Here is a 71,446-nt window from a genome sequence, read left to right on the forward strand (position 1 = left end):
AAACAAATCGCGACCTATAAATAACGGAATATTTCACATCATGCGAGTCACTCATAATACTTAATTCATCCGCGAAAATTGAAACTGAAGCCCTTATTCTTTCTCCGACAAGCAGAACAACCACTTGAAGGGAATAAGGCATAAGCATCGTATGCTACGTGATCCTTGGGCAAGAGCATGGTGAACGAAAGACACAGTTGGAGGGGCTCTGAAGCATCAATCAAAGTAAGTCTAACCGCACACGTGTGTGGGAGAAAAATTAGGTAAAAAAAAAAAAAAACTAGCGAAGTTTTCACTAAGTCGTGCAAGGCTTGAACCATAGCGAAGCTGCAGGATACGCAACCACTGAAGGACATCACCACGCATTCGTACAAGTTTGAAATTGTTTATTTACATGTTCCGTCGTTGCTTTGCACTGCGCTAGTAGTATGCATCGATGTCGTCATGTTCCTCACACCAAGTATTATGCGTGGTAGCGCATGACGACAGCTGGGGCGCAGCGGCGGCGCGTATACGTGCTCGACGCATGCGCGGATTTCCTGGAGTCAAGTCAAGGTTCCGTCGAGCAGGTGTTGCGCCAGCTGTGGCGTTGTTGGTTGGCAGACAACGCGAGGCGCTCCTCGGGATTTTCGCCAGTTTTATTATGCTTGATAAAGCCACTCGGCGCGAGCTAGGGACACTCGGCAATCTGCGCGAGGCACGCGCTCACGAATGCTCAGCATTTTCTTGCCATTTTTCACGTGCTACGCGTTACGCGCGACACATTACCGCCAGATACAGCAGCTCATCTGTTATATCACCCCCTCCCCCGCCGAGAACGTTCTGCAGGCTTGTCATCGCCCACACTGGAACGTGAGAAGAGAAAACTGTTTCCTCGATGCATTACATCAGCCTTCACAGCATGGAGCACCGTTGTATCCATATGGAAATCCACAGCCAAAAGAAACATTTTGTTTCTTGATGAACATTTTGACACGCCTTGGATTTTTATTGTATTCCTTCAGAACCGACTATCCCACAAATCTTATGCGCGTGGTTATTTCTCACAACCATAATTTTTTATGGCCTGCTATTCACGCAGTTACAAGCGAACACTTCAAGCGCCAAAATCAATATTTATATATCAAATTACCGTGCTTTACGCGTGGAAGCCTAGGCAGGAGTGTGTATCGCAGTGGACAGCTAAGAGTACTTTTTCTGCCTGAGGATTTGAGAATATGAGCGAAATCTTAACACCCCGGCGCTCCCGGGGTTTTTTTTCACCACAACGAAATAACCAATCAGCCACGTCTGTCAGAATAGCGCCGCAATGCCCAGAGCATCAGAGCCAGAGTTCGCCAAGGCTGCCAGGAATTAGTTTTTGTTTTCCTTGTCACAATGCCTTAGTTTTACATTAAACACAACAATTCAATCGAAACCAGCGTTATTGATTGAATTAGGGGATTCGCTCAGTATGGGGTCGCTATAATTAAATTTATTATATTACCAAAATTACATTCAAAAACATTGTGGAAGTCCAGACGCTTACAGAAGGTCTGCCGCTTTTTTGGGGTGAATTGCCCGCAGATACACGGCGAGCTTGGGGTCAACCGGGAAGCCGTTAGTAGCAAGATCGATGGCAGGCTTGATCAGGTCGGCCCAAGCAACCTTCGAGTTCGTCATCCTCAGCAGATTCTCGTAACCCATAACTGCCCCAGGCACAATGGCGGACATCGGACCTGGACACCGCGCAAGAGAGGAAAAGACAGGACCCGATGCTTCAGTTTTCACAATAAGGTTGTCTGTACTCCCCAACAACTATGTAGCATTAGTGAGACTTCCCTCGGACAGTTCGCACCAACAGCCCATATAGATTCAGTCGAGCAACTTGCCTGACTGCCACCATGCTAGGGTAGTCGCTGGCTACGAGGGGGGAAAGTGGGCAGGGAAACGGATCGACAGACGGCAGATCAGAATATAAAGTCACAGCTAAGCGAAACAATTTTACAGAAGCAAATAAGAACCGTAAATGACTGGAAACGGTAAATATACAGGCAAGATTTACGTGCGATTCCCTTCCGCTCCAGGCTAGGGAACAACGTAGGGTGGCGCGTAACGGGGAAAGCGGTGGCTTCTTTATGGTGCCGAGTTAACCTATAAGAGAAGGCGAACTACCTAGTTTGATAAATGTGGAACTTGAGACATGCACTCCGCTGGGAGTCTGCCAGGTGTAGAGCTGACCGAAGTACCTATACACAAAGCGTAGAACAGAGGCAAAGCTTGTTTAAATTGAAACAGAACAGGGAACAACTTAGTAAGAGACAAATGTAAACAGAAAAAAATATATACCTCGTAAGTGGAAACGGAGAAAATGCAATAACTATTCGATTAGCTGCATAAACATGCAGGGCACATAAAGCTTGATAATATGGTGGTAATACAAAACGACCTTGAATACGAAAAAATGAAGGAAGCTCACAATAACGCCTAAGACTTGAAGGAAGCGAAGCTGTATGCAACCTTCCCGACCATCACGGCGAAGTCCACGATTGCGGCCGATCTCTCCTGTACGCTCTATATAAGTTCCCTTAAGGCGTCTTCATCAAAGCGCTCCAGAATGACCTGCTGAAGTGAGCGTGTGTGTGTGACTTCGGCGAATAAGGAAGCCCAACATAACATTTGACTGCAAAAGTGCACCCGCGCAGGGACAACGCGCAAGGCGTGAATGGCGTTTTGCCTTGAGCAATGTCCCAGTGCAGTAAGTAGCCCTATTTCTGTCAAACTGTAGGTTCGGCCACGTCATTTGCCAATTTGCATACTAGTCCACTGCGATTGGTCATTCTGGACAATTGTGGTGAAGACGCCCTACGAAACTTAGAAGCTTTCATGCACTCTCTGCAAGCCTGTTCTGCTTGCTTTATTAATAACGGTGCATTGGTCTCGAACGGGGCCCTCGGTGCGTGCAAAACTCGGCGCGCGGTGGAGACAAATCAATCTGTTTTAACCAGCGGCTGCCAAAACTTCTTCATGGGGCTCTGTGCATGCCTGAGTGCTGCGTTTCTTTGGGTTTTATTCAGCAGCACGTGCTACAGAACGCGTCGTAGTTTCATGCGCGTTTCTGATGCACGCCCAAAACGCGTTGCATCAGTGGAAGTACAGGAACTACTGGTTCCAGACGCTGAATTTTTCTCTTAATGCAGCATTTTTACTGCTTTCGCGTTAAAATACGGGTAAAAAAATCATCACTATTATCTTACCGATAAGGTTTTCCATGGTGACATTCTTGAACGTGTCCTCAGTGATGGCAGCCGGGGAGACACCAAGGGCGTCGAGCACTTTGACCTTTCCTCTGCGGAGAAAAAAGCGAAGAAAAGACAGCGGAAGGCGACAATTGTTAAGTTTACGTTAGCAGGACCAGGTGGTGTATTAATGACTGAGCCCAAACGCAGTCATATTCGATTAACATCAGCTTGAAACTTTTTGTCCATGCCAGGAGAGACATTACGGTTGCACTTTGTAGGCGGCGGAAAAAATGTACGTACAGTCACAGAATTCCATCTACGCCATCGCTGCCATCTTGTTACGCCGAAAAAGTTGCCCTCGCATGAACTCAGCGCGTTCAGCGCGTTCAGCTGTCATACAGTGCGTGAATTTTAACACGAAAGTGTTTTATTCCGGGATGCACAAAGATTTCGCTGACGTCATATCCGTCACGGAAATGACGCCGCTACAACGAAGCAAGCGGCCTGTAAAAAGTGCACCCCTGCACACAGGGTCTTCTTGCGGGGAAGCAACCTTTAGTACTAAAGAGTACGTTATACTTAGGGTTGGTTGTTTTCGGGTCTTATATTTTAACGCGAAAGTGTTTTAGGCCGCGATACACGAAGATTTCACTGACGTCATATCCTTCACGAAAATGACGCCAGTACACCTTTGCCGAAGAGACCCTCCAGCACGCCGTCGATCGCCAAGCACACCCATAAGACAGCCGCCGACCCGCAAATCATACTCAGCTGCAGATTTCGCTGCACATTGCACTTTCGTATTTTCCCGATTCTTATGACACAGGAATATCAACCACAGTTTTTCCTCATAATTCTGCGGCAATCCGAGGCGGCGTTGGCAGTATTCTGAAAGAGGCTATCGTCTCCTCATTGACCGTACAAAGAATTTGCTAAAAATAGTATTGAATTGAACGCGAAGGCCAATTGAAGGAGCTGTGTCGGAATTGTCTGCGCGCCAGTTACAAGCAGACGATTGCGTACTTTGGTCTAGTGCATGGATGTCATCGTCACGGAAACTTGGGGAAGCTCCCGACGCTACAGCTGCGAACATACAGCGGTGAGTTCTGCCCGTGGCTCAGCTTCCGAACGCAGTACAAGGTAGCTGTGTATCACGACCATTGCCTAAGCAAAGACGAGAAATTTCAATACATTTTGTCGATTCTAGGGGGATTTGCGGCTCACTTCATCGCCGGACAATAAGCGATAGAGGACTGTTACGAAGACGTCGTTTAGTTTCTCTCTCGACGTTCCGGGGACACGCGCTGAATTGTGCGATACCTTCATGAGACCCCGTGTGTCAATCACTATGGAGCGTTTTAAAGACGATCGTCTTTCTTGGGTTACTTAAACCCAGAAATTTTGATCTCTGTCTGTCTGTCTGTGACTTGATTCAGCCACCCGGCCAAAGTGAAAAAAAAAAAAATCTGCGCAATAGTCTTATATACTCAGAGCCAAATCTAATCGCCTAAGTCCGGTATTAATGTTAATACTTGTCAACATTGTTGAACAACAACAAGGCAACGCAATTATAAGGCACAAAATCAATACATAAGTGATATCTGCAGTGTTCCTTTATTAAAAGATCCATGGCTTCTTGATTTTTGAGATAGCAAAAGATATACTACATCTGTTTCAGAAAACCGTCTCCTGCTGTTGCCCGCGCTCCTTGCGGCATTTGAGAAATCACACGGCAACAGCAACGAAAGGTTCCACTAGATAGGTTCCTCGTTCCGCTTGGAACGCACGTGGAAAGGCAATTTGGTTCTATAAACGTTGAAGTAGGGCGCGTCGATTCAGGTGTGTCGCCGCCGTACGGCAGCGCTGGCAGCGAGGCAACCGATTCGGAGCGGTAGAACTCGGTAAATTTAAAACGACATAAGCAAACCTCTAACGTGTTATCTTGGCACGAACGAGACGGGAAAGAAACAGCATGAGAGGTCAGCAGGAAAGAAAAGGGAGGCATTTACTTGGGAAATATCGACACGGGCTGTCGTCTTTTGTCGACATTTTCCACGAAAGGAGCAGATACGGAGCCAATTTTTTTCACCTTGCCCCCTTGGGTCGGTTTCACTACATTGCGAGGAAGTCGTTTTGGAAGGAAATATAAGATCCCTGAAATCTTAGTCTGCAGTCGATTAGATGTTCTCTGAGTAAAAAATAAACAAAAATATCCTGTGGTGGTGGCCCAAGGGCCTATATTATAAAATACCTCCTTTACATCGAGCCCCTATATATATATATATATATATATATATATATATATATATATATATATATATATATATATATATATATATATATATATATATATATATACAGTCAAACCCGGTTATAACGAACTGCAATATGCGCCACTATTAGTTCGATATAGCCAAACCCGCCTATAACGAATTTATTGTTACGAGTTCGCAATACGCGGGAATCTCCTTGCCATCCCCGCATGCAGAAAGTATGTCATTACCATACACAAAACAACCAATTTATTGCAAATAATAAAGTTACTTTCCGGCTTAACGCCTTAACTGTCTACTTCCAAAAAAAAGTGGTGATTTTTGTTTTCCCTTTCGTATTGGCAGCGTCAACTAGCACAGCGTTCTTTAAACGAGACATTGTTTGCTCCAGTTGGAGCCCGTGTCCTTCAATATCGAAGAAACATTGGCGGAGGAAATCGACTGCCGAAAGGACTTCATTAAGCGTCGGATGGCTTTCATTCGCGACATCCTCTGCCTCCTCGGTGCTTTTCATCAGCATTACGACGGTGCTGCTGACGGTGCCCTCGTCCGAGGGGCTTACAGTGACGGCAACGTCGTCGTCGACACTCAGGAAGTCTTCGAAGGACACTCCCTTCGTCACAGCATCGGGAAAGTTGGCGAGCTGCCGCCTTGGTCCGGACTCACTGACTGGGCGGGTTCCGTCATGAGTTCCGCGCGTCGGAAACAGTTACGGAAAGTGTCGGGCGTCATGTCACTCCATACGAGGCGCAATGTCTCAGTCGGGGCCTTTGTTCAGAAGTCGCGACCGTTCAAAATCTTAATCGCCGCTCCGATACCATGCATTTTGGCCGCCATTCTAGGCACCCTGAGTTCGATATATCAGATGTGAAGTTCGTTATAAGGAATGTGTTTCGCGTGTATTTTCGTAACTGATTTATTTTTGTTCGATATATAGCATAATTCGCTCTATCCGGGTTCGTTATATTCGGGTTTGACTGTGTATATATATATATATATATATATATATATATATATATATATATATATATATATATATATATATATATATATATATATATATATATATATACGATAGAGAAGTCAAACTGACAAAACATAACATTTATTCTAACGTTTCGACCGGGGACCGGTCTTTTTCAAAGTTACAAATAGCGCAGATCAGTTGGGTTTAAATACATTTCAGTTTTGGGCGGAGCAAGCAGATGTATCAAGCAAAACGTAGGCTCTACGCGACACAGAAGTATGCGAGGCCACAGAACGCAAGGTGGGGGGGGGGGGGGGGGGGGGGGAGGGAAGCGTTGAAGTAGTGCCGGTGAACAGAGGGGAAAGGGGGGCTACGGCCGGACTGGAGGAGCGGCGCACGCGCACTTTCATACGACCTGCGCACCCAACAAGGAAACGATACAGCAGATTCTTGACAGAGTGAGGGCGCTTCGAACCAACCCTCTACCCTCCCAACCCTCTTTTTTCTTAGTCGACGCATCGCCTCTGGCCGAGCGAGATGACAACGCTTGCCGCACGTGTTTTGGATTTGCCGCGGAATATCACCGGTACCAATGAATGCACTTCAGTTGCATGATTAAGAGTTTTAGCTGTATGTTTTTGACAGTGCGCTCGCTGCCAGCGGTCCGCTCAGCCCGACCGGAGCGTGAGCAGCAGAAACACGTTTAGCTAAGCGATAACCGTATCTCCCTCGGCGGGAAATCATTCGCGTCACTGGTCGTGCCCGGTGCGCGTGCAAAGCAAGGCATCATCCGAAAGGAAAAATGAGAACTGATATTTCAGTCACGGAAAATGCCGCGTTTATTGCCTGCCTCACCATTGTCATATAATACAGTCGCTGATAATATATGAAGGCCTCGCATATTTTTCTTCATGTGCCCCGAGTTGAAATGTTTCTTTCAATTTTTTGATTAGCCGCTTCCGAGTGATAATGTTAGGCTGTTTGACCCTATTAGACGGAAAATTCAGAAGGGGGAAGGAGTCGCCTATTTTAATGACGCACATGTAAATTTACACGGACAGGTATCACGTGTAGCCACGGCAGGGCTCGGGCAGTGGCAAATGCGCGCGCGCCGCCGCTCTACCCCGCCCGTGCTGTAGGTCAACCGGCGAGGGTTGGTCCGCAGCGCCACGAACTAGCGCCGGTGAAAGGTGGGAACAACCTTTTCTTTCCTCCATGGGTGGGAACTATACCCGAAGCGCAAGCCGTATGAAAGTGCGTGCCCGCCGCTCCTCCAGTCTGGCCGTGGGGGGGCGTAATCAAGGGGAACGAGCTAGAGTTACTGTATATTGCGTAGCGCAAGAGTTGCGCGTCTGATTGCCACATGCCGCGGGTTCCAGTTTGACATAAAGCCCGCTTTCAGTGCTGCGGACAGTCAGTTCTACCATAGCCTCCTGGTTATATAGGAGGCTATGGTTCTACTCAACTGGGCATCGGCGGTTGTGGAAGCGGCGGCACCGGCGGCCGCTCATCTGATAAGCGGTCCGATGTCGTCACAGAACAGGGAGGATTATGTCGTGCGCCAGTTTTCGCTCGGCCGCTCCTCGCCGCTGCCACTGGCGCGGTGACAGCTTTTTCACGCGTGAAGGGTGGCTTTCCCGCACGACCTGGAACTCAAGATGGCGGATGGACGCGCAACTCTGCTCCCCTAGGGGAGCTATATACAGGGATTCTAGAACGAGCCCACTCGTCAAAAGCCCACTCGTCACCGGAAAACTCGTCATAGGCCAACTCGTCACACCGGCCTTTTGGTACAGTGCCATCTCGAGATAGGAACTCTCGTGCGAGGCGCCTTTTCGTCGCATGGATTTCGTTACACCGCGGCCGGGTGAACAAAAGCCTAGAAGCCGTGATCGGAAAATGACGTTGAAAGCCGGTCTGAGGCTCGTTTCTACAGTGGTAAGTTCGTTACGGCTGTTTAGGGAGGTCTGTGCGACCAGCAGGCGTGCATAAAGAGCTGTTTTTTTTTTTCCTTTGAGGGGAAGGGGGGGGGAGTGGGGGAGAGGTCAGCGCGAACTGCGCTTCTTCAAGTGCTGATCGTCAGAGGTGTTGGGTGGGGTACTTCCGCTTTTTCGCGCATAACCTGCCCTTGCATACAACCCGCACCTCCACTTTCAGTCTGGGAATAAAAAAATAAAAAAACTCCCGCAAGGCTTGAACCATAGCTAAGCTGGAGCATTTTTTTCCTATGTAAACACTGAAGGACAGACCACAAGGCTTTGCATTAGGTTTGAAATTGCTTATTTGTTGATTTGATTGATTTTGGGGGCTTAACGCGTCGATGTTGCAGGGAGTGAGACGCATTGTAGTGAACGGCTGCGATTTCATTTTGAACCACTGGGCATCTTTAATGTGCGAGCGCCGAAATCTCGAACACACGGACGTTTTCGCTTTTCGGCACCATCCGAAAAGCGGCAGCCGCGGCCGGGAATAGAACCCGCTTCCTTGGGCTCAACAGCACAACGTCATATCCACTGCGCCACCGCGGCGGGTAATTGTTTGTTAACATGTTCCGTTGTCGCTTTTCACGGTACCAAGATGTCAACAACCGCATCGCTAGAATCCTGGCTGATCACGACAGCGGAGCCCCAGTCAACACGCTTCGGAATATTGCCCGCAACATCCGCTTCTGAACGGATGCAGTGAACAACGTCGGAACCCAGCGCTGAAGACGCCTACACAACGAGACAGCGAGGCAACAGTGAAAATAGTACAACAGTACAAAGCGAGTGCAATTAACATTTTTTTAGGTATTTCGTGCACAACCTGTTCACTGCGTCATTTATAACAATTTGTTTACTTTTTCTGAGTGCAATTTATACAAATTTGGATGCGATTATTATTTCAATATGATTGACTCGGTACGACGTCAAAAACTTTGAAAGAACACTTGCTCGCCTATATCATTTTTAAATGGGCGACGTATAACAGGCGGAAACATCGCTTTAACGTTCCAAAATAAGCTCGTAATGCGAGTTTTCCGTGTGACGAATATTCCGGCGACACGAGAATTCCTCGTACGAAATGCCCTGTGGCGAGTTGGCATTCCTGACCAGTTTACCTGTGACGAGTTGGCCTATGACGAGTGGACTTGTGACGAGTGGGCCTAGACCCATATACATACATATATATATTGAGAGAGAGAGCTCCGAGATGCTAAAGGACCACTTTTAATTAGGCTGCCGAGCACAGGCAACGGAAAGACGGAACAGCCCGGGGATGATGATGGTTATCCACAGATGACAGTGGCGATGGGTTTGGATGGGCAGATGGAACACAGGGATTCACCCGCCGTGTTCCACACTGGATATAACAATGATCATGTCGCTTCCACGCTTAAATATCACAGCAGTACACTCCCAATGCCCACAATATATATATATATATATATATATATATATATATATATATATATATATATATATATGCATTACAACTTTACACAAATGCTTTGCGGGCAGTAGATTTTTTTCAGGAGAAACATAGCGAGTCTGACGACAACACCGCTGGAATGTGGTAGACTCTGAAGGTGGGTAAAGGCAGACTTCAAGTGCGCACAGATGATACAATCTATAGCACAAATTTATTGCAGTCGACACTCAGTACTTGCCCTGTAAAACTGACTGACTGACTGACTGATCAATTGACTGATTTAGGACATGTGCGAATGAATAAAAGAGTGAAGTGGACCAACATTCAAGGCTGCAGAAATCATTTCAGTTTAAAGAGCTCAGCCCAACGCACCAGTGTGTGCATATTTGCTGGAATAACAGCAGCAACTGTTGCGCCTCAGAGCTTGCGTCTACTGTTTCGCTCTGATGTCCTACGACGCCAACCAGTACCGGCAGCTGTACTTACAGTGAGTACGAGTACTTTTTCACATACGCACCAGCTGGCGACTTCAAACATCGTAGAGTAACGCTAGGCCCAATGTCCTGTGGTTAGGCGTCACGATAGGTAACCTTCAAGTTGCGCCTGACAACGTACTAAGCGATACCATGCACAGTCGTGCGACTTATGTCAAGCTTGAGGCACCGGTTGACGACGCTATAGCTCAAAACGTGACGCCCTGTCGCCGGGCAGTGCCCCGTATACTTTTGCTGCGCGACAGTCCTCGCTCAATAAAATGGAAACTACGGCAAGTTTCATGCACTAGACCATTATCTTTGTCCACGAAGAAGGCCTAGCTATAGGCTAACGGTGCTTTCTAGGTGCAGTCTTACTTTGAATAGTAGGCGGCAACGAAACCTCCGCCAATCCCTGTTGAGTATGGTATCTTGACTCCCAAGCAGAACAACATGGCGACGGCGATGTCGCCGATGGTGGCACCGTCCTTCGCCAAAGCCCTGCGGTATCACAACGGTATTTATGAAAGGCACCGCCGATACGCGGCTCTGTTTGAGCAACAGCGAGCGCGTCAGTGCTACGGTAAAGTATTCCACTACCCCCCCCCCCCCCCCCTTCACCCGACGTTTGTAGGCGGGCTTGGTCAACCTATACTACGCCCGAAATCCCACTAGCATTGAATACAGGCCGAAGCCTCCTTGAAAAGTCGATATTCTGCCTGATGGAATGCCTGCACTGCCAAATATAAACTTGTCTAGTGTCCTCTTTTTTATGGTACAGTTGGCTTCCACAGGGGCCAGCTGCCTCGTCAGGGCCAACGCTGATGAGTAACTTCTGCACGGATAAGAAGTAGAGTCCGTGATAACTGACGGTTTATTTTCCCGCTTGATGGGGAACTTTGTCATTTATTCATATATTGACTTGAGTTGTTTGCCTCAGGTTAAATACACGTCACGAAGTGGAGAGTTTAGAACATATGAAGAGACTAAATAATACTTGTACAGTAGGGACAGTTCCAATTATGCAGTGTTGGCTTTGCCGCTCTTGAAATAGGTGAAGCTTTGAATGGTTCAGGCTGGGCAGGCGATTTCATTCATTCGATGTACACTGCATGAAAGACTGGGAAAAAATGGCTGCGGCTTAGCTCGGGCAGGCCGGTTATGCAGCCCAAGCAGCCAAAGTACAGGTCTCCAAACGAACGATATGGACTGATCGAGCGTTGTGTACTGCAAGCACTCACTACTATCGTTTCCTCAGTTTCCGAAGCCACCGTCCAAGTCGAAGGGGACGCGTTCATCGCCGCCTCTAAATCTCGTCGCTGTCATCTTTCTGCATCTTTCTCTAAACGCTTAGGTCGCCGAAGGTCCCGCTCTTCCGTTATTTCCGCCTGACGCTTCGCGCGCTCCTACTCACGTTCCCGCTTTAACTCATTAGCAAACCGAGCAGCGTCTGCAGGATGGTCTGACGCAGCTTGCCGCTTTCTCCACTAGGGCAGTGCAGACAACACAACTTCGGCCCAGATCGGCGAGTGTACTCGCTTTCTTCATGCCTGTTTTTTTTTTTTTTTTTCGTTCGACATCTTCGATCCGACTCGTCGTACCGACACGCGAGGCTGTGTCGGGCAGCCGTTTTCTTTTAAATGCGGGAGCAGGACCCTGACAGCAGTGTCGAGCTAACCCCTCCTCTTGAAGCAAGCGTTGTGATTGGTTCATAGACCTCATAGTACTTGTTGGCGCTCAGCCAGCTATTGTGATAATTTGAGCAAATTTCACTTAACATATATATATGAGACGGTCGGCACCGAGGGCGTTTATTCGGAGCGGCAGGCCAGAACACAAGTCCAGGGATTGATGGTGTGGATGGATAGCAGCAGAAGCAGATGAGGTATGTCATGATGGTGGTAATGGTAATGAGAAGCTGAAGTGTCATGTGGTCTACACACAGAGTAAGAAGTAGCAGATTGTTGCTCACATCCCCCCCCCCCCCCCCCCCCCCCGTCCTATGCGGGAAAGCAAACGCCATGAGTCGCAGCCTCTCGTGATATGTTGGGCGTGAACAGCTTTAGCCTGGACACATGCACAATGTCCTTTCCCCTGTAGCGGTGGCGCGGAGGAGCGGTACTAGGAGCGACACGATAGTTGAAGGCCGATATTTGTGGGTAACGGTGTACGGGCGAATACATTAGTGGAGGAATTTTTCACCCAGTCGGCTTACGATGTGCGCAAGCGTGTTGAGTATCTTTAGTCGTGTTCAGATAACCTGCCTTACTTCACAACAAAAAGAAAACGATGCAGGTATGCTCAAAGATTATAGAGTTAAAACCGCAAGCTGGTAGCCAAGAAAGTCTGGAAAATGGCTACTCTAAATACGAATGTACATGGTACAAAAATCGGTGACCGGGCACTCCCAAACTTTTACATTTATGTAACTCAAACCAAACGTGACGTTAGTAAACCATGATTAATGTATTCCCCCCAGCAATCACGGCACATGCCAATGTTCCTATATCTAGAATTGGTGCGAATGAAAAACGTGGTGATAAGCGTCCCGCCCTCATCACCGCCGTGATGATGATGTGCTCAGCTCATCTGGGATGTCTGTGATGTGCTAACCCTGACTTGGCCCCATCTTCTACGCTTTCTTCTCGTTTTCTGAGCCTCTGTAACACTCTGCTCTATCGTTTCATTGTCCCTCTGGTCCCCCCTCCGTCGCACTGGCTTGTATGAAGGTGAGCTCCCTGCCGAGCTCAATAATATCCCCAGGGCACTTCTTTTCCTTTTCCCTTCCATCGAACCACAAAAAGCTGTGATCAAGCCGAGTAGCATATTGATATGCGTTTTTTTTTTTCGTATATTTCTGTGATTGTTATTAAAGGAGCACTGACACCAATTTTCGGCGTTAATATTATTGCACAGTTCGCTTCCTTCACTCAACAGAATACCCTGGCTGAAATATGAGCGGCCTGCGGCGTGAAGAACATAGTTCAATTGGATCGCATTTATCGCGCCGACGGAGCAGGGCGCGGAGCGGCACTCAGCAAATGGACATCAGCGTGACATCACTCCAGGAGAGGAAAAAGAAGTGACGCGACAGCACTCGCCAAAAACTCGTGACGTCACTTCACGCGCGCGGCCCCACGAGCGGCGAGTAGAGGTGTGCGCCGAGACCAACGTTACTAGACTAGGTTCAGTTGCCAAACTCTCCGCCGACGCCGTGCTTCGACGGTGTCTCCACTTTCAGTTTGTCCGACAGGTGGCGGTGGCGTTCCATCGAGATCCAGCTTTCTCAGCTGCTGGGCATGCTAGGCGCTATACGGGCGCCGAATTAGCGCGTTTCTTCACGCGTAACCAGATGGAAAACTGCAAACACATCACTGCAACACATCCTAGCCACTGACGCTCCTTTTATACTTGTATCAAAGCATGTAAGCGCGACATGCTTTCGAGTAACGAGTTCGAAGCTGCCGGAAACCATCTGTCGTTTCGCATGGTTTCGCTGCTTTTGCGCAAGCCTTGCTTTTTTATTACTCTCCGAAAATGCGCCGTTGAGAGAACACACATTCTGCATTAGTATTACGTTCATCGATTCATGCTGCAATAAGAGGTGGCATCCGTGCCCGTAATCATGACGCGGTTGGGACCGTTTTTGTCTACTTAAGTGTCCTTACGGCGACGGTAGGATTAATTGTTCCCAGCGGCGTCTTCGGCCACCTGGGCTAGTGACACAAGACCTCGGTAAGAGGGTCTGTGCTGAGCAGCGCGGCCTCCCACTGCTTCTCACTTGTGATTTGGAATAAAATGGCTAAGAGATTGATTGATTGTAGGGTTTAACGCGCCGACGCAACGCAGGCGATGAGGCGCGCCGTAGTGGAGGGCTCCGGATTAATTTTGACCACCTGGGGATCTTTAACGTGCACCGAAATCTCGTACACACGGGCGTTTTTGCTTTTCGCCTCCATCAGAAAAGCGGCCGCCGCGGCCGGGAATCGAACCCGCTACCTCGTGCTCAGCAGCGCAACGCCTTAGCCACTGAGCCACCGCGGCGGGTAAAATGGCTCTGTGGGGGTTTTTCTTCGCAGGACCAAATCACATGCAAAGTAAACGCTGATTCATGCATCTTGGCAGGCAAAGAATGAACACTGCAACTAGCGATTTTTGCACGAATTAAAAGTTAACAAGGCAAAACAGCTTTCGTTCAGCGGTTTATTTATAAATGCACTGGCCTTCCATTTCAGTCCACACTGATCAACAGAACTGTACAAGATGTTTTAACAAGCTGGTCCACAACACTGGTTAACAAACTGGTCCATGAAAGCAACATCCTAGTAATTGCTCGCATTGCTGCAGTCCAGACAAAGCACATTTTTTCTAACAGGTATTTACAAAAGCTTAGCACGCTTCCTGGCAACTTTAACTTGCACACTTGTGTCTTTGTGTTGCCGTAGGAACCTTGCATAGAAATGCATGCGGGTGACCAGATAAAACTTTATGATGCGTGCAGAGAGCTCTTCAGAATGCGCATCACATCCGACTTGTACAAGGCTGTGTCCTTGTGTCAAATCTTTGACAATGCACCAAAACAGGTCTCCAAACACTACGTTGTCCCTTGTTCTTTCCGTTATGGTGCTCTCAACGCGGGTAAGAAGTGACGTCAAGTCTTTTGATGGCAGCTGGAGGGCACCCGGAACAAAAGACCGCATCTCTGTCAGAATGGCTGCAGGTGGTACGTCATCTGTAGCAAGAAGAGTGACCTTGCAGTCATCGCAGCTCGAAAACTTTTCTGCTTTCTTCACCACGTATCCTGCAAGGTAGTACAGAGCAGCATCGTGTGGAGTTGGTCGACCATAGTCGTGCTGATTTGCATCCTCTTCTGGCATCTTCTCCAACACAATGTTGTGCATGAGCTGTCCGAGCTTGTCTTCTCGCTCCTTCTTCTGATGAAGGACTTCCAGCCTCTTCGAGCTCAGGCTCTCCTCCATGGTGACCAGAACAGGATCCGCATCGCCAGTGCAATTTCCTTTTGTCGCCATCTTTAAAGGAGTGTACAGGCTCAAAAGCCTGAATATTTGGCCAAAATGTACTATCGTAGGGTGATCTTCGTCCCCACCAAACGACCTCACGACTCCAAAAAAGCGCTGGGGATAAAAAAAAAACTGTTAGTGAGAAGAGGAAAACAAGGAATGCAAAATTACACCAAAATGAATCCTAAAAAATACCTACTTCCAATGGGTCCTGGTTCAATTTCGCAGTCAGCACATATCTCACATCCTTGTCAAGAAGCAGGGTGATTATGTCTAGAACTGACATCAACGTGACTCGAAGAGATTCCGTCGTCAACTGAGATGCAAACAGCTTTGTGTTTTTTTCAATGCTGTTCTTTTCGGTCTCATTCAGCATGACCAGGAAGTCTTCTATCACCTGTAGCATGACAGACAAATGCCCCCTTAAATATATTTACCTCATAGTATAACACAATAAGCATACGGACACCCATTACCTTGATCTTGGGCGAGTTCTTACGGATGCCAGTAGCAGGGTGCTTGGCGTTGAGGACATCAAACAGGTCGTTAACCTGCATCGTGAACATTTCAGTTCCCTCACTGTCCTTTAAGCCTGGCTCACGCTGCTCTCTGTAAAACTTCAGCCCAATGGCGACACTCCTGCTGAATAACTGAAACAAAGGTTCAAAAATCAAAAAATCATTTAGAAAACTTGAATAAAAACTAAATGTACGACATCGGTTAGGTACCTGTGTTGCAAGTCTAACATTCATCTTTTCCAGCTTGCTTGGCTTGACGTGCGAAGATGTGAACTTCGGAACAATCTTGAGGTGGCTATCCTTTTCAGCTTCGTACAGGCGCACGTAGTGTTCGAAGTTTATGCAGTTGGTGCCAGCCTGGTAAAAAACAGCAAGAAAGGCATAAGTAAATTTCATGTAGGCTATTTGTGCAATCCCGTTTGAATTACCTTTGCATATGTGTGTGTCAGGAGATGGTTTCTCACACACTTTATGATGTGGGGTACATCACACAGGAAATGAAGAAACCTTCCGTCTTCAAGCGTCGGGTGAGGAATCTTGTTGACAGGGTGGTGCAACTTTCCAGATATGCCAAGATGTGTCCACATTGATCGGTTGTTGCCCGCACCATCACTAACAACACCCAGAACTGTTGCACCATGGCGCTCAAGTTGCAGCACTGATTCCACAACAATCTTGGCCAACACAGCCCCAGGAGCTGCCCCCCTAGTGGCGAAACTGGCAATGGGCTGAACCCAATTGTGAAACAAAGGGATGAACATTAGTACAAGGGCATGGTCAGCCAAGATGGCCTTGCTTTTCTCTCCTGTGTTTTCAAACTCCACAAAGCCATCAAACTTGTACGTGGATTTGTTGAAGTCCACTCCCTCTCTCAGCTTGATTTCATCCAGCACGAGCGTACCACACTTCTCAACATCACGCTGGCTTGAAAAGAATGCCTCAAGCGCTTTCAGGACCACTTGGTTGTAACCATACTCACAGGGTACACCTGAAAGCACCTGGTTAAGTCGGCTTGTAGTCGGTAAGGGAAGCAAATTCATCTTGCGTATCAAATTGTAGGCTTTGGGGCTTGAAATGTGGAGGAGAAGGCAGTTCAGCACCCAACTTCTGGTGTATCGCACACCCTGCGGTCCCTTTGCTTCCATTTGTTTCAGAGACATCTTGAATGCTAGCTGTTGGAGAGGCGGAAGTGACATTAGATGCTCACTGATTGATGAGGATCTTTCGCTTGTCAATTTCTCTTTTAGTTCTGCCATATTCTTCATGAAGGACACTCTCGCAGCAGCTGCCCTGATGGCTTTCTTTTGAAGATTTTTCACCTTTTTCTGTTTGCACACCTGCCTTTTTTGCTTCTGAGAATTTTTTTTCAAAAGCCTGTTCTTTTCAGTGCGGCAGAATGAACACGTTGGCTGCTTAGCTAGTGCCTGGCATCTGAGTGAAAAACCTGTGCTGCTTTGCACGTCGTATCCGGAGCATGCATGAAGGCTGTGCACTTTGTTTACCAGGTCACTAAGATCTACCATGGTCTTAATGCTGATGCTCAGAAAAGCCTTCGCCTCGCGGCCTCTCGCACTTGCAGTTGCCACTCCGTCACTGCTTACAACGACGCACTTTTCGATTTGCGGCGCCTTATTTGCGGAGGTCAGTGTGAAAAATGCCGCAAATTTACCGCTGCCGTTTTCCACAGTGATTCTCTGCCACGATGGTGGTAGCTCAACGCTTTCCATTTCAGTAAACGACGGCGCGGACGGCTCGGGCATATCGTCGACCACAACATCGGCAGGAATTGTGCTGCAATAAGCTTGTGACTGCGGTGATGCTGTTCCTTGGTCAGCGTTTCCATTGCTTTCCCGCTTCCGTTTCCGCCTCTTCTCCGCTGGCTTTGACAAGTACGAGGGCAAGTTCGGGAAGACTTTAGGAAGGGCACCTTCGACGAGACTCCACTTGCCCCTCGGGATTTCAACAGTTTCTCCGTTGATCACGTGCACGTACGATTTGCGAATGTCCTGATCGTGAAAGTGGACGGAGCATACCCTAGACTTCGTTGTGAGGTCTTTGTCTGCGCGGGGTATCGCCCTGTTCCAAGCTGCGCGAAGCTGCTCGTCGCTAGGAGCGGAGAAGAAATGCCGGACCGACGGGCTAGTGTCGTTCCGGTACCCGCTTGTACAGCCAGGTACGCAACACGTCGGCATGATTTGGTCGGCTCAGGGGCGCCCACAGTCACCCACAGTACTGCATCGAACAAGGAAATCGATATGTTCAGGCAAACACATCGGTCTGAAAACGCGCACCACACAAAATCACCCGGGAGTTAGACCGGCGACTGTCCAAACTGGCTGCGCAGCGCGGCCGGCGCGGCTGGCGAGGCGAAATCCGTGGAGCCGGTTGCGACTGCAGCGCCAGTGGGAGCAGTATCGGTGGCGGTTCCGCGCAACGCAGCGAAGTTTGTAAACTGAACCTAATCTAGTAACGTTGCGCCGAGACGTCGGCGCGCCGCCGCCGACTGTTCTGGCCGCGCCGCCGCCGCCGACACTAACTGATCGGCGCGCCGCCGCCGCCGCCGCCGACGTATTGTTTCCATAGAGATAATATACTGATTGTTTCGGCGTGATCGGCGCGGCATTTAGGTATATAGAATAAAAATGACTTTTAAAAATTAATCCAGCTTTGTTTGAGATTTCGTGTTTTGTTCAAATTTTTTTTCATGCCTCGGGCATTTTTCAATGTCACGTAGGAGAATAATGAAGCAACAGAAAACAAAAGCAACCCTGCTCTCCGCTCATCTGCGCATGCGTGTCGTCTCTAGCCAGAGCAACGTGGGATTGCCTAACTACTCTTTCGCGCTCAAAATGGCGCAACGAGAAGCAGCGGCCTCTGCTACGGTAGCCACGGCCTCGAAACGCCGGAATGACGGCTTGACGGTCGCGTGTACTGAGGTTGCGGATGGAATCGGCGACATATCTGCAACTTGTTGCGAGGAAGAAATTCCTGGCCCCGATGTGTTTAAGATGCCGATTGGAAGTTTTCGGATTGTTCCTTTGCATTCGAAGGGGAAGTCTAGTTTTGTTTGGAAACATTTTGGACGCCTAGCATACATCACGGGGGGAAAGCAGAAGACAGTTGGAACGGACTACTACTGCAAGAGCTGCTTGACCAACTCCTCAAAGAAGGAAGACTCAAAGCCTTTCGAATCGTAAGTAGCGCTCCTTTGTTTCTCTAAGTAACTGAACCGTTGGCTGGCGCCTCGTAGGAATTGTGAAATTTGTGAGACTTAATACCGTGCAGTGCGCTCCTCAGCTGTTGTGCTCGCGAGACCGGCTGCCGTTTTCGCAACCGTACATCAGGACGCCCGTCTAGAGTTCAGAGTTCACATACGTTGAAATTGACGGTGAAATGCGCGCATATCACCTCGCAGGAATTAGCATAGTTTCGGGTTCGGGTGAGGGGGCCGGGGGTGGGGGGGGGTGGGGGGGGCGGAATTTCATAACGCCTACCAAGGCGCCTGCCAAACCGTTTGTTGTGAGCAGCCTAATCGTTTAGTTGTGAGAGTTTAAATAATCGCCTGTTTCCTCCGCAGCTGCAACGTGAAACGCTACGCGAGCACCGTAAGCACGTCGAACATGCAGAGACACTTGATGGATGTCCATAAACTGCAAGACGACTGCAAGAAGGCGGCGACAGTCAAAGATTATTTCCGAATGGTTCCTGTGGTTCCTGTGTGTTGGGCACGGCCTACACAACTTGGTCATCAAGGACGGATTTGGAAGCGTCCCAAGACTCCACGATTTGCTGGTCAACTGCCGTGACATTGTGAAGACTGTGCACTACCGGGTCTCCGACCTGGAGGAGCTCGCGGACTCGGAACTGAATGCTGCAGTACAGTCGTTGGTCAGTTTTCACCAACAGTTTGCAACGAGTACCCGTCTATAGCGTAAAAATTTTTCGAGGCATTTCTTTTCTTCGTAAAACACATGTGTACAGGTTTTTTTCAGGTTTAATGACATGTGCCGCTTGTGACACCACAGCTGAATGTTGTCCAAATCGCGTTGGATGTAGCGGAACGATTTTTTTAATGGCTGGCCTTTTTTTAATTTGCGGTTCCGGTTTCGGCGCCGCCGACGCCGCCGCCGCCGACAAAAAACGACCACCACGCCGCCGCCGGTCAAAACCGACACGGCGCACACCTCTAGCGGCGAGTGGGCGCAACACCCTCTCAAGCGGGCGCCGGTGACGCCCGCACAAAGCGGTGAGGTCAAACCGGGAGGCTGTCATATGCGCCGTTCGGGATGAAAGCGCGGGAATTTGAAACAAACGATTTTCAGGTCGTTCAATGTAATTAACTATCGCGCGCTGAAGTATTTGAAGTGCTGTTTCAGGTTCGCCAGACCATTAAGCATCGATAAAAGCAATAAAAGTGTAACATAAAATTTTCGTGTCAGTGCTCCTTTAAGGTATTATTTTGACCATTTTTCTTCTTAAACCAAGTGCACCTAGGTACATTAAAGTCCACTTCACTACAATACACAAGAGCAATGCTGGTAAGAAATTTTTATGCTGGCAGCCTAAGAAGTGACTATTCAGTTATGAAGGCTGTAACACCTTTGTTAAATACCGCCATAAAACCCCACGCATCCCAATGTAATGCGCCACACCAAGCCTCCTTAATCTTCACTACATTACAGGAGCACTTGCTGAAAATACATTTCTGAGGCAATAGAAAGGGTCTTGAATGAAAATATTATGGCTCGAGGTCCTAATCGACCTTAGGTACTCATAGGAGTACTTCATAACGAGCCCCTTGAAAGTTGACTTCACTGCCCTATACAAATGCAGGGCCGTAATTACATATTTCTCCTGAGTTGTTATAATGCTTTATGAGAATACTAAGACCATGTGGTATTTACGTATTTAGTCGCCTTTTTGTATGCGCTGATAGTGGGGCACATGAAGGGTTACAGAATTGCAGAAAGGCGTCCTCATCGAGAGCACGTAGGCATGATTACGCATTTAAAAATTCACTAGCCACTCTTTCTAATACAGTTCAGCAACACCCCGACCAGTAAAGAAAAATAGAGCCCGCGTGCAAGCGGCCGCCCAAGGACTCTCGGCAGCGAGATTAAAGGGGAAGTACAGAACGGATCGATAAGGATAAGGTGAAGGGCGTGCATGGCTTGAATGCGAAAGTGTGACTCAACGTAAACTTCATGAAGCTGCATTTATATTGTGGAGTTTTATATCGTATCGTATTTTATAATGCTTTTCTTTGCGTTGAATTAAATTACATTGCAAATTATGTTGTATTATATAGAGTCATCATCATCATTATCACACCATTTATATCCATTGCAGGAGGAAGGCCTCTCCCATCCACCCGCTTCTGTGCGGCGCTGCCCGAGTCCACTCTTGGCGTCGCAGTTCTCTTATTTAATCTAATTGATGACCTTTCCCTTCTTCTGCACCCGCCTCTCGGTAGCTATAGTCTGTCACCTTGGTGGTCCACCGGTTCTTATATCGCCCTGCTACATTGACAGCCAAAGACCATTTCTTTTTTTATTTTATTCCAACTATGATATCTCCTATTCTAGTTTGCTCACTGATCGAGGGGGTCCCTTTGTTGTTCCTGTGCGTTAATCATTACTGATATAATACCTAGTTGTATTTATTTCGTGTGGTATCATTAAAATTCGTGGTTTTTTGTGCTATCTGTGCGGGGTGTCGCCGCACCGAGTCCTCGTGTCACGTCAATGTTAATCTTATTCGGAGTTCAATATTTAAAATTTCCGTGCAATTCCTCGTTTTCTCATTGGCGTTCCCAGGAGAAACACGCCGAGCTCACCCGACCGGGTCGCTGCACTCGGGCTGGTCCGGGATGGCTCGAATGTTGTACGGGCGTGGCCTGAAGACAATGTAGGCCCCATATAGGAAAACGCCAAACATGAGACAGAGGAACACACAAGCCGCAACCTCTCCAAAGGTAGTTTCTGGCGATTCATCCCTGCATGCGAAAGAATCAGAAGTTAGAGGATGGATGAGACTCAGTTGCCTTTGGTCAAACTGAACACTGACATTTTCAGCAAAGTACCGCACCTACGTAGCCGGGGTAAAATGACGCAACTAGTGACGTGGACAGCAGAGGAACAAAACAGGACGAGCGCGTTCATCCTCTTCTGCCTACGTCACTACTGGTGCGGTTTTGCCGCCATGGTCAACATTCACCAGCTCGCCCAACTGTCCATGCGCCTGCGCAGTTCATGGGATTGGTTTTGTGCGAATTTGCTTCTACCCTGCTGTTATTTAAGGGCTTGTTGCTGCAGGTACCACTGGGTACAGCTGGTTGATTAGTGCGGAAAGCTAGGAAAGTTTGTGCTGGGATAACTGGAACATGTTTTCTAGCGCACAGAAAGACGGAAACTTAGAGAAGAATACGGACGAGGCAAACGCTAGACATCAACTTAAAGTACCAAACATTAAACCATGAAAACACCGCCTCCCCCCCCCCCCCCCCCCCCCAAACAAAAACGCGCTTCTACGCACATTATATCGCTACGAGCATTTCTTGTTGAGATAACTCAGTTCCTTCTTTGATGATGCCAGTGACGGGGTGCTTATACATCTATCCGCCTCGTTGAAATTTGTATTCCTCGAATTTGTTGTTTTGTACGCCTCTGTGAGTTTGCGCACGAAAGCTGCGCAAGAATATTGTGTTATCAAACTTGGGAACACATTTGCAGGGGCGTCTTGCGCAGCTTTCGTGCACAAACTGACAGAGGCATACAAAATCAACAAATTCGAGGTACAAAATCAACAACGAGGCGGTGAAATGTATAAACACCCGTCACTGGCATCATCAAAGGAGGAACTGAGTTAGCTCAACAAGAAATGCGCCTAGTGGTGTAATGTGCGCAGAAGCATGTTTTTTTTTTTTTTTTTTTTTTTTTTTGGGGGGGGGGGGGGCGTTCTCATGGTTTAATGTTTTGTACTTTCGGTTGATGTCTAACTCTTGTCCAGTCCGTATTCTTTTCTAAGTTCCCGCCTTTTTTGCGCTAGAAATCATGTCCCAGTTAATTTCCGTTTGTTGGTCACGCACAATTATGCAGGCTTTCCGTGCAACCTAAAACGAGGTCATGTTTTGCGATAGGCGATGTTATTTAATTATTTCAGGATAACGTTACGATAGGACGCGACTATCCTGCCGCGTCGTGGCGTATTCTCAAGACTGTGTGCTAGAGCACTGCACGGGCCCGGGCCGGCCCGAGAGCCCGGGCCCGACCCGGCCCGCGGGCCGTGCCGGGCCGCCCGAAGTCGACTATTGGCGGCCCCGGGCCGGGCCCGGGCTCAATGCCGCAGGCCCGGGCCGGGCTCGGGCTCGACGCCGTGGGCCCGGGCCTGGCTCGGGCTTGAATTCATAGGCACGGCCGTCGTTAATAGGTCCGACGTGAAGTGTAGAAAAGAGCACCAAAATGAATATTCTTGGTTTATTTTTGCGCGCTTCTTGCTGTTAGTTGTACGCCTTTTTTTAAAAATGTGTTTTGCTAGGTCTGATGGTCACTATACTGCAATTTTAATGACATTTCTTGTACAGCATCAAGATTTTCTATTTTGTTGTTTTAATTACCAAAGATACGATTACAAGGAATGCCCAAGAGAGGAAGGACTTAATTCAGACATTCTGGAGCTGTGCCCCTATGTCTATGTATGTACGCGTGTGTTTTAGATATCGCACCAATCAAAATGCGGCTGTCGTGGCAGGGAATCAAACACGCATGCCAGAGAAACACCACCGGTTAACAACCACTGCATGTGAAGTACTTCAACGCGCGTACATACTCGATGGTTCAAATGCGGATCGAAAAATGTCAGCAATACCAACTTGTGGCCTAGACAACCACGTGGAGTTGCCAAGAATCTGGTCATCAAAGGTGATGATGACTCTCGTGTAAGAATAAGAGCTATTATTACGGCGATGTGGCGTGAAGTGCATATGGTGCAAGCTAAACTATGTACACTTTTAAACCCTTATTTTTTGCGTTTCAGTCCATGACGTGCTTGTACAGACTAGATGCTCCGTCTGATCACCCGGAATATAATAAACAAACTTTCTTTAGCGTCAAAGACCGGGCCTGGACACACGCGCGCGGGCCCTCCCTAGGCCAAAAAATAAATTACCGGGCTGGGCCGGGCCCGGGCTTGAGATGGCAGGCCCAGGCCGGGCTCGGGCCAGGCTCACTTATGAATGCCCGGGCCCGGACCGGGCTCGGGCTAGGTGTTACGGGCCCGGGTCGGGCTCGGGCCCCAAAATCAGGCCCGTGCAGTGCTCTACTGTGTGCAGGGAAATCTCACAACTCGAGGCGTGCTGTAGAATACTGTCGTGAACATATCGCTTCGTTTGCTCAAAATAGGAAGCCGACCGTTCCTCTGTCGGCTGCGTCTGCAGAGAAAAGTCATGTGGAGTGTTAGGGACGAAGCACCTTGGGACCTCGCATTGTCCGTAGCTTGTCCGTTGGCATCCATGTACACAGTGTTGCGCATGCGCGAGGAGCATTAGATTGGATTTGAATTTGGATTTGGATTGAATTAGATTGGATTGGATTGGAGTTGTACGTACTGTACACACGCGTTGTCACTCAATCACATGCGCGAGTGGGCAATGGCACGGGTGACTTACGGTAAGACCGATCCCCAGTTCTCGCCCAGTCGCCATGATTCACTTCGTGGAGATGCGTGAATTTTTGTCGCCGGGCCATCCATGGGAGCTGGGAATAGCGGCGGCTTTGCCGACTTCTGGCGGTTCAGACGTAGCTATGAATTCCTGGCTCTCTTCCCAAGGCAGCGATTGTGCCTAGCCCTCAGCACATCGACGCCGCGATGGAGGGTTGAGTTGAAATAAACAGGTTCCTTTTTACACCGACGCTGTATGTTGCGACGTTTCCATACAGTTCTCAGTCTGTCTCGAAATTTACACTTGCGCCGTATCTGCGCACTTCGCTGCAAACGTCATCGAACGGGGATAATTTTCTGCCGCCTCTGCCACTTAAATGCGTCTCTCCTCACCCCGCCCACCACTCATGCTCTCCCCCTGCCTTCTGCTCCTCCCATAATAAGCAGGGAGGTGGTTTGCATTTCAATTTTCCCGCGTTCCACTGCATCGGTCATCTATTGGTACCTTTTGTGACTGCCGAACTCGCAACACTGCGACGAGGTCCAGGCTCGCGCGTCCTCTCTTTTTATTTAGGGAACAAAATACTGTTTTCAACGCGTATTTGTATTTGTTACCGCAAATATCGAGCACCTATTTATTTTAAATCAAAAGGACAGTGCGAGTGGCAGTTCCGCATTGGTGTTTTGCATCAAATATGCCTAATATTTTCTTTTTCCTGAAACTGTCGATAAGGGTGAAGCGTGTTTCCGGATTCAGTGGTTCGGAAAAGTTTTGTCTACAAAAAGGTCTTGTACAGAAATTCCGTAACTTTCGATGGGGTGGCTGAATCAACGGACGGACGGACACACAGACAGACAGACAGACAGACCAAAATTTTGGGGTTTAAAGGGAAGCTGAAGCGCTTTCCAAAAAATTTGAGTTAGATTAACAGTTATATAGTTTCCTGCGCGCTGATTCCGAATATCACATTGAAATTTATCGTACATGAGTCCAAGTACCATTTATCTTGCAAAAAGCGCGGCCCCGTTTGAAAGACGAGCGCTTTTTGTCTTTTGACGCCCCTGATTGGTTGCGCCCGTCATGACGTCAAAGGAGGACAGCCTTCGGCCGCGCGGGTTGTCGGAAGCACGGAGCAAGATAAACAGGAGCGCCGACTTCGCTCTCTCCGGCGGGCTCTTAATGTCCATAACTCGCGGAGCACAATGTAGATGGCGCAGCGAATGGGGCCGGCGGCGGCTAAGCGGCCGGCGTTCCCCGTGCGCCGGCGGGCGAGTTGGCGGAACGCATTCCGTCGGCTCTGTCGTCTGCTTCGGCGACGGTAGTTTTGGGCACGGACTGCTTTGGGCCCGCTTTGGCGCCGCTTCGCGTTCATGGCGCGCCTCCTTCGCACAGTTGATTAACTTGTTCGACTGCACCTTCTGGGTAACCCGGACCCGAAAGAATTGAGTGGCCGTACGGCAAAGATACGTTAAGGATTGGTTTGCATGGCGGGAAAACAAAATATAGAGACCACACACAAACATATGGCTGCTGTACAAACACTACCTTTTGCGCGGTGCTTGCCGAAAATGTGGCTCCGTTTTGTAAATTTGGGAATACCAATTTGGCTGTGTTTTAACAGGTTTTACAAAAGGCGAAAGGAGCAATTGGTTTTGATCACTAGCGATTATAAATGTTCCCTCAGCTTTCTCGCAGTTCTGCAACTTGCGTCCAAAACAGAGTGTGCCTAGAACACGGGCCGGCACTTACACGCTCATCAGAAAAGAACAGAAATGCGATAACATCACTCGCGACTGCCCGCGACGTAGCAATCTGCTCGAGATCAAGTCCCTGACAGCGCGGTCTTTTCAGAAGCCTTCATTTCGCGATAACTCGCCGAAAGAAAAGGTTTAACGAGCCGGTTGTTTTGCTGGTCAGCCGCTTAAAAAAAAAAAAAAAAACGCCGGGAACCCTGGTAGGCCAAAAAATTGCAGCCATACAAATCGCAGCATTTTATTTGGAGTCGCGGTGTTATCGACGAGATAACACGACCGTAGAGCGACAGTGAACATCGGGCGGTAAGTTGCGGCATGAGTTAAAATGAAGTATGCGTTTGATATTCTTAGGTTCCTTATCAAGCTGACAGTGTTTTTGTGCACTTGATACAACAGGGCAGCCGTCCAATTCAGTCATTGGCACAGAAATGTCATCATTGCCGCTTGCCGATGGAGACTCCGGGCGACCCTCGTAAGTGTTGTTCGTGCGCAGAAGCAGCATAAATAATTAAGCACGCGGCCGGAGAGCGGGATAACAACAGAGGGTAACCTTTGCGCTGCATCGATTCGTCGTAAGCAGAATCACGCTAGACTATGTTGTGGCGTTCCATATTACTCTTGCTCATTCTTTGGTGCTTCTGAAGTCGTCGTCGTTCAGTTGCGCTTACATGTGCTGGGTTAGTACAATATTTTTAGTGGATCTTCATAATGTCAGAATAAACGTTCCGGGAATAAGCGATCGCCATGTATGCGGCGGCGTGCGATTATCTGCGCCGTCTATTGCGGCCGCGCACGGGTGTTTAAATTCCGCGCGGCACGCATGCCTCCTGCGTAGTAGGACAGGCATAAGACAGACGTCGCTGCGCAAGAAAAGATGCCTCTGGGGAGAGCGAAGAAGGGAAGAGCCATGTACAGAGGCACAGCGACGAGAGGGCGAACGAAGGAGGAAGAGAGCAAAGGGAAAGCTGGGCGGCCGGCGGCGCGTGGACATTACCGGCCCGAGCAAACGATTTTTTCTGGGCCACAGTCGGCGCTCCTCTTTATATCTTGCTCCGTGGTCGGAAGCATTGCGAACGATCGCACGGTTGCCTTTGCGGCAATTTAGCTTGCAGTCTAATTTTCGCACATGACTGGAAGTTTGTTTGATAATTTCCCGTGCTGTTGGTTCAATTATCTTGGAGCTTAAATTTGCTTTACACGACAGAGAACCCCAAAGCAGTGGCTTTGACGTCGACTAGTTGGTTCCATCAAAATATTTTTGAATTAGGCAACCAGCATACGGGGATTTTATACCTTATGTTAGTATTAGGTGCTGCCTTAACTGTTTCTTATTATACACAAAACCATTTATGCCGAAGATTAATGGGCGTTTTATAAACAATCTACCAGCGAAAAGCACGTACGTGCACTGCGCGAAAAAATAGCGTTCATGCGCTGTAAACGTATATGCGAGACACATCTTGCCGGTGCACTCATAAACCAACAAGCAGACTCTGCTTCCGCATTTCCTTTGTTCGTTGTTGCCCACCCCAGCCCCGTTACTCATCCCCGTACACAGACCCACACGCGCGCGCCATTTCGGCAGCGGCGCTACGGCGCCTCTGCGATTGCTAGCTGCACTTCGATGAGTGGCGTCTTACTGCTTCACATGCATTTATTCTGAAAACACTGCAGCATACTAGTGCCTGCTCAGCATTATTGGCTGTAGTAGGGCTTGATTTTCGCTTGTGCGTTGCGCATTCTGCTACAATATTACGGCCACCTCGTTATAATTACCAGACCAGTCGGACAAGGCAGTTACGTTGTAGTTACGTTACTTTAGGTAACAATCACCAAACTTTTGTGATAATGAATCGTTGGTCTGTTTCAGTATTTCTAGATTTAAGCATTTACCGCGCTAGTCGGACAGAGGCCGTATATTTACTCTTCGCTTCTAATTTTTTTAGTATCATCATTATATATATCACCGACTATAACTGGAGCACATGCAGCCACACGGAATCTTGGGCAAAAAATTAGTCCCCCGCAGTCAACACAAATGATGGCACGGTGTTGGTTCGGAGTGGTGTTTTTTTTTTATTCCAGACAAACCTTATCGTGACAATTCCTTATCGTGACATGTATACTTGCAAAATAAGTAATCTGGTTGTCTTGGTTATTTTACTTAGTAGGAATACTGTTTACCTCTTAGCCGGGAGAGAACTTCTATCAGGATTGGCCCCTTGTTTTAGTTTCGCCAAAAAATTGTTTTTTTGAACACTGTCCTGAGCCCATAGGAAAAGAAAACCGACGCGTTTAACGAAACAAGTATTTCCTGAACAAATGTGACTTGGTTTCTGGAATGGAACGAAACATCCCCGGCCAAAGTACAGCAGTATTCCCCATCCTTCCTAAATCTAGAATCTAATGGGAACATTCACGTCCGTCGCATAAAAAAAAAACGCATTGGAGCGGTTTACAAAGTATTTAACGTAGTGTAGTATATTCTCTGTCATCAAGCACAGCCACCTCGGCTGTCGCTTCCGTATGTTATCAAGCATCCCGGCGTGGCATTATTCTGCTTAGGAATACGGCATGATAACGTATGCCTCGTTTGGCGTTCGTGCATACTTTTTGAACATGAAAATTGTACAAATGAGTGCTATCAACCACAACGACAAGTATCATTCACAAGGAAACACGGCGAAAAGAGCATGGCCGAGGCGGCCGATCCGGCCGGAAGTCCAGGTATGACGTTTTTCAGCCGGTTTTCGCCCGCGCTCTTCGGTCTTCCGGCATCGCGCGGCGAGATGGGGGCGGGGCATCGGGCCACTTTTGTTTGCTCATTGCGCCGCTTCTATTGCATGTATTGCGAAAATATTTCGTACACATGAACTATTCAATGTGTACTTGCTGCTAGTCAACTTTTCTTTTAATTCTAAAACCGCTTCACCTTCCCTTTAAGTAGCATAAGAAATACTGTCGTTTTCAAATTACGTAATGAAACCCTCGAAGAACCGAGTGTCTACTGCGCGAGCTCAAACTCGGCAGCAGTGAAAGGTGGCCGTCCACGCCCGTGCACCCGAAGGGAGCGGAATAGCGCACCCAAGCGAGTGAACAGACAGGCAGCGAAATCCACCATCGTCATGAACACTCCCAACACATGGCGGTAGGAACGCGTCACGCCGAAACGAGTTGGCGACGGACAGATTGCAAAGCAGATTGCAGAGCAAGTAGGGCCAGGCGGCAACAAAGCGAAGCATTTCGAGAACGTGGGGCGGAAGCACAGCGTCTCAGACGTTCAATTAGACTCGTCATTCGCCAAATGTGCACATTTGGTCACGATGACTAGTCGCTCTGGAGTGTTGGAGTGAAGCCCAGCGGAGGCGATTTTTAATATCGTTTGCCATTCCGCATCCCTCCTGGTGTCATCGCAAGTGTTCTCACGGAACAGCCAACCACCGCTAACTGCATGCGACACGACGGAACCTCCGTGGTCATTGCAGGTCGGTACTGCAGTCACCGCGGACGACGGCTTGTTCCAACCTCTGCGAACATGTTTACGACGGCTGGGGTGCGCAGCAGCCGCTAGTGCCAAACGCGGCCAACGCTCACGTGTCCGTGGACAGCCTTCTCCAGGACGAACTGGCTAGCCGACTCATCACCGCTGCGAAAGAAATGGGCCACGGAGTGGGCGTGCCCCCTATCTCCGTCCCTCCCACACTCCAAACTCTACCCAATGATCATGCTAAGACCCGGGCTCGGCCTCAAAGGCCCCTTGTGGCTGGACCATCGGCCTCAGCCGCCCTCCTCCTATCCGTTCAATCAATGATTGTAGGTTTTAACGCGATGAAGCAACGCAGGCGATGAGGCGCGCCATAGTGGGGGGGCTCCGGACTAATTTTGACCACCCGGGGATCGTTGACGTGCGCAGAAATGTCAACCACTTTGGCGCTTTTGCTTTCCGCCTCCATCAAAAAAGCGGTCGGCGCGGCCGGGAATCGAGACCCGCGTCCTTGTGCTCAGTAGCGCTCAGTGTTGCACACGTTCCTCCAAAATAGGAACGAAACCTCGTTCCTCGTTCCTTGCCAATTTTGAAACGAGTTCCCGTTACAAGTTCCTTTATTGCGCAAGGAACGCGTTCCAGTTCCACTTCGAAAATTGGAACGTGTCGTTACATTAACGTTACAATTAGGTTTTTTAATTAAAATATAGTGTCGGATAATCCTGGGTCGAAATTAAATGAGACATTTAAAACTCACATCGAACTACGTATATTATACGAATATTAATACCACCAGCAGCCGATTATCTGGAGATAAAGATAATCAAAAGAAACGCTCCTAGGCGAATTTTTTCAGGGAGCACTGGACAAACTCCAGACGGCTCGAGGGCATTTCGATGCAGGAACTTTCGGTGAGGAAATTTAAGTGTACGGACATATCGGTGTACGGGCGTTTCGGTGCACGCACATTTCGGTGTAGGGACATTTCGGCGGCCACATTTTCCGGTGCTTGCTGGTGTGCGACAGCCGTTGTATTTTTATTTCCGCTTTACCTGGGTTATGGACAACAATCTGGAGCAGTGAATTTATTTTTTTTAATGATGCCATGACAGATCTTTGCCAGGTATTTTTAGAAGTTTTACATTTATATATTTTTGTTTAATACCTCTTCCTGTGGACACCTGTTATGCAGCCGATTGAATTCTTTAGCACGCGTTTTTTTTTTCATTTATGACAGGTTGTTAATTTATATTCGCTCTTTTTTAGCTAAGACAATTACCCGTGTTTACTATGGTCTACCGCCTCTTTTGTATTTTTTAAAATTACACACCCCCAAATTACATAAATTACATGCACACTGTCAATATCCAAAAAGTAACAAACATTAGCTAGCCCCCCAGAATGAAGAGAACCTTATGAAGAGTATTACGTACACTCTTAATCTGGTTCCATATAAGTTCCAGTTAAGAAGGGTGATCCATATATTTTATGTGGATCCGAACGAAAGCGGGCTGCCTTGCTAAAATGAATTTGCGAACACTGGTCTAGGATATTGTCGGGGAGGAAAACGGGCCTTTTGGAAAACAGCCGCAGGCTATAATGTCCTAAATGCTGATTAAGCGCGTACCGGTTGTGCATACAAATTCCACCCATTGTGTTCGGGACAACCAACCTTCGTTTAATGTTAACAAGCCTACATTTACCACACTTAATTCTTTGATCTAGCGGCCCCCCCCCCCCCCCCCCCCCCTGCCACCTCCCGCCTGTACGCTTGAATCTCGCCCAGATTTTTTTTTTTTTTTCAGCCTTATTATTTTCGGTTTCCCCTGAAAATCCTACTGGCGTGGTGTAGTTCACGGTCTCCGAAGCGTCAGCGCAGTGATTTTTTATTTTTTATTTAGAACATACTGCTAGCCTCTTAGTGGAGGCTTTTGCAGGGAATTGGGTGATACATTCAGAACAATGACATTGTACACTTCGCGTTTAAAACAGAGAAAAAGCTTTACATTCACCATGGGCGCACGAAACCTCTATAATGTGGCACAAAAAGTCACCCAAAATGCCGCTGAGACCACAATGGCCACTATCGTTTGCTGGCTACGCCCTTCCGCGCGTCGCGGTCATATCTACGGCGCCCCCACTCGAGTAATCGCTTTTTCTGCGCCTTCAGTCGCCGCCTTGGGAATTAACTCATCAAGTCGCGCATATCATGGACACCCCAGGTATACATCGCTTCCTCCCATTATAAGGAGCAAAAAAATGAATAGGCTAGTGTGACGAGAGCGGCAACAATCGTCTTCAAGTTTTCGAAGTCCAGTCGACGCAATGGTAAAGCACAAGGGACACTCCTCTCTCTCTACTTAGGGGGATGATTGCCGGCGGGGCTCAGCTTTCCCCTCCCCGAAGTAATTCCACCGTAAGTGAGATCGTTGGTTTGTTAATTTAAGTAGAACTTACACCGAATGCAACGAAGGCGAGATTGATTGAGAGAATAATTAAAACGAAATGCACACGCGCCTAATCGACCTCGTTTTTGTGTTGTTGGTTTTTCGCGGAAGTTTTGCTGGGGAGGGAGAAATAGACTAAACGAAGCAGCGCCTTGCACCGTTGGGTGAAGTGAAAGGAAAGCGCTTTGGTAACACTTAGAGTATTAGGGTTGTTCACATGAATGTTAAAATAACAAAAAATGGTTGAACGGATCCGAATTAACAACGTTAATTTTTACCATCTGCTACAGAAATTGGGTTTCACGCGGCAATGCTCCGCCAGGGTTTAGCGTTCGTTTCCACGAACGGCGGCGCAAGCACAAGTCTCGAACGTAAAATCATATGAAGTCACTAAATTACAATATGAAAGCTGAAATGTTCAAATAATGCCTGGGACATCCCCTCCCTCAAAATGTCTGGGCCAAGACGTCATGCACCAAAATGTCCGTGCACAGAAATGTCCACACCGAAACGTCCTGGATCGAAATGACCGACACCGAAATGTCCGGATCCCGTTTAGCAGTCCGTCCGTTTCGTTGGCTACGTTGTTACCGGTTTTACCGGGACTGGTCTGCTCCTGAGCGCGCGAAAGGGCGAGTAGGAAGGGTGCGGAGGCGCGGACATGGCGAAGGCAGGCCCGCGGAACTCATCCCCCTACCGCGATGAATGCCCAAGTGCCCAGCCGGGTCCCCGTCAACCCAGTAACAACGCATACGACAGAACGGACAGACTGCTACAACTATCTATTCTTTCCCCGCCAGGGAACAATTCTAGCGGCCAGACGCGCATTCTGGCCTCCCCAGACAAACGATGTAGGGTGAAAAGCATTCTCGCGGCTACGCTATTCACCCGTCGAACGCCGCGTAAGCAACCAGCATGAAAGCAAGCACAAGCTGCGGCCTGCTGCGTGGTTAGTCTTCTGCCTTTGACTTTCGAGGAAGCACGCACGGCTGAAGGGGGGCAAATTGACCATCTTATAGGAAGAGAAACGCAGTAGCGCTTTGTGGATTTTTGTACTCGAGCCTTGGCATCAAAAACAGCCAAATCCTAGCGATGTAACGGCAGGAACGCCGTTCCTGCCGTTCCTTTAAAAACGTAACGAGTTACCGTTACAGTTCCACCGACCCTTAATGGAAAGGTGGCGTTCCTCCGATCCTGCAAAAAGGAACTAGTTCCAGGAACGCCGTTCCTTGTAACGCCGTTCCGTACAACAGTGGTAGCGCTACGCCTTAGCCACTGAGCCACCGCGGCGGGTGCGCCGTGCTTTCGACAATGTTCGAATAGCAATGGGAATGTGGAGGTAGGTACGGTTCTAGCTACTAGACGTCAGAAGCTCATCAAGCTACGCGACTCACGAGTGGTCGTCGCTATTCCCGTGTGCATCTGATGATTGCATGGCGTTGGCGGTGGTTCCAGAGGATGCATGGATCCCAGACATGGTGACGGCGACGGTGATGACGATGACCACCACGACGACGACGACAACAACGATGATGATGATGATGCACCACGACCCGAGAGTTTTCAAGTTTTCTATACTATTGTGGATTGGCCATGGTTTGGCCTTTTAATGTAAATGTCCGAAAACTGACCTTTTATTCGGCTTTGTCAAATTAAAATAATTACGAAATTCGTTGATTATCAGGATATGTTGCGTATCAATTCTATAGCTAAAATTATGGTAATAAAAATATGCACACGAATATAAATCATGTATAGGGCGGCCAGCTGTACGAGATCACGTGATAAACTCTTAACAAAGAAGCCGCTGTAATCATTGTCAAATTTTTGCTTGCCCCCTTCACCAAGTTGTTCTGGAATAGGTTCAGTTATCACTGAGGCGAGTTACACCCAGGAAGTCTTGCGGATGATTTCACGACGCACAACCTCTTGTGAACTAGGTGTGATATACAGCCATTATCATCATGGTCATAAAGAGAAGCAAATGTACATTATTTGAAAGATTATTTGAAACTAGTATTGAATTAAAACTGCAAAACGTTTTTGTTGGCGATTATAACATCAGTGTCGGGGAGGATAGCCCCATTTTCAAACGCTTTAAAGAGGTATTTCAATCATGTGGCTTATCAAAGGTCATTCAATAACGCCTAGAAGTACCTCAGCATCCAGTGCAGCGATTGACCTCTGTCATACTAGTCATGTGATCAATATATTCCCTTCTACCCTGAAAAAGGTCAACTAGGTCTGAGCAAGAAATCAAGGTTCGGAATATCTCAGAACGAAGCATAGAAATGTTTGGGGAACTTATCTCTTGTATGAACTGGGATACTATGACTAGCGACACGGATGCGCATGCTGCTTTTGACGCCTTTCTAACTCTCTTTACTTCCGCCTACTACACGTTTCCCGTTTAGGCCACTTAAAAAGCACAACAAAACGCGTAAATCGTGGCTATATTTCAAATTTTATGAAAGGATACAACATATAAATACGTTATTTCAGTCATTTTTGGCAACTAAGAGAGAGAGCGACCTTCGAACGTATAAGTTAGTACGACACGAGTTTGGGACTGATCTTAAAATGCCGAACGTGGGTATTGTTTACAGAAATTTGAGCAAAGCAGAATAAATGCTCGTACGGTATGGAAAACTAATAAGGGAATAATGGGTAGAAATATTTACGAGGAAAAAGTTTAGTTTCATAGGGATGGCTTGTACAGTATCGAAGTGGCAAACAAATTTGATTCCAAATTGGCAGAACCCCAAACAATATTTTTAAAGCAACTTGCGAACACTTCCTGAATTCAAACTGTCCTAATGCAATATTTGTACACCTCACTGAAGACAACAAAATAAAAAAACGAACCTTTTTTGTTAAAACACGCATTTGCCGCCGGAGAAGATAACACATAAGCAGGACCACTTAAAACAGTTACTGGCATATTAAGCATGCCACTTGCATTTAATTGTAATCTTGTCTTATCGACCGGCGTATTTCCAGACAAACTGAAACTAGCCCTTGTGACGGCTACTCATAAGGGTAATTCACCCAATGAATCAGGAGACTGTGGACCAATGTCTGTCCTATCAACATTTGCGAAAATATTTGAACTGATTATAAACAAAGGTTAACAAAGGCATGTTTAGGGGCTAGTTGGTATAGTCTTGAATTCGATAATAACGTGCGCTGCATATTTGGACGATGGACAGGGGCAGTGAAAAAGGCAAAACCATACAACAAAACCATACGCACCATCGTATGTTTTTGTCTTTTTCACTGTCTCTGTCCCTCGTCCAAATATGCAGCGCACGTTATTATCGAATTCAATAAACAAAGGGTTTATTTCATTTTGAAGTTAAAATAATACAATTGTGATTGAACGATCAGTATTGAGAAAGAAAATAGGTCCACTGAGGCAGCCCTGTAAGAATTAAAGGAAGAAATTCTTGGAAATATAGAAAACAAATTTACCGTTGTGTGTACTCCACGTTTTAAGAGGCCGTTTGACAGTGTTCAACATAATATACTTAAAAAAAAAAGCTTTCAGTTTGTAGAATATCGCGGCACAGCATGGTCGCTCCCACAAAGATGTGTACTGGGCCCTCTAGAACCCAGTATAAAGTAATAAATAATGTAAATTCAGATACACAACATATAGAATCAGCCTTACGTGCCGATGATGCAAACGTATTTATTTTTCAGGTAAAGACACTGACGAACTTTTCGGAAAGCGAATAACTGGATGAGACGCTTAAGTGTGTGGCTTACTGCTAAATTGTGCTAATAAATTACATCTGAATACTAACAAAATCACGTATGTGCTTTTTAAATCTAAAGATCAGAATATTACTTCTAACAACTGTGTAAAGTTTGATAACACATCAGTTAGTCAATCACAAACGGTTCGTTGTTTGGTTGTCTTGTTCAAAGAGTTCATGTCATGGACACAACACGTCAACTCACTACGAAAGGACCTTTCCAGGGAAGTAGGGGCTTTAAATAAGTTAGATTTCATGCTCCACACATTTATTATGCCCTTCTCGATTACAGGCTACCTTACTGTTGTTAGGTAACAAGGGCTCTCCGGCATGCTCACCGCAATGTTTCCTTAATAATTTTCTCTTTCTAACTGCCATTTCTCTGTCTACATTGCGGTCATAAGCTTTTTACAGACCACATAAGTATGGCACCACAAGTACTGCTAATAAAGCCATATTTGGCGCTTTGTAGCTTCAAAATACCAAAAATAGTGCAACATGTTTTTGATGAAGGTGATAGAAAGCAGCCTTGGATGTAATTTATGATGAAAGTTCGGAAGAAATCGAAGATGGCCTTTCTTTTTATTTCGCTTTAAAGATACATCAAAATGCGTTACGTAGCTGTAGTAGAGTGCTTTCCTGAAATATAGCCGTCTTAACTACATAAACCAAAATTAGCACGAAGGCTGAAAAAGCATGGATGAATAGCACAAAAAATTTGAACTGCCTAGATTGTTTAGTTACAGGGGAAAACGACCCTACATTTGGGCAATTTTCAATTTTTTTTTTCAATTTGGGAATTTTTATTTTTAAAAATTCGCCCTGCCTGCCAAACACGAATACGGTAAATAATTTGGAAGTATGCAAAGTCTTTACATAAAAATAGCTATGGTGATAGCTGCACTAGTTTTTGTTTTACAGTGGTAGAAGTTTCAAAGTTTCTGCGAATCGCTCAATTCGCCAGTGATCCGAGCCGACTTTGGGAACTTTTTTGAGGAACGAAATTCTTTTTTTCCACAAAATAACTTCATATATGTTTTCCCCTATGCACAAGGAGCCATACAGAAAATCGTCGTCAAAATCAAAGATGTCGGCCGGACACGCCTGTCTGATTTCTCGCGAAAACACCCCAGTTACTCTTTTCTAGGGATCTCAGGTCCGTTCTTCTCCTACTTCTCCTCCTCTTTACCTCCTTCTCTTTCTTCTCCTTTGTTCCCTCCTCCTCCTCCTCCTCCTCCTCCTCCTCCTCCTCCTCCTGCTTTTCCTTTTCCTCATTTTACTTCTTCTTCTTCTTTTTCATCTTCGTGAATGTTTCTCGTCCGCGGTTTTTCTTGTGGCATTTTTATAGCACATGTTGTGGTGGATTGGCCACGGTTGAGCTTGTAATATGTCCAAAATCTAACCTCTTATTCCGCTCAGGGTTCAAACATTCTCCTAATGAGCAGGATATGTGCCTGTGGCAATATAAGTATTATTAATTCTCATTAATAATATGAACAGGAAAGTAAACCATTTGAACAGGAGGCTTTACGGGATAATGTAACAAACATTTCTGGAAAATGCCCTGCTGTGGCCGTGGACATTTACATCTGCCCTCCTTCACCAAACCGTTCAGAGGCGCGTTCTGTAATTACTGAGGCCCACGCGCACGCGCGCCCATGCCCGCCCGCACACACGCTTGCGCACGCATAAGTACAGAGAGAGGAGGGGAAAAGAAGAGCATTTTAACACGATCGTGTTTTATGCCAGGATCCACCAAGATCTGACTGACGTCATACCCGTCACGGAAGCGACATTGCCAGAGAAAGTTTCATTGACGCGGCTGCGTCAGGATTCGAGCCGAAAACTCGGTAACGCAACGGGAGATGCCAAGCGGCCAAAGGGGGAGGCAGTAAGAGAGCTATGCTATGCTATGCTATGCTATGCTATGAGGTTCTTGGGAAGCGGTAGGTGGAAGAAAAGGGCCCGAAACTGTCTGACAAGAGCAGTAAGAGAGCCATAGCCGCGCGTGCCGCCAGCCTCCTCACCCTTCGACGACGCTCCTCTCCGTTTTGTTTCCACCGACTGCGTTTCGTTTTGTTTCTGCGTTCCGTCATTCGGGTTCGCGGTCGCCTACGCCGTGAATCCCGGGTAACAGCTGCCAGAGGGCTGCGCCCTAAAAGCTGGAGTAGACGAGCTCGATACCCTCCGCGGTGGCTCAATGGCTAAAGCGTTGCGCTGCTGAGCACAAGGTCGCGGGTTCGATTCCCGGCCGCGGCGGCCGCTTTTCTGATGTAGGCTGAAAGCAAAAACGCCCGTGTGTACGAGATTTCGGCGCACGTTAGAGATCCCCAGGTGTTCAAAATTAATCCTGAGCCCTCCACTACGGCGCGCCTCATCGCCTGCGTTGCGTCGTCGCGTTAAACCCTACAATCAATAAGTCAAGACGAGCTCGATGTGTACAGTAGGGCACCCATATACTTCTAGAAAAAGGCGCAAGCCAGAGTGTACACTTTGTTTGAAACAGCGTACACTCGTTGTAGGCTGTACGCGTGGCCGGGCGTGCACCACGCCCTTTTTGTTCAGGTTTACTTCCATTTCAGTTGCTTTCTCAAATAATGCCCAAGCTTTTATTTTCCGCCACACGTAGCAGCCTAGTCTCAGTTACCACTGCCAGTTGCGTAGCCAGAGGGGTGGGGGGCTGACCGGGCTTTATCCCCCCCCCCCCCCCCCCCCCCCCCAATTTTTTCGGCCGGCGCCGTGCTGCCTGGTACTTCGCCTGTGAACCAAGCTGCATGTCCTTCGCAAGTGCCGCTATTAGAAACATTCACGACTCTGCCCCACGAAAAGGGTGGGAACCGCTGAGGGATGATTGCGGATTGGTGCAGCCCCAAAAGCGACGGCGCCTTCGGGTAAGCTCAGCGCACGGGACGTCAAAGCATGCGTTGTGTCCCTTTGTGCGAGACAATGTGGCAATTAACACAGCTCAGCAGAGGAGATAGACTGGTCACGGTATGGCCGGGGAAGCAAGGAGTGGTCCGCACTAGAGCCACTAAATAAGCTACGCTCTAGTCCGCACTAACTCGCGGCGAAAAAGAGGGACTGCCGGCCATTGATGGGTGGAGACTGGCACGATGCAGGCCCGAAAGGCGAAGGACAATCTTTGTATGTGTAAGCAGAATCAAGTGCAAGCGGCGGTGGCTGACCACGGCCGCTCCATCTCCTAAAAAAGGGAGATAAGCGGCCGTGGGCACACATTCAAGACTCTTGCAAGGTCACTGAAGAATGCGATGGGGCTACGTAATGGGTGAAACGTGCAGTTTAGCTTACTGGATGAATGTCGTGCGTGGGCAGAGGGCCCTAGTGAATGAGGCGCACAGCAAAGTATGCCCCGCTTCCTCGCGTCACCCCTTCATTCTTCCTTTTTCACTTTTCTGTCGAGCCCGCGAGGGTTTTGCCGGAGTATGTGCTCGGATTGCGCACACTGTGTCCCCTTCCGAAGGCGATGGGGCGACAGTCATTCGGAAGTTTTAGCATATCGTTACCGTGTTTACGTTATCGTTTACCGTGTTTGCGGGAGTAGACTGCGCAGCGCGAGAGTTACCGCGAACGGTAACTTACCGGCACAGGCTTCACCGTCGCCAGCGCTTCCGGTAACACGGTAAACGGTAACGCAAACACGGTAACGATATGCTAAAACTGCCTATTTTCACCCCCGCGATTAGGCTGATTTGTTCGGCGGTATTTTCCCCTAACCAAGGAAACTGGAGAACAACAGGTCGACAAAAAGGGCGCGCTGCGGCTCGTAGAGCCAGTCCCAGACTTTATCCTATACGTGAAAGCACGCACGACGGTCACCACCCCTGCCAGAGGCAGACGGCGTCGCGGCAGTAACAAAGACCCGATGGCCATATTCGACCTCGATCACAACTAAAGCCCCTCCATTGCGTCCACGGCTGCTTTTTCCGTGGACGGCGGCTGCCCAGAGCAGTGTATATTCAGGGGCCTCAAGCACAACAACGGCAATTTCCGCAAGGATATATAAACGCCCCTGGCTTTGAAATGCTCATGTTCCAAGTGCCAACACCCAAAAGAGGCCTCGAACTGCAAGTCATTTTCTTCAACTGATTAATCCTTGCATGATCACTGATGTCTTTTGACGATGGAGGTTGCATTGTGCGTTAAGTTGTGCGGTGTAGATCAATTATAAATTCTTCGATATTTAAGTAATCACTTCCTAACATTTGCACGATGTCACAATACCTTGTGTCTGCGAGCTAGAAAATGTGTATCGTTTTATATCGAATGCAGTATTTTCGTTTCAACTGGTCGCTGAAAGCGCCCACGGTGGAGCGGATAGGTGACTTTTAGTGAGGGAAAATGTAAATTCAACTCGTGTAAACGCCTAAATATTTTATTATGCAAGAAGTTGGAGTGGGTTATTCGGAGTGTATCGGAACAGCGTTAGTATCAGTACACGAAGAGTGAAAAACATATTTGTTCTTGCTGCAGTTTTAATTGTTTGCTTTTACTGGGACGCAACTCCATGTGACGTAGCCGCTGTCGCATGGTGTGCCCGTTATCGGGACTTTTGTTACCGCGTTTTATACCGACGTGTTCATCCACTGCTACACCCAATTTTAAAATCATCATAGCAGCGTGCGCAAGTGAAGAACCTTCGTATACTGGTGGCGAAGAAACGAACGTGCCTTTTTGGTAGAATTTTCCTTTAACTCTTCCTGGCCTTCTTTTAAGTTCTGTGGGCGCAGGAGTATCGTTCTTTCGCTTACGTGCTGGGTTCGAGCCTCAGCAGGTCTGCCTTTTATTTCCGAAAATTTTCAAGCGAAGCTTGTATTGGCTGACTTGCGCAGTCGGTGGTGGCGTACGCCGAAACGCCGTGGGGCAAAGCCAACTTTACCCACGTGCTCTTCGGGCGCAGCTCTCGCTCGCCGTTCGCAGCTGGCGCTCGCGCAAAAGTGTCGCTCGTCGCCGCCGTCGTCGCTGTCATCACGCCACATCACAGATGCGGTCACTCGCACTCGTCCGAAAGTTCACCTTCTAGTGTGCCATCTGTATTCCACTCGGGGTTCGCGCCGCGGAAGAGTGACCAGCCATTGAAGAACGCACCCAATCGTCGCGGAAGAATGATGTACAATAACGTATACCAAACATCTGCGTCCCGGTAAAGATCGGGGAAATAAAAGGGCTTTTAGTCGATCGATGGTTTTGCGTTTTCCTTTAAGTCATCGCCTTTTTATTTTGGTCTAAGTGTGTTCGTTTTCGTTTTGCGGTCATTGCCTTTCGAGTTTGGTCGTTTTCGCTTTCACCGAAGTCTAGCTTCGGGGGCACCCCTGTTTCTGGAGGGAAGGGATCCGTTAATTTTTTTCTCAGCTGTCAATTACGTCCGCCTCTCCGCACTCGGTCTGGTGATAATTTTTTTAAACACACGGAACACACATGAACAGACGCACACGGTATGATTCCGGGGAAATCCTATCCACTGGAGAAAAGATTTCAAGGAGTGTAAACGAGGGACATAAGTTCAGCACCACAAAACATCAAAGTACGATGATTCTTGGCCTTTGACGCTAGTCCAAGAAGCTAGGCGTTAGGGTACGGTATGAGGGATGAGTTCGACGGGGAATGACTAAGCGCGCACAGCTTATGGTGAGAATGAATTTTCATTAATGCCGTCATACAGCACCTTCTGTGGAACAAACTTTTTACTTAAGAATGGCGGTGCGCGATCAGTTGCGAAACTGAATGCTTTTAGCAGCTGTCATATATTAGGCTGGCACGGCGCACAAACCGTCACAACAACATAGTCAAGTTTAGTCTTCTGAAAGAGTTAATCTGAATTGGCATATTTCGTGAGCGAATAGTCAGTGGATTCTTGAAGAGTGTGGGCTTCAATATCTATGCTGTGTGTTTGTACTGGTCGGTGTAAAATGGAGTAGAGCCAGTTACACTAAAAAGAACACGCTTAAGGGCAGTATATTTCCAGAAGACAGTCAGCCACCTAATCGTTAGCGCTTCGTGCTTACAAGTGGCACGCATGACCACGCGCGCTTCACGGAGGTTTATTGCCTTATTTACAGCCTGTGTCGTCCCAGAGCCCCCGCAGGTCATCGAGTCATCATCGTTGATGCGTCAGAGTCCTTGGAGGATGCCTTCCAGAGCTCCCGCTGCATCATAGATGGAGGAGGAGAGGTACGCCGGGGCGTCCTCGCTGGGCACAGATGGGGCGAGAGGTCCTGTCGGTAGGCACACCGAGGAACTCTGTCCGCAGAGGGTTGGACCTGCCACACGACCAGTGAGCGGCCGTTGCAAGCGTTTTCAACGCCTTGCCGCGCTGAGCTATTCGGCGGTGGTGTGAATGGCAGGTGGGCTTGTTGGGACACGATAGCAGCGGTGCTGAACACCGTCGGCGACAGTCGCATGCCCGCGAGTGGCGCTACTGCGATAACCAGGCTTGCTACCGCGGGGCACCCTCGATGAAAGGCGGTCCTCGAAGGTCTCGCTCCGCCGCCACTCTTCCCTGCCTGGTGGCCAGTCAGCTTCTGGAACACCTTGCTCTGGTAAAATGGCGAGCGGATAAGCCGAAACACGAACTTGGCCCAGGCGCCGGCGTGTCGTGTAGTGACGGTGCGCCACCAGCCACCGGTATGCAGCGAGGGTCTTCAGAGCCGACATCACCACCCCGACTCTGCTCATTCCGGAAACCGGCCCACTCACATACCTGGCCGTAGTTAGTGGTCGGAGCAAGCAGCCCGACTAGGATAGCGTTACGCCGATCCTGGCTGCTGGTCGTTTGGGGGCCCCCGGTGGCATGCAAGGTCGCATTGAGTACGGGTACAATCGTGTATGTTAAAGTAAAGAAGCCGAGTCCGTTGTTCTGGACGGTTGGTGCTGGCCCGGACTTTTTTGTCCACCAGCTGCGTGGTTAAGCAAAGTCAAAAGCAATTTCAAGAAGACGCCTGCAACATGCGTATGCGTTTCCGAGTCACTGAGCCCATGCGCAGTTTGAGAATAACAGGAACCAAGACATGGTGCATTGAAACTGCGTTCCCAGTCTGTCTCCGGCCTGATTCAACAGTAGGCTCAAGTCGAAGTTCGTGATTCGGTAAGAATTTTCAGATGAAGAATTCGAACACTTTTTTTTGCAATTTCCTTATAAAGGCTTTCCAGTAAAACCTTTAAAAAGCACAAAAAAGCATTTCTCTCTATACACATTTCTTTGAACTCATAGCTAGGACGGCCGGCTTATTTGAATGTACTTATTTTTTTTTTTTTTACAATTAGCGTACGAATACGAAGCATAAAACCCTCGGTGGACAAAAAGTTTCTGTCGAGAGCCCCACTTATGTAATAATCCCTAAATTTTTATATTCCGGGAAGCGGACAGTCATAGAATTATTATTTACTGATAGTCGACGTTTAGCTGAGATGTCAGCGCATAGAAGAATCGACTACGCGTCACGGTGTATTCACGGGTGTTGTGAAGGAGATTTTTTCAGTTAGACCTATTCACATGCATGTGTGTGCCTGGGGCAGAGGGTTCGGAGAACCCGTTTTAAGACACGGTGTCTGTTTTAAAGCACAGCATGCGCATGCGACGAATTCGCTACGTCATACCATTTGAAGATGACGGAGCCGATCGAGATCGATGACGACACCAGTGCCACCACGAAGACACGAACGACCCAGGAAAGTAACCGCCAGAAGTCATTCGCTGCTCGCGAAAGAAAACATGAGAGTTCCTTTACGTCCCGAAGGCCAACACCTATAAAGTATATTTTTGACACCCGATTTCGGTTATATAGACCTAGTGATCTAAAGCCTCAGACGCCTTTGCGACACTACAACTCTACGCAACAACAATTTTGGTTGTGCGCGACGTTACCTAGAATAGGCACTCGGCCTTATCACACGCGTTTCCTGTGTTAGTTGCCCCTGGCCTCTTTCATAGTTACCTCATGGGATGGTTCAGAAAGGAGTTCTTTTGTTTACTTTTATTAAATAAAATTTATAATTAAATCGCATGTTTACAATTTGACACCTGCATGTTTATAAGTCTGCACATAGCCTTAAGTCCTATCAACAGACACCTTTAAAACATGCTCTCAATTGGTTGCTCGAACGAACAGCGTGCGATGACCATAAAACTTGGTTTTAATGCTGTTTTTTTCCGAAGTTTGTAAGCAGCAAATCTGAAATGCGTAAGAAATAGCTGTTGTGTACGAGTTGCACTTATGTTTCGTAAAATATATCTCTGCTGCGATTGAATATGTTCTGTACGTTGGGCGGCCTTGGGGAATTTATCGTCGACGGGGTGGTTTCATTGCAATGTTCCCTGAAAAATTACTTATAATAGTTTATATTTGCGTTACCTGTCAATCTCCCTTTCATTTCATTAAATTTTCATTTACTCTGTGGGTAGATAATCGTTGCTTATCTTTTTCTTCGTTATTCACTGAACCTTTCGGCCCTGCGGGCATCTCCAGTTCATAACCTAGTCTATCGCTTTTAGGGAACTTAGCCCTAGCAAGTGCACCGAGGTATGCGAAAAAGCCCACGATTTTATTGGTCGAATCACGTTGCAACGGTTTGTTCCCCCCTTCCTCCCACTCTAGGCATGCCCAAGCCTCACCGCGAATTTGGGCGCAATATGGAGGGTGATATGACGTACGTCCATTTTTTTCCTCACCGTCTTTTTTTTAAGCAAAGCGTTACTAATCTCGTCCAGCAGTTTCGCCGTCATACGCAAGTTGACCTTCGTTTGACCGCAGCTGCGGCCCACCCCTTACAGCGCATCACGTGACCCGCTTTCAGTGGTGCGCACAAGACGCTGTTGTCAGTCAGTTCTGCTCAACTGAGCGGCGGCTGCGGTCAGAGCGGCCGCTCAGCTGATATACAGCCTACTGCCCCGCTCCCTCGCTGCCCCGCAGCTGCTGGCCCACGCATGCGCCGTTGGGCCGTCTTCATGCCTCGTCTTGCTCCCGGCGAAGAGGAACGCCGCGTTCGCCATGAATGAAAGCGAGGCCGGGCCTCTGCGAGCGTTGCACGGGACCGAACGGCTTTGATCCGTGCTCGGCAAGCGGCGTCTGGCCACCCGGCGTCTGCCTAACAATGCGTGTCTCATTATCACAGTCATGTCTAGCCCATGACCCATAGCACAGCCGTCAAACCTGGCTTAACCATGAGTGTATACCTACGCACAATAATTACACGTAAATGAGAGGCTCACCAAGTGAAACCAGCACTTAACCAGGCTAAATTAAGCTTTCGATTTGCATATCCAGGGTTAGCTGAACTAAGCCGCAGCCATTTTTTTTCGACGTTGTTGGACAGTAATAAATCAGCAGCTAAACCGCTGAGCACAAACGCGAACGAAGCCCGAAGAGCCGACAGTTCAGCTGACAGTTGCCGCTGAGTGTGGCGTACGCAGACGGGCAAGTGAGCCTTGCCGTCCGATTCCTCCCCCATCCCAAATAGACGAACGTACCGGGCTGGCAAATGTTCATGCTCCACGACGCGTAGGGCGAGACGCAGACGCAGAGGCTGTGGACGCCGCGCCGAACGCATGGGGAGGCCACGCTGCGCTGCTCCGGCAGTTGCCCTTCGTCGAACACGTCCGTCACTACGCACATGCAGAAAAGAAAAAAATGGTCTGCTGGTTCACCACCTATAACAAATAAAATTGGAACCTCAATGCTTGCAATTCGCCAAACGCTGAACCAACCACGGTGGCGGAGTGCACGGCTAAGGCGTTGTGCTGCTGAGCACGAAGACGCGGATTCTATCTCGGCCGTGATGGCCGTTGTTTAGAGAGTGTGTAGAAATGTTGCTAGAAATGTTTCGCGTCGTCGTTGTCCTAGACAGAATACGCTTCGTGGCAAAGCGGCAAGCTGCTCTTGCAAAAGCTCTGTAGCTCTCACTTTAGTGTGGACCTATATTAAAACATTCATCATCCCTTTCACTCTGTGAAGAAGGACTAGCAGCGAAGATGCGCTGCGTTTAACCTCAGTCGACCCATCCATCCTTTGGGTCGACTCAGTAGACCCAAAGGAGTACACGAAACATGACACGTTTGCTCGTAATTTGCGATTGCGCATACTTCCTAGGTAAATAGACGAATGAAACTCGGAAGGCCTTGAGTTTTATTCTAGCGGACAAACATGGGGCTGTCCGCTTCCCTTCCGTGGAAGCCTATGTATTGACAGCGGACGGGAACTCCCTAATATTTACCACTTCATTGCGAACTACGTACTTACGAAAAGTATATAGACCTTGGCGTGATGTTACAGTCGTCCTAAGGACAAATTCTTATTCAAATTTTGGAGGGATACTTTTAACACAAGAGTTGTAGTCGTTTACTGTAACCATACTCCATCCGTAGACAACCCTGTATCGACAGAAGGAGGGAATTTTGTAACGTTTACAGTTTTTTTTGTGAATAACTAATCACAATAACTGAAACTCAACGTAATGATAGAGTAGAGTTAAGGGCCAATTTCAGTGCGATTTTTTTCCCGGATACCTACATTAGATTGAGATGTATACAGGGGCCTTCACGATAAACTGGAGGCGAAACTTTTTCGCGTTGATGCGGCGCGTGGACAGACGGACATGGACCACCGCCGGAGGGTGGCTATATGTAAAAAAATTCGCTGTAAAAAAATTGTGCAATTGACCGCTAAGACGACTACATCACGGAGCCAAGTTTCATCAACTTATCATTAATTCACTGTGGAATGCACTACGCATCATTATTGTCAGTTCACAATGGTGAATGCGACGAACACGTTTCAATTCATGAAAATAGGTTACCTGAATCATCAAAAACGAATACTGCAGTTCAACGCAAAACCTAACTCTGGAACGCTTTCAGACGATTGCATCCATTTTAAGCGTACCGAACACACTTTGGAACTCTATACAGGGAGGAGGAAACTACCACGGCGTCTGGCCGACTGCGTTTCACTTGAGGCGATAGAAGGGTTTGGTAGCCAATTAAAAAAGACGTCCAGCTGCGCGGAATCAAGTTCTCCGCGCTTCCGAAGCCACAGCGTTGGTATTAATTACAAGCAAGTTTCAGGGCCCCTTAAACTTGCTAGAGAAATAAAATACCGCTAGCCGCGTATAAAATTGTTGCAGAGGGAATTGCAGGCGTGAACCAGTGTATACCTGCGGCGCATCGGGCGACGCCGTCCACAGTAGCCTCGACGGGCCGGTAGTAGGGGCACTGGCAACGGCTGCGAGAATCGCGCGCCCTCTTCACGCACACCCGGCTCGGAGAACGCCGGCAGCCCAGGTCGTCGTCGCACTGCTCGTGGCGCTCTGGCGCGGACCGCTTGACGCCTCCGCCAGCTGCCCCTGCAAAGCATATATCGAATGCATTAATACGCTGGGCATCTGTTGAACGTCAACAGTGGTGTAGAAAAGCCGCCTTCAGCTGCGAAGCAGATTGGACGCCTTCACTGCCCTGACAGGGGAAGCGTTCCCAGTACCAACAAGGCTATAATAATCACCGTTTAGTCCCCGAAGAGATTTCCTCGGGCAGGTAGATTTTGGAGGCTCGAGTATTCACCTGCAGGTACGCGTGATTCGAGCGCACTTTAGGTGTAGTTCGGTGTATAGCGCCAAGTTTCAGTCTCTCCATTGTTCAGTACTGTTATCCATATAAAATGCGATGCAGTTGAAGCTGCAGTCCCTCCCTCTTTTATCGAACAGTGTGATTTACATCTGACAACAAACACACATTGCCCGTACATGCGACACGCTGCACTGTCATCGCCAGCATGACCATCACACGGCTCCCCTGTTCCCACTCATGTCGGGGGAGCCTTACAATGGTCCTTGACGGGACTTGCACTACAGCGGCGCACTGTACTTGCACTTATCACTGGAGACAGCGACAATAATGAGGAGAGGTGTGGTCCTGTTGGGGACAGTGGTCTGGATCGCTGTATTCTTAAGGGCGCAGCGAATCAATTATCCTTATCAATTTCTTCGAAGCAGAACTCAACTCTAACTCTCTCTCTCCCCTATTTTACTGCGAGAGACGCAAGAAGCCACGACATGCAGTGGCGTACGTACATTCGGTCTCGTGGGCGGGCCATCGGCTGAAGTAGCAATCGTTAAAGGGGTCTTCCTCCGATCCCTCGTCGCTTTTTGACGGCAGCCAGCGGCACTGAATCCGGTTGGGACCAGCGCGAAGCCCTTGTGGAAGCCGCTCCCGATGCGGCCCCGATCGCTGGGCCTCGTCGAACGTGTCGCCACGATGCGGTGCGCTGTGCCCAACCGCTGGCTGAAGGTCGACGCACTCGTCCATGGGTGGCATGGCTCGCCGAAAGGCCTGCGGGAGTGAGATGGCGTAATAACACTCCTATCCCGGCGAGCCACAGGTCCGCCGCGCCGAAGACGACGACGACGAAGGCTGGAGCTCCTCACGTGACGCAGGGCCACGCACAAGCCTGGACGACGCCGGTCGCTCCACACTCGGTAGTGCACGCTCACGTGCGCTCGGTGTCCTTTTGCTAAAACCATGGCGCGAAGGTCGTGCCCGGCTCCTCGCGACTGGGCAGCTTTTTCCTGGATTTTTTTTTTCTCTAATGTCAGCACACCAAGCTCAAGCTTAAACAGACCTGCTGGTAAAAACCTGACAGGTTCTTCCGGTATAAAACGGGGAGCGATGGTTACCCAGGGTGAAATGAAAGCCCCCCTTTGGACACCCTACGTGACCCTTATACATCACAAAACACTTTCTCCGACTGCGATAACTGCTCGTATACTGAAGGAAATCGTCCAGATAATAAAGCATCCTCGGCCCGAAACCAAGATCCGTAGTCTTTGTGTACAGCCCTTCCTGCATAATCACACAAGAGTACCGTAAATTGGTATTGAAGGTTTCCAGAAGGTAGTAAATACAAGTGTGATTAACCCTCTCGCGGCCACTGTGAAAGTGCATTAGCAGCACGACGATATTGGCTTGAGTGACCGAAGCGCCTTAGTGCCGGGGTATACTCAAGTGTGAAAGCTTGAGTAAAGAAAAAAAACCCAATAAATTAAACCACTTTGAACGGACATTTTTTTTTTTATTTCTGTACAGTATATTTTTAATGAGTGATGTCAATTCTCTCACATTCAAATGTGTTTTCCGCGTTCCGTAGCACCACCATAAGGCTGTGAAACCGCAGTGATTGTCTTTCAAAGCGAACTCAGTATATCATGTACCTCATGGAAGGCTGTTCTAGCGGAAGGACCCTTCGCGTCTGCGCTCGGAACTGCTCGGCAGGAGAGCAGGAACTGGGGTGGCCGTCTGCGTAGCTCGCTGGAAGCCGCAACTCGTCCCACCTGGTCGCAGCGGAAGGGCCGTGGACTCAGGTTGATGGAGAACCTACGACAAAAAGTTCACGCTATTGTGGGTCTGCGATTCATTTTCATTGCACCAATGTTACGGCCGCTCATCAAGCCAGGTGTCATCCCAAAACAAAAACGGTGAAACTGGCTATATTCTGCAAAAGAAAAAAAGGAAAACGTGCAGTTATCACTCACAACGTTTACGTCACCAAGCGCGATTAACTACTGCTTTTTTTATGGACCATTGCTTTTCATTGAGTAACACTAACACACCGTAGCTTCGCAAAGGCAACAACAGTAAAACGAGAATAAAATAAAACTCAGGACCAGCACGGTGCTTCCAGAGCTGCTTCTGCATCTTTCGTCTTATTCTTCCTCCCCGTTCTAGATCACCGCTTTGAGCGGTGCAAGGTCGACATTCACTGCAAGTGAGCTCTTGCCTCACGCTAGGCGTAAAAGCAAAGAGCCTCCCCTACATTTTGTTCACATCGCGAGCACTTATGAGAACAGTGGAATGGCATAAAGAGAAGATTTTTTGTTTACGAATTGGTCTCGAGTCGGTGGCCTTTAAATCGGATATTTTGTACAGCCACACATCTGTGAATGTTCAAGACAGAGTGAACTAGAATAACTCTAGTTCGAGATTAGTAAGTCGACAGACATTTCGGCACACACTGCTCATCAGTTTCTTGCTATGCTTACCGCACGAAAATATGCGCTAAATGTGTCCCCCTGCCCTTTAAGAAGTCCCCGTAGGGCGCCTTCACCACAATTCCCCAGAAAGACCAATCTTATGCGGCCCAGTGTGCAAATTCAGCGAGTGACGTTGCCGAGCATTCAATTTTAGGGAAAAGGCCACCTGCGCTAAGATATTGCACCATGCAGTACGCCTGCACTCCTTGCGTGTTGTCCCGGCTAACTTGCATTTTTTTTTAATCAAATCATGCGTTGGGCTTCGTCATTACCCGAATTTGCACAGTTATTCGCTTCTATTGGTCATTCTGGAGCGTTATGTCGGAGATGCCCTACGGGGACAGACACGAGACACTAAGCCTCATGCTTGAAAGCTGCACGAACAGAGATTCGGCTTTCACGAACCCCCGTTTACATAGTCAAGTCCCTAATCCATCCTCTCAGCATTATTAATTTCGCACTGGAGACGAACACGGCAAGTCAGGGCAGCAGAGAGCGGGTCGAAGGCCTACCTGCTTCGGTCGCTGTTCGCCGTGGGGGCGAGCGTGGGTGGTGGCAGGGTGCTGTCGCGTGAAATTAAGGCGATGACGACGACATTGGCGGTGGCGATGATCCTGCTGCTGACGACGACGACGACGACGGCTGCGGCGGCAGCGGCGGCGGTGGCAATATGAACATACGCTATTTGTGCATGTACCGCTGGTGTCTCAGCTTTAAAATGGAAACAAAAATCAATGCTGCCATTATCACTGAACTAGCCTCTTGACACGAAAACACTGTCACATACCAAACACGTATTATGCTTGTATGACCGTCGATGCCTCGACAAGCTTTTTCGCGGTGCTCTTTTCCCTCTTCTTGACAGGGACCTCAACTCAGCGATCAGCATCTTTTTCAAATGGAGAAGTGTTCAATAACAACCATTCAACACTGCTCCAGTACTTCGTTCGAGAGATATTGCCGCAGTGCCTTCGCTCACTCTTTCTTTTTTTACGCATCACATCGTTTCTCCCTCCTGGAAACGTTGGATACACTTCCCGTGGGCAGCCGAACTCCCAGAGATCAGAATGTGATTTAAACCAGTAGGCAGTTCTTGTTTACTTTTTATTTTTTTACTTTACTTTATCCCAAAGTAAACACGTTACCCTCATAGAGTTTATTGTGATAGGCATCTAAAGTTAAGTGCGTGGTGGCATTAACGCTTGAATTGGCGTATCTCGAAGTCACTCTGCACGAGCGTTCGCAATAAACCGAAAGACGGATGCATCCGTCTTCCTATAATGCGGAGAACGTACACAGCAGGTTGGGTGGCTTCCCCAGAGCCAATTAATCTTGCCCGCAGTAGTGACGTGAAGAAAGCGAAGATGTTAAGGCTTGCCAGGACGGCCCCTTTGAAACGCGCGTGGCGGGAAACATACGGCGTCGTAAATAGGCGCCACAGACCCGGTGAAGGCATTCCATGCGCGGGGCACGGCGTAAGAAGTGCAAGCCATGGCACCTGCATCGTTCGTAACCGCGTCAGTCGCGTGCCTTGTTGCGGCAAAGCAGAGAGTCTGGTCCGTGCCCCTGCATTCCTCCTTTTCCTCTCTTTTATTCATCGCGCTGTTCCTCGCTAGGGTGCCGAACCTGCGCGGTAGGATAATCCGCGCCGTCAGCTGATCTCGCTAACAAGCTGACTCGGCTGGGCCACAAGGCGAGAAAGATCCGCTCTGATCCGGCCTACCTGGCGATGCCAGCGACAGCCGCTGTCGGCTGCGCGTCGGCGCCCCGTTCCCGCTTCTTACCGCGGGGGCGACCTCACCGCAAGCTGCACTTTCTACCTTCCTCTACCGACCAGCTTTTGACCCCCCGAATTGCGCTGCTACGGCCTCGATCAGTGGGAAATGCCGCGAGGCAGACCTCCCCGGGTTGCCGAGGGCAGAGGAGGGAGGTGCAGCGTGGCTGCCAAACGGAGCTCTGAGCCCTCCTTGTATCAAACGCCCCGTATACAAAGACGTCCCCCTCGGAATGGACTCCGGCCCCTACAAAAGCCGGAACGATGGGCGCGCATACACTCTGGCGGCGTCGGGTCGCTGTTCCCTACTGTTCCTTGATCAATCGTGGCGGTCTCGCGTTCCCCCTCCTGCGCCGCAGTCGACGAGACGTTCGCGCGGCACTTGGCAAGTGCGCCACCTCTGATGCCAGCGTAAGCTAATCCAGCTCCTCTCCGATCGCCGCGTTTCTTTTGTGGCTTCGTTTGAGGTCTGCGAAGGACAAGCTGTTCTTTTTTTACTTATTGTTTATCAACTTGGTTAGTAAGTTGAAGTACTTGGTTTGGTTTCTGAATCATCGGTTTACACTTGCACTAATAGTTTCGCGACATATTCGGTCACTGGGGTAGTGAAATTTGGAGAGGTAGCACACATGCACCAGTTGGAATAAATCTGTCTGTACTCCTTCTTCGAGATCACTAGCAGGCCTTGTTGCGGAAACATTCACGAACATGAGGGAGTGGTGCCAAATGCTGTGTAAGTCCGCGTTGTTGAAAATGGTAAGTGTGACATTGAGGTTGGAGGGAGATCCACCCCCACTGCTGCTTCACTACACTTCATTCAACGCCATGGGTGTTGACTTTGTTTGAAGTGGATGTGACGTCATAATGTGACGTCACTTCTATTCATGGGGTTACTTACAGCATTCCTTCTGTTTTCGAAGAAACATCAACTGCTAAAGGTTGGCATCAACACGCCGGGCCATAACCTACACTTATGGAGCCAGTGGTTTTGCAGAATCTCAAAGTGCCCTTTAGGCGACGTATCTATCTGCGAAACTGAGTGCAGTGATGTGAGACCACGCAATGTCGGTTACGCGCGAGCGTTCACAGAAATGTAGGCGGCCCCGTCATTTGCGGTAATTTGTATTACTGCTCTTGATGTAATTTTTTTTCCTCCTGCTGAGATGCCTTTAACAAAGCGCGTTCTAAGCTGGTCTTACCGTGAAGCGCTTTATGCGTGACACGAACAATCCCACACAAACCTTTCTTTAAAGTGAAGCTTTAGTGTCTTCACAGATGTATTCGCTAATACGCCCTGCTGGAAAGCCAACTTCCCCTGACGGTGATGATAATTTGATCGTAGGTGAAGTTAGAGAAAAAAAGTCAGGGAAGCTTGCACGCGCGAGACTTCAGTGGCGAAGCTGTTGTAGGAGATCATAAATTGACGGACGCAGAGTTCAGTTTTAGTTTCGTGTTGTGGTGTCGTGGTTGAAGTCGGTGGCATAGCATTTCAATGATCTTATGTTGAGCATTGCAAGGCCAGAGTGAGCTCGTCGTTCTGGGCGGCGTTTTCGTACGCCAGCCACTCTGCAAGCGCGACTTATCGTCTCCAGCGGATGCTTTGCACGCCTATAGCCTCTCGAAGCGCGGCCTGTTCCTCGGCCGGGCGAACTATCCGCGGCTGGGCCATGGGGAGTGAATGATCACCTACAGCAGCTTCGACATTCAAGTCGCGGCTCTTCTACGGTACAGAGCGCATGCGCACGACGACACGAGGACGGACGAATGAAAGGCGTACGCTATGACGCGCCGTCCCCGTTCCGAGCAAGTGTTGTCACGATACGGCGAACGCTGGAGTTTTTGTGGCCAATGTTGGCCAATCTCCCTAAATGGGTATGCTTGGCTTCACGAACGTGCGCTCCAGGCAGGCGGCCAAGGCTGGAGTCAGTGTTTCTGGCCAGTATTGGTCAATCCCCTCGGGTATGCTTAACTTGACCAACGCGCGCTCGAGACAAGCGGAGAAGGTCGGAGTTTTTTTTTTGTTGTTGTTGTTGTTTTTTTTTTGGGGGGGGGGGGGGCAGTATTAGCTAATTTCTTTAAGTGGGTATGCTGATCTTGACGAACGTGCGCTCGAGGCACGCGTGCTCGAGCGCTCGGCATTTTCCTGGTATTTTTAACTGCGGACACCATACACAAACGATTTGCTCAACAGCTTCGCGTTAAAGAACGCTTCCCGTGGCTGGAATCAAACCTGGGTCTCTCGAGCTATGAAGCCGGCGTCTATCCGATTGCTCCATTTCGACATGGTCGAAACGAACGCCAAGCTGCACGTACCGATTCACTCCGCGCACCCCAAACCCAAACGTTAGCCCTACGGAGTCACACCCGAGAGTATTCTATACTCGGGAACAAGTTAAGAACGGCAGTAGCTCATGTACGGTATCACTCCGCCTAAGTGACGGACCCGGATGTCAACGGGCGCGCGTTTTGAAAGGAGGCTGCTATGAATGCGTGATATCGTCTGCCTTTTCTCACGTAGTTTGTTTGTCGTCGCTGCCGTAGTCCATAAGCATATTAAGTCCAAAAACTTAGGAAAACAGTTTGTGCCATGTTCAAAATATTCCCAGTAACGCGCTATTTGTGCCGCGCGGAGTAACATCCGGTTGCAGTGATGAGACACAGCGGCAAATTCCGTTACCGTTCTTAAGTTGTAACCGAGTATAGAAAAGTGGTGCGTACTCCAGAGACCAGAGCAGCACATACTCGCCGTGTGGGATTGGCCAACCAAAGAATTCATCACTAGATAGCTTCGCGTTCAACCATTGTCGTCGTTATACGGAGGGAGGGGTGCATGACTTTTAGTTTTCGCGTGTCCTGCGGCAGTGTAAGCCCTCATTCCCACAGCCGTTTTTCACCCCGTCACATCACCGTTAAGTCACCGTCTTCCGTTATGGGCGCCGTTTTTCGGCCGATTTCTCGCCGAAAACGGTGCGACGGTGACGGGAGGCCGAGCTCTACGTTTCCGTCACGTCAACGTGACGGGACCATGCCCCGCGCTAAACCAGCTAATCAGAAAAAAAAAAAAAATTTGTACGGCTAAATTTAGCGAAAAGTGAGCACAAACCATTTTCTTTACTTTTCAGATTAAAAACGCTCAATTATAGGCTAAACTGATCACTAAGCAGACGACCCTGTAATCTGACGGAGAGCTCCAGTACGAACGCTACTCGTTTACTTGTCCGTCGCGGTTTCTTGACGTTACGGTGCTGTAACGGGGAAGTTGACGGCTGTGTGAATGAGGGCTAACAGTGCTGATGCGTCTCCGTCGACGTAGACGGTGGCAACAATTATGTTCGTCTTTTTTCAATTTTTTTGTAAATTATTTACGCCAATAAAGCCGACCACAAGGGTGCTGAAAATGCTGTGATTTTTCTTTGCTGACACCGGAAAACAGACATTGAAGATCCGCGCAATTAATCGTACAAGAGATTCGCTATAAGTTAATTTCTTCATAAGAGACAATTTTTTTGTTCTTCTGGCAGGGTGCAGACTTGGTTTTAAACCGGGTGTGTTTGAATTATTCAGTCAGGCACGTACAGATAACATCACAGAAAAATTCTTTAGGAAGATAGTTTATGCATTCATTAAGAAAAGAAATCACACAAACTCGAAGCCAAAATAATATCCACTTTGAGATTTATTTCACGGTGATTTCACGAAATTCTTTCTATGCGCTTTTCTAAGCTTACATAATCGATTACCCCTAAGCAAAGTGATTGTCCTGGCTAGAGTTTCTGTAAGCAAACTGCATCAAACACGTTCCACGTGTTTCATCAGGCATTTAGGCATCCCATTCCGGAATGCCTACTATCTCGCTATCCGCTATCGATTCATGTCAAACTGGGACAACTAATGTGAAGCACAAGGCACTGCTTAGCGCTGTTTTTTGCTTACTACGCACGCGTAACTATACGTAAGTAATGCATTCGGAGAAGGCCGACGTTGCCCGACATGTACAACGTGATTCGCACGTATGCGAAATTAGGGCACACACAAAAAATCAGAACGTTTAATTGAATAGGCAGCAAAAGCTCGACTTTCCCATTCCTTTTTGTTTCTTAATGGTGAAGGTGAAGAGCTTCAAGTTCGCTACGCGCACCAACTTTGGTACATACTTGTCCGTTCTTTCTTTTTTTATTTATTAGGGCATGCACAGTTCGTAATTTCACTTAAGGAGACATTTCCGCATTCCCAGATGCGTTTGCTTTTTTGCATCATGCGCGTTAGTTACTCCCGGCTGGCCATACGTACACGCGCAAAAGCAAAGCGTCTCGCATCATCTTCCGCTCACTGTGCCCTCCACAAAAGAAGAGTCTGTAGGAAGGAATCGGCGGCCGATGACGCAGTCCCCACCCAGGCCATCGTCATCAGTTGAGGGAGAGAAGCCGATCAGTTGCTCCCGGTGCTCCCTTGCCCCCCGACGGGGGTTTCGGACGGGGCGGGAGGGCAGCGCGACACGAGGGGAGCGGGCAGCCGCGCGGAAGAAGCGAGGGGAAGGACTCTGCCCTCCCCCTCCTCGCCAGCGCGTCTTCTTCGCGGGGAGAGGAGCACCGGGATCGTCTCGGGCGCGCGTCTCGAGCCGGCATGCACGCTCCGGATCCCGGACGGAACGTAGACGACGGCAGCAGTCCATGAGCCGCGCGCTACTGCTGCTGACGGCTCTCGCTGGCCTCGCGGCCACGCGGGCCGCCCGACGACAGCACCAGGACGTGCCGGACTTCGCCGTGGAACGGCGCTCGGCCGACGGCGAACGGGAGACCCGCGTCCACTACGGCTCGCTGACGGCGGTCGAGAGCTGGGACGCCAACGACGGTGTCCTGCTCCGCCAGGTCTCCGACGGCCGCGCTCTGGTCCAGGCCGTGTTCCGGGACGGCCGCCTCGAAGAGTGCCAGCTCCTGCGCGATCCCGACTCCCTGGAGCACTTCTTCGAGACCTTCGCGGCGGACTTCGAGTGCGCCCGCTCCAACGGCACCGCAGATGAGTGCAGCGACGATCAGCTGCGCGTCATCACCGACGCGCCGGAACAGGAGCTGGACGAGCACGTGCTGGAGCTCCTCCACTGGAGACGCCAGACACGGGCCTGCCGGAGACTTCTGCGTCGGAAACAGCTGGAGGACGACGGCGGAGGAGGACGCGCCGAAGGGTCGCGGAGGGGCAGGCGTCGCAGAGACCTGTTCCTGTACCCGGGCACCAACTGGTGCGGCTCGGGCAGCTCGGCGCGCAAGCTCAACGAGCTCGGGCACAACTCGCGCGCCGACCGCTGCTGCCGCGAGCACGACCACTGCCCGTTCACCATCGAGGCGTTCCAGAAGAAGTTCCACCTCTTTAACTACAGGCTGCACACGCTCAGCCACTGCGAGTGCGACGAGAGGTAAGCTCGATCGGCACGGGTCGCCAGGGGAAGCTTTCTCACTTGTCTCCGGGGGCCTCCGCACCCGTTCACTGTAGGTTTACTGACAGAAGTTGGGTAGGAAAATAAACGGAGTAAGCAGGGCATTGAACGAAAGATCAATCTCTTCGTTATCAAGCCAAACCAAGACGGTTGAGTCGTGAGTGTTTCAACGCGGCCGTTGTTTGAATGGAGCTTTTATAGGCGCAAGAAAATATGTGCTCGAAGCATTTCTCGAGGCGCCCAGAAAAGGTGGCTTTTTTTTTTTTTTTGCTTTTGCGCAGTGCGTGCCAGTATATGTCACCCATTTTTGTCCTGCGATAGTTTGCTTCAGATAACAAATGCAGGAACCTTGTTTGGCCAACGGAAGACTTGCGCGTGGCCATAAAATGTTGACACGGTAAAAGTAATACCTGAGTACTTCAATTAGCCCTGCTCATGCAAAGCCTGCTTTTAATGGGAATTTTTAACACCATAGCCCAAGATGTGTCCAGTCTTCCGCGTTATGTCTGGAATAACGATGCTGCGCGTGAAAAGTAGATTATACAACAATTGAATTTGAACGTGTCCCCAGCCATCAAAGAAAGACGTTGTCTGCGTGATGGGCGTCTTCTAGTTTAAATGAGAAGAAAATTCGCTGATGCAACACCACAATTACTACCAAAGGGGGTGATATGCCCGGCGTGAATTTCAGCCATAGGAGCCGCCAAGACACACCAACACGCAACCCGTACAGCATATGGCGAACTCCTCTGAGGCTAATCACTGCTGTGGCTCTGTGGGTAAGGCATGCGGCTGCTTGACGAAGATCGTTGATTCGATTCAAGTCGCAGTGGCCTTTTGGGATGGAGGGGGAAAAACAAAAGTAGCCTGCACGTACCAAATTTCAACGCACGCTAAACGGCCTCAAGCATTAGCCGTCCAATTGCATGGTGACACGCTGAAGCCATGTGATTGTTCGGAGCGTGGCGCACGAAATTTGAATTGCCCGTTTTTTTTTATTTTTTTGCGTGTTCAGAACGCTAGAAGCGCCGGGAAAATTTTCCATTCCTCCCTATCCTTATAACGGCTTAATAATCGCGAGGACCCCGCTTTCGCGCACTTCGCGAGACATCAAAAGAATTTTCAGGTTTAAAAACATAGTTTAGGCAATACACCAAAGTTTTAAAAACGAGAAAAGTATGTTGTGCTCTTTTGACTCGTTAGAACACAACCAAATACTTGTTGCAAAGCTCATAATGTGACGTGAACTAGGTAGAACAATGTTGAATTGATAGTCGCTATTCTGTCCTCAAGAACAGCTTTTGTATAAAATTACGTTAGCCAGTCAAACTTTTCCCCTCACCATCAGGTGACATATCCACAGTCATCCACTTTGGCGTTTCGGGATGCGTTCTTAGACTTTTGTACAGCCGTGAAAACTGTCTTTGAAAGCGGTTCCTCTCACTGTCTTGAGCATATACATATAAATATCAACAGGTCTCTCGTTGCTTGTCCGGTCTGATAAAAGCAAGCAACAAAATATTATGACCGTAAACGCATAGCGCAAACTCCTACTGAAGTTTGAAAGGGGCCACGCAGACGAAGAGCACCAGCTTGTTTCATTAAAAATACCGCTTTGTCCCTATAGCAATGATACCAATTTTATCGCAAACCTCAAACGAATAGCGGAGACGTTAAGGAAAACAAGTGAAGCAGTGACGACGCGTCAGCCACTTTACGATGACGTCTCTATGACGTCACAGGACAATGTTAGTTTGATTGTCGGCCACCTAGAGCCACCGGCAAGAAACAGGACTGAGAGATGGAAGTAGGCCCGGGCCTCTGCATGGTTCTGTCTGTTTGTGTCACTGAAATTCGAACATTCAGTTGACAGAATGATAAGTACGTTTCAGTGGTTGTCTGTATTCCGTCACTCGTGCCCATATCCCGTCACTGTAGCGCGAAATATGAAAGCTTTTCAAAATATCTTGCTTTTTTTTTTTTTCGGATTACACGTGTCTTCCGTGGCTGGAATGGAGGTGATTGAGTTACCAAACGGCTCTCCCGCATTGAACGTGTATTTTGTGTTCCGTTCCCCTTAATCCCCGAGACTGCACCTCGGCAATGAGCCGTGCGTGTTAATTTTGGCCACCGCGGGATCGTGCACCTCGATATCGCATACGCGGCGCGTTTTTTTCTTTTTCCTTCGCCCTCGTCATAAAACCGGCGGACAGGAATCGACCCCGCGACCTCGTGCTCACTAGCATAATGATTCAGCCACCGATCGAAGCTGCGCGTTGAAGGTATACACGCAGCATGGTAACCGCGGAAAGTACTTCATTTCGAACTTCCTGTTTCTCGCGCCCTTCATCGGCGCGATATCCAGAAATTTCAATTTCCGCTCAATTCGCGTAATATCGAACTCGCAAACAAAAAGTTGTTTTGCCGTATTTCTGGGCTTCTTTGAGTGTCCTGAGTTGACGTCAGTGAAAAGTACAGGGTGTTACATCGATAAATGGAACACTTTAACAAAATTTCCTGGGTGAATCGCTGCTCCGTCCGCGCCCAAACTCACACGAAAGTCGCATGTTGGGGTCTATTTAACTTGAAACCGGGAACAACGACAGTACTTCTCTGTTTATTCTAAAGAGAAATAAAATCGATCTTCGCCTATGGGAAAAGGGCGGCCAATTTGGGCGGGCAAGTTGATCGTGGAATGATGGCGTTACCTGGGACAGGCAAAACGAAACACGCGACCGCGATTCATAGTAGGAAGGAGCCAAATGAGGGATCAGACGATCAGAAAACCTTTTTTGTCGATAGTTTATGATGGCCACATATAGTTACATAAGAGCTCATACGAATCATAGGAATGTATTCCCAAATCATAGTAAAGTAAACAAAATGGAACTCAAAGTGCGACCTTCGTGTGAAGTTTGAGCTCGAACGGAGCAGCAGTTCTCTCAAGATTTTTTTAAGTGTTCCATTTATGGATGTAACACCCTTTATAAACATTGAGAATTAGGACTGATTAATCAAAAATATTTAAATTTACGTATTTCCATATAATAATCTTTTATTTGGGTATACTAGCTTATGTCTCTGCTTGGTATACCTACGAGGTGTTTTCTTTGCTAAAAAATTTAGAGGTACACTTAGGGCTCCTTGCGTGTTTTATATAGCCTTCTATGAATGCATACGTCCATATGAATCGGCCGTGAGCTCCTGACTGCAGCTGTCTCCGTCGCTAGGTACAAACATCGCTTCTACGTGTTTCTTCTGGTCCCCGTTGTTTAGCGCCCTCGTCTTCAGTATGTTCAACCATCTAGCCCTTGCCAAGCTTTTGTTACCATCTCTAGCCCAAGTCCCTGAGTGGGTATGTGAGAACTGTGTGTGAGTAGGTTGACATTGCAACCAAATGGGAGTGGATGAATCGGCATCGAGCCTCTGACGGTAGCTGTCATCGTCACTGGCCGATCCACCTTAATGTGAATGCAATGGGTGGGTACGTTGACGCCGCAGCTAAGGATATATGAGAATTTCGGGTGCGCATTTTCACGTCTCATCCAATCCACATCGCGGGGCGCCGACGCCAAACTTTCGCAAAGCGACCCAGCATAATGTCATGCTCATTCAACTGCATAAACCGTAATTCAGTCCCGAGATTATGGTAACTTTTATTGACAGTTGATTACTTTATTACAAGTGCGCCACAAACGTAGTCAATGCGCCACTGGATAGACAGTTCGTTCGGGGACTTTCCGAAGGCCTCCGAAACAGACGTGTAGCACCGGTGCAAGTCTAACTCATTTTTACCGATAATATTGCTTGAGTATTGTAATTTTAGGGCTCCTCTTCACCAGAAATATGGTGCAACTTACGATTCGAGTCACTCGCGATGTGCTGGTATAGAGTCCAGAAGCCTATATTTCACAGTTTCAGACATTTACAAACATGTCTGAAACACTTCGGCTTTCAGCCAGAAGATATCGATAACTATGCAGTTTTATTGCATAATACGCGATTACGCAATAAAACTCTGTAATGATTGTGCTAACATCACTGGTCACTCTTACATTCCATGTACACTGGCTAAATTGCTAACTTGTGTTGGTTACGGAAGTATTATACTTTTTCTAGGCTGCGCACGTTAAATACTTGTATGCACACTGATGCTGCCCGAGCAAGTGGCTTTTCAGTTTTCCAGTCACACAGGCAATAAAAAAGGAGTTAGGGTTTAACCGTTATAACTATTACTGACATAATCGCTGGCTATATTCATGACTTCCTTATGAGAATCGCTTACCCGCTGAATCGACACAAGAAGCAGCAATAATTAGTACCAACGCTGGCTCAAGAGGTACACTGTACGTACAAAATAGATTCGTCCTTTGTTGTCAAAGTAAGGTTTATCGAGCTGACACGATACTTGTGTGCAATGTGGAGCGCCGCTGTGGAGGTGTGCGGATATTTATAAACTACTCGGGGATCACTAACTTGCCCCTATCTTATGGAAACAGCGGCCGTCTTCTTATTTTGTAATTTTCATCAATCAAAGGTACTGCCGGTATGACAGCCAACCTAGGGCTTACGCATACTAGCACGGCGCTCTAGACAGCAGGCCGTTGCGGCATTTGTCAACTTAGCTTTATTAAACCTGTTGAGGCTAATACATTGCACATTTTAATTACCTGTTAACAGCCCCTATGCTCACGCGAGGAAACGTCTAGCCCAGTACAGACGACATACTGTCCGCTTATTTCTTCAGGGTGTCCCTGCCGTGTTAGCATCAAAGTCGCTGAAATTAGCTAGGAACGAACTGACAGTTTTATCCGAGTGTCAGTAGGTTGTTACACTTTTTATCAACTTACTCGTACATGGTAGTTCTGGTATACATAATTCGTCAAAGCCCAGCTGTCGCAACTGCCGGCATCAATCTTATAGCAAGCGACCTCTGGGGTCAAAACGTTAACGGAACTCTCTCAGCGAAGTCGCTAGTTGCTCTATGAAATTTCATCCTCGTCAACGTCCGGATAGAGTCAGCAACTTATAAAAGGTGAGAAGAAATATATTAACCTCAAAGCATGGCTTTGAAGCTTTTGAACGTTTGACGCAAGGAATCCCAGGCTGCGTCTGCATGTGCCTCAAAAATGCCCCTTGATGGTGTGAATCAAAAGTAATGACTCAACTCGTTCATTTGAATTCAATTCTTCTCTGACTGTGCATGTAGAACACGCGGTATTTGGGTGTCCGCGTGTTCGCTTTTCTCGAAAGCCATGTTTTGATTCCTCGGAAGCCACGCACGCACGGTTGCGCTAAGCGATGCCAAGAAAAGGTCTCTCTGACGAGCGTTGCAGTCGTGCCGGCCACCGAGAGACGCGGTTGAGAAATCGGCCGCGAACAAGGCGTCGTCGTCCGCTCTCTGCGCTCCGTTTCTGCACCGTTTGACTCCTGTTAAAAGGGTTGGCGCCCAGAGGCGGCGGTCCGCGCACCCCTTCGCGTCATCCGTCAGCTCCTCGGCCTCTGGCGCGCTCTCAGTTTACGCCTGCGGTGCCTGCTGTTCCTCTTCGTTGCGTGCGTTTCTGCGAAGTCACAGTCACGTGACCGCAGCTCTCTCGAGTTCCGATGAATGGGTGACATCACGGATGGCATCCTAAGTAGTGAGAACAAAATAAAAAGAAACTACCTGCCTCGGCGAACTTACCATGAACGCTGTTCTCGATTGCTTCCACTTTACCAACAGACGTGCCTATTCCAATGTGACCATTGTATACTGTCAAAGGGCGAGAGGTATTAAGAGGCGACAGACTGCTATGCATTCGCCATGTGCCGAGTATATTTGTAACCGAATGGTGGTCACTCCTGCTCATGTGTTGTGTCATGGCTGATACTTGGGGCAAGCGACCGACGGTAACGAATCTTATAACACCAAAAGATAAAAAAGTTCGAGGACGCCTAAGCACTCCTTATGCGTTTGGATGCGAAAGCATGCATGTCCAGTCGACCACTTCAGACGTCTTGCTTCCGCCACGCGTTGTCGAAGGCCTTCGTAATCTTGCCGCCTGAGACACTTCGCTTTTCTATCCGCCTGAACGCTTTGGAATGGCTTCGGTCTGGGTCTTACGAACTGCGACGCTGCTCGCTCCGGGTGTAGGCCCGTTCGTCACATGGCGTTTCGTCATAGGCCGGTTCGTAATAGGCCGTTTGGTCACATAGGATCATTCGTCAGAGACCAGTTTGTCACTTAGGAAAGTTCGTCACAGGAACGCAAAAACAAAATTCGTGGCTTTTTTTAGATGTAATTGGTGATGAGGCATTACTATAACTACTTTGCACACCTTTTCGCAGTACCGGTACTCTTACCGGCCACCACGGCGATCTTAAACTGGCAGTAAGGCACGCCCCAAAAACTGTTTGGCTTTCGGGGAACCCGTGCACGAATTATCCTGGTCCTGCAGTCCATACCGCTCCCACCCGTCCCCCTTGCCTTTCACATGAATGTCACGGTAGCAGACGCGCGCTCGCGTGACTAATTTGCAGTGGCCGTAGCACTCCTTTTTCTTCACTTTTTTTTCCTTTTCGTTGCTCCCTCACTGGTAGCAAAGTGCTCACAGCGTGGTCATTTTTGCCCCTTTTCTTGGAAAGCCTTTTTCGTGGGCACATAAGAACTCACTCGAACTGTCCGGAAGGAGGATATAAAAACGTGCAGCCCTATAGGAGGCATATCCCCTCCCCAAGCAGCTAGCTGAGGGGGCGCCCTTTTGTTTATTTTGCCCGAGAGCTACTGCCAAGAATTGCGGACCGGCGCCCCGCGCATGCGCAGATGGCTACTGGAGAAAGGTCCACGAAATAACTAGTTGCACCACTTGTATTAAACCACTAATAAGTGACACGAAATAGCCCATGTGAACACATAAAAAATATTTATTATTTTACATTTCACAACTTTTACAACAATTTTTGCAAACATTTTACAACTCAAAACGCAATGTTCCTGGCGGCTGCCCTTAATGTTGCCAACGGATTAGTGTTGCTGTAATGGCTGATCACAGCTTGAAGTCGCTGGTTGCAGTCGGCGTGCTTCTTTGATACCTTCGATGATGTTGTGCCACCCCCCCTCTGCTAGAGTGAGCTTCATCTCAGTGCGGGCTTGCTCTCTCTTGAGGCAGGCCAGGAAGGTCCAGATGTTCGGTGAGCAGCAGCCCACATTGCTCTGAAATAAAAACAAAAACCACGCTCAAATTATGGAACATACAGTTTGTGCCTAATGCTTGCTTAACAAAATGGGAAATAGCCCCACGAAACTAACAAATACAGCGAGAGTCTAACCGAAGGTGTTAACAGCGTATGTTGCAGTAGTAATTGAGGAGGCCTTGGATGATGACTAGAATTCACCTGTAGTCCACGGTGCCAAGCCTCCACAGGATTGTTTGTCCGCGGCAGGTCTGTCAATGTCGAGTCCCTCACCGACCACACGGTGGGTGGAAACATGGCCGTAGACATGCCGTTTCTGCGGCGCCTGCCAATATAAACCTCCTCGAAATAGTCGGCTACCGACGCAGCCTCTGTAGGGAAAACTTGTAGCAAGTCCTCGAAGGCATCAGGGATATCAGCTGTCGGCAAGAATGCGAGAGCCGGCAGCATTCTCATCTGGAAGTGGACAGTGGTACAATAAACTCCTGGTATTGCCCGATAAGGTTACTGACGCAAAAAGTATAACACTGTGTACCTTGACTGCAAACTCTTCGTCCGTGTTGTAGTGACCTTGATGGCCGGAGGAGCAAACCTTCCGGTATACTGATTGAGATAAATGAAAAAAGCATCATTGGATCCTTGCTCCAGGAACAGTCGCACCAATTACGTTGATAGCCGCAATCTCAAAGTCCGTGTGGACCACTTCTACGTGGTTTGTACCCATGCAGGCCAACAGGATATCGAAAAACCTAGCCAAATAAAAACAATATAGCCACTTAACATCAGACAGAACGAACAAGAGACCTCTCCGGAAGTGGACTTCAGTAATTACCGTTTGTAGGTTGCCTCAGACTTGCTGGGGAGTAGGCCGAAGGCCAAGGGCACCACACACAATGCCATTGATGGCCGCATGCAGAGTGTACAGCTGGTAAAATTGATCGGGGCCCGGGTGACTTTAAAGGTTCCGTCAGCGAACCATGAAGTTGCTTCAGCTAAGCACTTCAATTTTTGCTGAGTGGCAAAAATTAGAAGTCGTTCGCTGTCACCCGCACCGCTGTCGTATAAGAGGAATGCGTCTCCTTTGGCTGTGACCTAAATAAAAGTGAAAATTGAAATTAGGTACTAGTACTCACAGGAAATCTATTTTATTATAAAAACCCGCTGAACATGCGGCAAAGTATATAAGCTATGAAATAAGCAAAGTACTAAAACTTCTTATGCTCTGGTCACACATTGCAGAAGTTGTGCGCAGGCACATAGTGCGCTTCTAGACAACACCTCTTCGAGGAAGATCAACCACAAAACCCGATGTAAAGACGCAACACAGATTCCGGGCGTTTGTGGGTGAGGCGCAGGCTTAATCAGAGCAACCTCCAAAAACCTGTTAAGATAACAAAAAGAAAAAAGTGCGAACGGCAAACTGCGGGCGGCATAGGGCGTCGTCTCCCGCATGCGTATGTTCGCTAGAAAAGGCTAGGATCCGACTTGTGGTGAGATCAGGCGTGACTTTCGCTTTACAAAGGCCTCTTTGCCGGCAGGTCCAATACAGCGTAGATTGATTGACTTTGATTCGAGTATATGAATACCCATTATGTAAAATCATCGCACCCCCTCTCGTAGTGCCTATTACTTCCATGTCGAAATGGAGAATAAAACCATGAGCAAAAAGGGTCTAGGAGAACTCGTCAAAAGTGAACTCGTCGCAGCCAACTCGTCATAGGTGAACTCGTCACATAGGGCAAGTCGTCATAGGCCATCTCGAACTAGGGAAACTCGTAACCTAGGGCAACTGGACACTCGGCCAACTCGTCACAATTTACGTTTTTCGTCTATCATGTTCAAATGAAAGAGTACAGAAGCTTGTATAATTCTCATCTTAGTCGTAAACATTCTTACGCTCCTTCAAATCACCACCCTTAATGTTTCCTTTATCGCTTCCAGGAACGCGCTAGCCAGACAGCGTATCTTGTTTTTTCTTTGTGCAGCTAATGACGTGAGTCTTTTATATTAGATTTAGTTTGCCCGTTCTGTTTTTTCTAATACGTTTTTTTTTTATTTTGGTAATTAAGTGACGGCGCTGTATTCGGATTTGCGATTTCGTTCTGTGTTCTCGCTTTTTAGTATTTTGATCTTTTGTTTTCATTCCTCTTGACAAACGATGACTGTCAAGCTGGGTTACTTTCGTTTTGTTAGTCTTCATATCACCTATATATGGGAGCGAAAGTCAAGGCTCGACTTAAAAGTTGACCCCACCGCCCCCCCCTCCACACACACACACTCACACAAAAATAGTGTGACGAATATTTTTTAGAAGGAGAAGAAAAGCAAAAGCAGAAACCGGAAGTTGTGCTGAAACCGAAAAGCCAGTTTCAAGCACCACCTGCAAACAAACAAGAGGGCAACATTTTACCCTATTTATAGATATATACACAAGCAGGCAAAAAGCTTCAAAAGATAACGCAAAAAGAAAAAAAAAGAAAAGAAAACGCAAAAGAAAGAAAAAGTCGACCCCCCCCCTCCCTTCCACAGAAAAAGTGTGACGAATATTTTTTGGAAGAAGAAAAAAAAATAAACCTGAAAAAGAAAGCCCTTACCCAGTAAAAAAGTGTGAATTTTTTTTTTTTTTTTGCTACAAGACGGGAAATCAGAAGGGGACAGAGGAACATGTGTTAAAATAGAAAAACCATTTCAGCCCCCACCTGCCAACTAACAAAACCAGCGGACCCCCCCGAACTCTGAAGAGGTCAACCTGGGAGTAATTATAAAATTAGAAGCCACTAACTTCCTCTCCCCATTTCCTCGACATCGGCCAAAAATGAAACCACGAGACGACTTTTCCTAGCACGAGAAGGTCAGTGCTACCACTTTTCCTAGTACGGGATCACCTAGAACGAGATGCCCTCTTTGACCAGTTTCCCTATGACCAGTTTTCCTAGGACGAGTTGGCTGCGACGAGTGGGCCGGTTCCCGAGCAAAAATACATCTCTTTTATACCGCGCAGACACATACCCAATCCTTTCTCAGAAGCATGTGGAGTTAAAAAGTCTTGTACTAAAGCTTTTCTTAACCTTTACTTTTGCAAATATGCAAAAGAAAAGATCAACCCACTAACTTGGAAAAGGTCAACCTGGTACGATTTACCAAAGTTGAAGCCGTTAACCCTCCCCCCCCCCCCCCCCCTCCCGCCCTACCTATTCTCTCCTCGCTACATCCGAAGAAATGACACTCCCAGACGAAATTTCCAGGGACGAGAAAGTCGTTGGGTGCTACCACTTTCCTTTTACAGGACCACTTAGAACCAGACGCCTGGCCCGCCTTCCAAGAACTTTGTTGGGCTACGTCCCTGTCTCACTTTTCTGTCGTGGGTTGTTGAACTGGTATCTATAATCTTGTCCGAACGCGTCACCCTACTTGCCCACTCTGGCTTGCATTCTTTGTTGAGCTTTGCTAGATGTACGGCCCAAAGTACAAAAAAAAAAACTAACTAAACCTGTGGCTCGTTCCTCCTTTTCGCGTCGAAAAAAGAACAACAACACGTGGACATTAAGTTTGTGCACCTGTGACGAACTTTCCGAAGTGACAAACTGGCCTATGACGAATGATCCTATGTGACCAAACGGCCTACTACGAACCGGCCTATGACGAAACGCCATGTGACGAACGGGCCGCATCCCCTTTCCCGTGTCTCATCGGAATTTGTATTATTTTTTTATAGCGACGTGTCGCCAAAGGCGCAGGACCTGAGGCGCCGGCTGGACCACCGTAAGGACCCGTCCCCGCCCTTTGCTCTGCAGAGACTTGCAAGCTCTGTTTCGCTCTCATTCTTTTGTCATTGTGGCATGAGGGTTCGTGCACAAATCGCTGAACGCTTCAGGTTTATGAGGACAGGCGAGTAGAATGATACGGATGGCTCCTCAAACTTTTACGGCAGGTTCAACAAGGTATCTCTCGGGCATTCTCCGAGTGAAAAAATCGGCACTGCGATCTGTAACGTTAACAATAAACGAAGCCTATAAAAGCTATACATTTAAGCGCTGTCAGCCTTTATTCTAGGAAACACCACAAGGTATAGCAAGTCTTCTGTTCCCGTCCAGAGAGCAATCTTCACTGAGATCTACACCACGAGCAGAAGGCAACGGCGTAAGAAGGCTGGTGGAATCTGAACAGACGTATCTCCAGGGCTGATTGAAATCGGCTAACCCCCAGTTCTGGTCAAAGAAGAAAAGAGAAAGCGCCGCAGTCGAGCTCTATTCGTGTCTTCTTTTCTTTTCTTTTTCTTTTCCAAACTGCTCAGTGAATTTTGCAAACAGCACCCGCCCCAACATAAATACTCTTTCAAACGTTTGCAGTGTTCTGCCTTTGGTCTGTTTCTTCTATTTCTTGTATCGTTGCAGAAATCGTGGTGACCTTTAGCCCCAAAAGAGAGGTAAAAAGACCGTAGCGACGTTCGGTAACTAGCCAGTCTAAATACAAAGCAAAAAGAAAATCAATGTTAGTTTCAGTTGCCAGGACGCCGCGTTAAAATGGCAGTACGAACGTATATTCGCTTTATTTAGGGCTCATCAATCTTGCTCGAAGAGGACTGTTGGCGGAACATAAAAGTGGCGTCGTGCGGTCTTGCCCGAGGGGGGCGTGCCGCCCGCAGCCGGCCCCTCCCCTCTTGTTCGCACTCAGCGCTGTCAGGCAGCTCACGAGTCCGTCGGTTTGGGCCAGCGGGCCCTCTCCCCCGGCTTCTGTGATATACCTTTGTGACTGCTTTCCTTGGGCATGGGCGATTGAAAAAGAAACACGAATTCCTTTTGTGGTCCCCCTGCTGGTAAAAAGAACAGCTTTGGAGAAACGAACTCAGGCCAACGCTGGTGCATGCAAACTAAATGCAAAGAAAAAAAACTGAAAGACAAGTACCTTCAGTGAATAGCGCGCGCTTCAACATGAAGAGTTCCGATTGTAGAGAGAGAAGAAAACGAAACATCGTCTCACCTTTAACAGCGTTCTAGGCCGTTAGTCCATTGTCACACAATCTATCACAGCGTTTCCTCTTAATATCTGTGAAGTTTTTTTAAGAGCGAAGCTCTTTAGCAAATCAGAATTTTTCGTGTCCGCAGTTAAAAAATTGGCCGCGTATCTGCTCCTTTCGTTGCAAATGCCGTCAAAAGACGATAGTCTTTATCGGCTTTTGCGAAGTAAATGCCTCCCTTCGCTTTCCCGATCACCTCTGATGTTGTTCCTCTTGCGTCGCGCTCCTCCCAAGGTAAAGACGCCAAAGGTTTGCTTAAATCATTTTAAATTTCCCGCGCTCCACTACTTAAAACCGCGTGTCTCGATGCGAACGCTGCCGTATGGCGGAGACGCGCGTTAATCGATGTGCCCTACTTCAACGTTTATAGAACCGCGTTTCCCTACTCCACGTGCGTTGCAAGCAGAACGTGGAACCTATCTAGTGGAACCTTGCGTAACTGTCGCCAACTGATTCCTTATACGCCTCGAGCGCGGCCTGTAGGGGCGCCACTGAAATCCCCCTAGCGGCCCGTTTCGAAAGCAGGCGCGGGAGTCCCTGGCCCGCTCCCCCCTGTCGCCGTTGCTTTTGGGGCTCGTTCAAGACAGCGATTTACCATTTGTCCGCGTTCGAAATACCGAATAACGTGGAGCAGGCACTCTGTTTGCAAGCCTGGTGTGTTCACGAGAGTATAAACGTTTATGACGCGATCTTAGAAAGATCTATATGAGCGCCGGGCGTGTGTCACAGGCCGGCGTCCCAAAGCCAGCATTTGCATGCAGCTGATTGCAATTCCGCTGCCCTGAAATTTAGTGGCAGTGTCTCCGTAAGCAGTGTTTCCTCCGATGGTCATGTTGCGGCCATACACACTATGATGTAAATCGACTTTGTGCACTATAAAATCCAGCGGAGCACTCATACCTGACAGCACGCAAGTTACGCCTGCCAATATCACAGTATCACATATCAGATATTGGTCAGTACCCTGAACAAGCCAATGCGGCATAAATTTCGAAAACATTGTACCAAAGAAGTACGATGGATAATGCAAAAGTACACTCCGGGGTCAGCACACGGCGACAAATTTAATGCTGGGTCGTCTTGTCCCGAGGTGAGCGCTCGCTATAAGATTCATCTCTTACATTTATCCTCCACGAGAAGCGCGAAGATGGGCTTATAGAGTAATCCGCGTCCGCGACCAAACCCTTCTTCGAAACATCGTCGTATGACACAGGGAGACTGCAGAATCTAGCATAAACCGAAATCAGATACCCTTATCAGATACGACACTCTTCCAACGAGCCCGTGTGTACGAGATTTCGGCGCACCTTAAGGATCTCCAGGTGGCCAAAATTAATCCGGAGCCCTCCACTACGGCGTGCCTCATCGTCTCCGTTGCGTCGGCGCGTTAAACCCTGCAATCAATCAATCAACTCCTTCAACGACACGATCGTATTTCTTGTGAACTGCTTACCCTGTATTCTTCAAAAAAATGCGTCCGCCGAATGATCAGCCGTTCGTTGAAGGCAAAAAACAAACGAAAAGTGAACACGCAGCTTGTGCGTGTGATTAATAAAACGTTCATTCGTTGATTTCGCTCCGCATTTGTAAACAACGACAGTTGAGCGTCCTCCTCCTCCCCCCCCCCCGCCCCATGTCTAGCGAAATATCAGTGCATTTCGCATCTAGTTGGTCTGGTGAATACTACCTCGCTCAAACAAACGTCTTTCGCATTTCAGAAGCTGGACTCGGTTTTTTTTTTATTCCCGTACGACTATTCTATTTATTCCTGACTTGCAGACCATTCATTTTCCCGTGGTTTCATTAACATATATCTTGGTTCATGCATAAGGCATGAGTGGGCACATATCTGACAATGCATAGCCTTTGAGTGTACTTAACATTTTCGCGTGGTTTATATTCCCATAAAAGGCACGAGTTTTTGTACGCTATTGGGTTATCACATCCCCGAAACATATTTTTCTACGACGTACATATTCGAAGCAAAGCCGCATGTGTTGTCTGCGCTGCAAAACGAACCAACCTAGCTCT

At 48.3% G+C, this 71,446-nt stretch overlaps 3 protein-coding genes and 1 pseudogene across 3 annotated transcripts in view; 1 reads left to right on the top strand and 3 right to left on the bottom strand.

Moving 5' to 3' along the window:
* Positions 1–1,463: 1,463 nt before the first annotated feature.
* LOC144144999 (glutathione hydrolase 1 proenzyme-like) lies at positions 1,464–13,616 on the bottom strand. Its single transcript, XM_077676498.1, has 4 exons — positions 13,546–13,616; positions 10,724–10,846; positions 3,237–3,328; positions 1,464–1,718 (listed from the first exon to the last, which is right to left on the bottom strand). Exons 1-4 carry the CDS (start codon positions 13,614–13,616, stop codon positions 1,525–1,527), a joined length of 480 nt encoding a protein of 159 aa, XP_077532624.1. The 3' UTR covers positions 1,464–1,524.
* A 28,499-nt stretch (positions 13,617–42,115) lies between these two features.
* Positions 42,116–48,308, bottom strand: LOC144145000 (uncharacterized). Its single transcript, XM_077676499.1, has 4 exons — positions 48,065–48,308; positions 47,153–47,341; positions 45,471–45,605; positions 42,116–42,219 (listed from the first exon to the last, which is right to left on the bottom strand). Exons 1-4 carry the CDS (start codon positions 48,306–48,308, stop codon positions 42,116–42,118), a joined length of 672 nt encoding a protein of 223 aa, XP_077532625.1.
* A 7,177-nt stretch (positions 48,309–55,485) lies between these two features.
* LOC144144440 (uncharacterized) overlaps positions 55,486–71,446 on the top strand; it is a 37,215-nt gene continuing 21,254 nt past the window's right edge. The window contains exon 1 of the mRNA XM_077675879.1: positions 55,486–57,204. Within this exon, the coding sequence (XP_077532005.1) occupies positions 56,171–57,204 (1,034 nt within the window). The 5' untranslated portion in view covers positions 55,486–56,170. The remainder of the gene's footprint in view (positions 57,205–71,446) is intronic.
* LOC144144712 (uncharacterized) overlaps positions 64,169–71,446 on the bottom strand; it is a 13,559-nt pseudogene continuing 6,281 nt past the window's right edge.

Source organism: Haemaphysalis longicornis, unplaced genomic scaffold (genome assembly GCF_048455015.1).
Source record: "Haemaphysalis longicornis isolate Haplotype H1 unplaced genomic scaffold, Haemaphysalis longicornis Haplotype H1 scaffold_7, whole genome shotgun sequence".
In the NCBI taxonomy this organism is placed as follows: domain Eukaryota; kingdom Metazoa; phylum Arthropoda; class Arachnida; order Ixodida; family Ixodidae; genus Haemaphysalis; species Haemaphysalis longicornis.

Excerpts from the sequence above, each read along its gene's own strand:
- LOC144144999 (XM_077676498.1), bottom strand. The coding sequence starts at position 13,616 with ATGGAACGCCACCGCCACCTGTCGGACAAACTGAAAGTGGAGACACCG. Across the intron at positions 10,847-13,545 it reads AAGCACGGCGTCGGCGGAGA|GGCTTTGGCGAAGGACGGTG; the intron begins GTTTGGCAACTG and ends GTGATACCGCAG. Across the intron at positions 1,719-3,236 it reads CACCATGGAAAACCTTATCG|GTCCGATGTCCGCCATTGTG; the intron begins GTAAGATAATAG and ends CGCGGTGTCCAG.
- LOC144145000 (XM_077676499.1), bottom strand. The coding sequence starts at position 48,308 with ATGCCACCCATGGACGAGTGCGTCGACCTTCAGCCAGCGGTTGGGCAC. Across the intron at positions 47,342-48,064 it reads GCCCGCCCACGAGACCGAAT|GGGCAGCTGGCGGAGGCGTC; the intron begins GTACGTACGCCA and ends TATGCTTTGCAG. Across the intron at positions 42,220-45,470 it reads CATGAACATTTGCCAGCCCG|GACCTCTCGCCCCATCTGTG; the intron begins GTACGTTCGTCT and ends GCCTACCGACAG.